This window comes from Emys orbicularis, chromosome 5 (genome assembly GCF_028017835.1).
Source record: "Emys orbicularis isolate rEmyOrb1 chromosome 5, rEmyOrb1.hap1, whole genome shotgun sequence".
In the NCBI taxonomy this organism is placed as follows: domain Eukaryota; kingdom Metazoa; phylum Chordata; order Testudines; family Emydidae; genus Emys; species Emys orbicularis.
In genome coordinates, this window is record NC_088687.1 from 20,789,755 (window position 1) to 20,861,843 (window position 72,089).

Sequence of the window (72,089 nt, forward strand, 5' to 3'; positions counted from 1 at the left end):
TGCAGAGACTGGTCTCCCACTCCTTTCAAGGCTCATGGCCTGAAGTAACACCCCCAGCTTAATGTGCATGCCTGACGGTTTTAAAATTAATGCATTATAAGAATTAAGTGATACAGTGGGCAAATGTAAAAAGTGCATTCCAGTTTTAGCGGTCTTACCAGTTCCAGTGATATTCCTTATACTTAGATAGGGAATACTGTTGGAAGCAATAGTACTGCTAAAACAGGAATGAGCTTTTTAAGTGTACCCACTGTATTCAGCTGTCAAGTGATCAGTCATGCCAAAATGAAGGTGACAATTATGTAACCAAAATCACATTCAATAGCCTTATCTGATGCCATGACATTTGTAATATGCTTAGCCTGCTCTTTTTGTATATAATACCAAGTTGAGGGTTAACAACAACAACAAAATATTAAACATATGACCATACCATTCAACAATTATGCAGAAAATGGCATAGTATTTTGTGGGAGGGGCATTCACTAATATTTGCAGCCACATTAAAACTGAATAACTATTTTTACAGGGGGTTCATATCCAAGTTCTCCATACTATACTTTTCTTCTCTTCTTAATAGTTGTCCTTTTTTCCTATGTATCTGTGTGTGTAAAAGGGAAACTTTGAGCAAATCATTTAACTTCTCTGTGCCAGTTTACCCATATGCAAAATTAGTATAACATTTACCAGCATCACAGAAGTGCCAGGTTTACTGGAAAGTGCTTTGAGATCCTGAGATGAAAGACTCAATATAAGAGCTGAAAATATTATCTTTTATGTGGTTTGCTGGCTGGGTGACCTGCACAGTATTCTACTCTATATACTTCAGAATTATGTGGTTATGTACTTAGGCACTGATGCTGAAATCCAGTGCACACAGGTTCAACATTGTGCCTGAGTGGATCTCCGATGAACCCATTGGTCTCCACACCAACATAGTGCACCACAAATTCAAGATTGGGGCTTTATGTAGAGCAGTACATATCATTAATACATAAAAGACCAGAGGCTAGACCCCCTCAGCTGGTACAAATTGTGCAATGGAGCTATGCCAATTTACAGTAGGTAAGGATCTGCCCCCAGAAATCTGAAGCGCTGTAAAAAGGTAATGGGACTTTGTGCTTTAGAGAATCCCCTCCTATGATTCTATAATTCTATGTTACTTTAATAGACATCATTTTCTTCTGGTCACTAATGATGTTTGAAGTAAACTCATTATCCAACCATTTTTGCTTATTTTTTTCTTCCTTTTTAAAGCTGATGCTGCCAATTCAATATCAAAACCAACTTATGAAAGACTCATTGCAAAGGCTAGTCTAATTGTTTGTTGTGGGGAAAAAATGGTGGAAGAGAAGATATATGTGCTAATGTCAAAGAAAAGATTATCTGGGCCTAATACATTGGAAAAATTGTTAAAGAATAGTTTAGCCATATACCAAGGTCAGTGAAACCTAGGGTGATTTGCAGCACGCAGTATGTGTCAGATGCTCACTTGAAAGCTATTTGAGGCTTTCTTTAACTTACATTGTGCATCCCAGATCAAACCTTTTGGGAAAGAAATATACAAGTAGCATGCTTATTTTCTGTTCTCTCCTTCATTTGCACACCTTACTTTGCATGCCTGTCAACTTTCCCAACATGCACCGCACAGTACAACCACGGTGGGAAATACCAGCAGTGAGTTACTGAAATGTGAGAACCACATTACAGCAGTTTATGGATCAGTCTGAACTATTAGCAGATTACCTTTCTCGGTGTTTAACATACTATAACAAGAGTAGGTAGTAGCCACATTGATACAATGTGGTTTAAGTTTTGACAAACTGCCTATGACATCTAAGTGTAAAACTAACAATTTACTGTGCTGCTGTTGTTATATACTCAAAATTATGTATTATGAAAATGAGTACCTCAGGCATTTCTAGTTTATCTATCTTCTTTACCTGGAAATGGACACATTTCAAAAGAATCAGACTTTAAGGTCAGTAGGGACCATTATGATCATCTAGTCTGACCTAAGGCAGACAATTCATAATATTGCAAATCAGTTTCCATTGTATCTTTTTTTTTTCCAAACACAGACTTTTTGCAAAGTTAGCCCTTTTGTGATTAAACTTTCCACATCTGATCTCAGCAAAAACATTAGTATATCTAGAAAATGTTAGTATCCCTTTTGAGCCATTTTTTAATTATGTGAATTAGAAAAAAATATATACACTTCTCAGGATTATACACTTTATATAATTTACAAACATCTGTTTTTGAAATCACGCATATCTTAATGATTAAAAATACAAGACTGAGGTGCCTAGTATAAAATTTTAGGCAGTTTAAAGTGCAAGTTTCCAGATAAAGACATTCCGCTTTCCTCTGCAGCATGGGGTGCGCCCCCTCGGCCACTAGGCAAAATCAGTTATTTTCAAGAAAGTGCAGAGACTGTTCCCCTTGTGCACTCAGTGGGACAGTAGGTGTCAAGATTATGCCCCCCCCCCTCAAAAAATTCACTGCATGGAGCAGGTCAGCTTGCACCAGGGAAACTTGTTTCCACCATCAACCAGGATACTGCAGCCTCAACCCACTCTATCCTGTCCACCAGGGAACTCAGCTGTCAACAGAGTTTGAATCCGTGACCTTCAGAGAACACCCCCACTGGAAGGGAATCAGAAACCCACATGCTATCAGGGAAGATTATTCAACAACTGGGGAATCTTGCCTGTTTGACTTAGCCGTGTACCCAGAACTCTCAGTCCTAGGCCAGTGGCACAAAGGTAAGTAATACAAGGAAGAATTGTCATGAAAAATGTCATGTAGGTGATAATTCATAGATTCATAGATTCTAGGACTGGAAGGGACCTCGAGAGGTCATCGAGTCCAGTCCCCTGCCCGCATGGCAGGACCAAATACTGTCTAGACCATCCCTGGTAGACATTTATCTAACCTACTCTTAAATATCTCCAGAGATGGAGATTCCACAACCTCCCTAGGCAATTTATTCCAGTGTTTAACCACCCTGACAGTTAGGAACTTTTTCCTAATGTCCAACTTAAACCTCCCTTGCTGCAGTTTAAGCCCATTGCTTCTTGTTCTATCCTTAGAGGCTAAGGTGAACAAGTTTTCTCCCTCCTCCTTATGACACCCTTTTAGATACCTGGAAACTGCTATCATGTCCCCTCTCAGTCTTCTCTTTTCCAAACTAAACAAACCCAATTCTTTCAGCCTTCCTTCATAGGTCATGTTCTCAAGACCTTTAATCATTCTTGTTGCTCTTCTCTGGACCCTTTCCAATTTCTCCACATCTTTCTTGAAATGCGGTGCCCAGAACTGGACACAATACTCCAGTTGAGGCCTAACCAGCGCAGAGTAGAGTGGAAGAATGACTTCTCGTGTCTTGCTCACAACACACCTGTTAATATATCCCAGAATCATGTTTGCTTTTTTTGCAACAGCATCACACTGTTGACTCATATTTAGCTTGTGGTCCACTATAACCCCTAGATCCCTTTCTGCCGTACTCCTTCCTAGACAGTCTCTTCCCATTCTGTATGCGTGAAACTGATTTTTCCTTCCTAAGTGGAGCACTTTGCATTTGTCTTTGTTAAACAATAAGATAAATTTGATTGGATTTAACCATCCTAGGCTCGCAAGCTGCAGAACAGATCCACAAATTTTGAGAAAGGAACTACCCTTCTTTTGAAAATGGACCAGAAAAGATGTAGTCATTAGGCACAACAAAACTGAGTTGAAGATAGGTCTTTTGCATCAGTTGTATTTTTCTGTGGGCTTATAGCTCAACCCTAATATTGTTTAAACCTAAATGACTACAAACAGTACTGTACATCCTGTACAGGAAGGAGGATGGTTTAGATTTTTTTCCCACCTCTAAGTGCTATGGGGAAAATTTTCAGAAGTGCCTAATGGATTTAGGAGCACATTTTCTGTAGAAAGTCAGTGGGACATGATGCTTTTGAGAATCTCTGTGATTCTATCTCATTACTTTAACATACATCATTCTCTTTTGGTTGCTGTTTCAAACATTAGCATGAAAGCTGCTATCCAACTATTTTTTGAAAGCTGATGCTGCCAGTTCAATATTAAAACCATGTCATTACAGGTTTATTGGTAGCAAGTCAATAGGGCACTTCTTTGCTTCCTCATCACAATCCTTCCCACACCTTCTCCATCACACTGTTTTAAATATGAATTATAGTTCAGCAAACAATCTGTAAATTAGTCAAACTTCTGTGTATATCTTCTGCTGCCCTGAATGAGCATCCCCAGTGTTTTAAAAGATTTTGGCCCCACTGCACTCTAAATTTTCCATCCACTTTCCTTCCCTTCTCTGAAATACCTCTGACTTTTGGTGTCACACATGGAGAACATCTGATGGCTTTGGGAGTCACACACTGACCTCAAGAGGAGAACACAGTATTATTCACCTCAATGTGTCTGCAGAGAGAAAGATTAACCCTATTAGACAGCAAAGATCAAAAGGTATTTTTAAAAAACTACAAGTACTATGAAAATGTGAAAAAAAGAGGAAGAGATGGTAGAAAGGACAAACGAAGATGGCCTGCTGTTTTGTTTAAGAGTTACCATGGAACAGTCCTATTTAGCATAAATATAAATAATCAACTCCAGAAAATAAGCATAGAAGTCATATATACAACTATATCAAGTTCAATGAACTCTGAAATCCCAGTGACAAACATTCTTCCCATTAATATTTTGTCACTATGTCCCTTAAATATTCCCACATACCTTTATAAATGCTATTCGTTTCACCTTTGATATTTTTGAAGCTTTGTCTTCTGGTCTGAATTTTCAGCTTAAATATTTGAAAATTTCAGTATCTAGCCAGGTGCCTTTCAACTCTGATCCATCTCACTTCGCATGCATGTTTCACATACATTGAGAACAGCTCCTCAACATTTAGTTAGAGGACTTGAACTGTTAAAAATATATAGTGATTACTCTTTCGGATGGTTATGAAATAAAAATCCAAAAAGGAAACCATCATTTATCTTAACCGAGTTAAACAACAGAAAACATAACACTTGTTTGGAAGCTCATTAGCAATGAGCACAGACATAGAGACATTCTGACACAAAACCTCTTTCAGCAGTCAGAAATAGAACACTTTCTGCATTTGTCACCTTTCAGGTCCGAGTTTCCAGCACGCTTCTTGTTATACGCAATTAGCTCCATGCCAAGATTTGGTACATTTCGTAATAAATCCCTTGACCACATTTGCTGCAGGCTTGGCAGCTGTGGAAAGGCTCTATTCATTAAGGCAGCAACCAAGCCACAGAACTTACCACACAGCACAGCTCACTTGTAGAATTCCAGCAGGCAACAAATTTCAACAGCCATCACTCCCTCCTTTCTTGCTTGAAAAAGCCTGACATATGACTGTGATTAAGTAGGATATGAAAAAGCTCCAATAACTTTTCTCTTTTTCATCCCTCACCTCCCCCTTTCCACCTCTCTCCCCCTCAAACACCCAAAAAATCCCCCTCCTCTCACAGCACTACATATTAGGTAGAACCGGGGGGGTTGCCTGCATTTAAAACAGTAACCATCTGTTTCTTTCAGGAAGGCTGTCTCCCCTTCTCGGGTTTCTTCAGTTTTGGAACACTAACATCATGGCACAATGTAACGCTTGCTCTAGGCTGGGAAAGTTCTCTATGAGGCAAACAAGAACAGCAGCAGCAACCACTGGCCATGAGGCCATATGTTCGGAGACAAAGCAAGCAGAAAAATCTTACATTTTTCCAGCTGCTACTCTTCAGCATTCCAACAGCTACAGGCACAAAAACCAGGCGAGGAGCAGTAGGAGTACACGCAAGTGTGTTTCATAGTTTTCTTGAAGAGTGTGGGGGAAAACAATCCTTACCTAGACTTTATGTATGCACTTCACCCCACCTCCCAAAGTCATTTTCTTGCAGCCTGTGCTGGGAAAATCCAATTCTGGTGCTGAAGAATTGAACAGCTAGTGACCTATGTAAAGAACTCTGATCATACTGTGCACATATTTTTGAGATGTCTGGTAGAGTTGGTTAAGAATCTGTAGGGCCTCGGTTATAACGGAGGATGGGCAACATTTTCAGAAAAATTGACTCTAATCTCATCTTTCTCTGAACAGACCCCTACCCTTTAAGGTTTGAATTGCTCAGTTAAGGAGACTGGATTACTGTAATGAACTCTACATAAGTGTACACCAGAAACACATACAGAAACTTAAGGTGCTGCAGAACACAGCAGCCCACTTGATAAGTGGTGTCCTCTCAGTGGCAGCATCTGTTACCTATGCTCCATGAGGTTCACTAACTAACTACTGTTTTTCAGGTGGAGTTTAAAATGTTGGTTTTAACTTACAAAGCCCTAAATGTCTAAGGAATTGAAGATTAATTACTGTTGACTCAGACATGCTGATGTGGCTTATCAGAGTTCCTCTTTAGTATAAAGGAAATGTGAGTAGTCTTCTGGCAGAAGGAGATAGGGTCTGGGACAGATAGGACCAAGCAAGAAGTTCTAGGAGAAACCAAGGCAGGGGAGAGAGCTATGCCAGCAAAAGGAACCTTAAGATCAGTCAAACCTGTGGAGGAGTCTTTGTTAATAAAATGTCTCTCTTCGTGGGGTCCTCTTCTGACTCTACACTGAGCTTTCAGCTGGAATTGGTGGGCAGCCAGCTTACACTTGCCCATTGCTGTCTTTTTGTTATAACGCTTCTGACTGCTATATAGTCTTTGTCTACACATAGAAAATTCCAAATTTGTCCAATTTCCTAATTTGTTCTTGTAGCCAGGATCAAACTTGGGTTTTCACAGATATCCCCATTAATTTACACTTGCAGCACCAGGCACATTTTTCATGGCAATTGCTGAAGTGACTAAAGTATTCTGGTTATCTGCAATAAAATATTAAGTTAGTAAAAAAAACGTCCCTTTGAAACCAGTGTAGCATTCAGGAAGTCTTTTGCCATGTAACAACAATTTCACTAAACTTAGAAGGATAACAATAATAGCAGATATTCAGATATACTAGTAGATGGTATTCTTTGTATTAGCTACCTACAAACACAGCACATGAATACTTTACTTCCTGATCCAACTTTAGACAGTGGTAACCATATTGGTATTCCCCAGCTATGCTGTAGGGCATAGCTGAGCAGGGAAGCACAACATTTTGGGCTTAGTTTGCCGTTGCCTGGCCCCTTGTATGCATTTTGATTTGGTACTGTTTTACTGCCCACTTTGCACACTCTTCGCAGGTATAAATAACTACACCAAAAAGGCAATGGAGAATAGATAGTGTAGGAGTGAGCTGTTCAGCAGCACAAAGCCACTCAAGAAACATACAATAACTACACATTGCTATGCAAACTAGAGACAATCAACTTAGGCTTGAATAGAGACTGGGAATGGCTGAGCCATTACAAACATTGAATCTATCTCCCCATGTAAGTATTCTCACACTTCTTATCAAACTGTCTGTACTGGGCTATCTTGATGATCACTTCAAAAGTTTTTTCTCTTACTTAATTGGCCTCTCAGAGTTGGTAAGACAACTCCCACCTTTTCATGCTCTCTGTATGTGTATATATATCTCCTCAATATATGTTCCATTCTATACATCCGAAGAAGTGGGCTGTAGCCCACGAAAGCTTATGCTCAAATAAATTTGTTAGTCTCTAAGGTGCCACAAGTACTCCTGTTCTTTTTACACATTCTCAGTTTTCTCAAATTTTCTTTCCTATAAGCTTGTATTTCAAACAGTCTTTACATTATTTCTTTCTTGTACAATTGGAAAAGAAAGAAGCTGTTGGTTTTACTTGGACGTGCTGATTTCACTCCCGGTCATGATAAAATAGTTGAAGCTCGGCTCTGTGAGCTTCTGCTTTAGCTATTCACAAAGGTCCTTCCAGGATCTTAGGACACCCCCTGCCTCCATCCTTCATACATGAGCCCAACTCCCTTAAAAGCCTCCCATAAGGATGATCTATGTTTCCTGTGATGTCCCCAGCAGTTGCAACAAATAAGAAGTGAAACTGGAAAATTCACACCCCAGCAATGACATAATCATTCCTAGTGACAGTTCCTTAAATGGCGGGGGAGTCAAAGGCCTCTAAGAAAAGTGAGAAATGAAGCCTTGGGGAGTGTGACTGGAACTGAAAGGAGGACTGTGATAAGGAGGAAGTGAGGCTGGGGATAAGTTAACCACGGGAACAATTTACCAAGGGATGTGATAAATTCACCATCATTCTGAGTCTTTACATCATGACCAGATGTCTAAGAGTTATGCTATAGTTCAATAAATTGTTGGGCAAAATGCAGGAATATTTGGGTTAAATCTGTGGCTTGTGTTAATACAGGAGGTCAGACTAGATCAGGGGTCTCAAAAATGCTGCCCGCGGGCCACATGCAGCCTGCAGAGTTGTTTCCTGCGGCCCGCCATAGGCGCTGACTCCACCAGCAGCCAAGCTCCCCTCGCCCCCTGCCCCCTACCAGTGCACCGTGTCCCCGCTCCTCCGCCTACCTCCCAGTGCTTCCTGCCGCCAAACAGCTGTTTGGCAGCGCTTAGGACTTTCTAGTTGGGAGGGGGGAGGAGCAGGGACGCGGCGCGCTCAGGGGAAGAGGTGGAGAAGAGGCGGGGCCGGGGTGGGGATTTGGGAAAGGGGTTGGAATAGGGGCAGAGAGGGGGCGGAGTTGGGACAAGGACTTTGGGGAAGGGGTTGGAATGGGGGTGGGGAAGGGATGGGAAGAGGCAGGGCAGGGAAGACGTTAGCTGGATCAGCAAAACATAACCCACCTCTAGCCCTGCTGCTGCCAGCTCCCCCACACATGCTCTGGGGAGGAGGATAGGCAGGCAGGCGGGCTCTCGGAGCTGCTGTTTAAGGCAGTGTTTATAGTCACTCTCGCTTTAGTGGTGGAGATGTCTGTTGTGTGCATTTCAATGAGCTGTTTCCACAGTTCTCTGAAGTTTACCCGAGCCAAACTGCCCAAGCTTGACAAACAGGCTTGCAGCTCCTTGCTCCCAACCAAGCCATTGAGCCTGCTCTTCCTGCAGCCCCAATCCTCCCCTCCAGCTATACCCCGACTCACACCAACCCTCGGCCAGCCCCTTCGCCACTCTTCAAATCTCCCCTTCCTCAAGGGAGGGCCAAACACACTCACCATTGAAATCCGTCCCCATTGATCCCATGCGCAGTGTGAAACGCTGGGGGAGAAGGGAGCCGGGAAAGCAGCAGCAGCCAGTCACTGGGAAAAGCCCTTTTCCTTTAACATTGGGAGGGAGGGAAAGGCCAAGCCTGTTCCCCGCGCCTCTCACCCTCAACAATGCCTGGGTGGGAAAGAAATCCCCGACCCTCCTCGGGAATGCGGACGCTTCAACACAGGTGCTGGCTGCTGAGTAAATTCGCTCAGTAGAGACCTGCAACTCCCAGCATGCTCTACTCCACCTTGCACTGAGCTGCCGCCTTAGAGACGGAGCAAGGCATGCTGTGAGTAGTTGGGAAGAATGTTTGTTAAAAGTGGCAACGTAATTTGTATGAATAGTTACTTTAAAAAGTTCCTGCCATTACAGCTATGTTAATAGACTGTTAGTGTAGATCAGGGGTCGGCAACCTTTCAGAAGTGGTGTGCTGAGTCTTCATTTATTCACTCTAATTTACGGTTTTGTGGGCCAGTAATACATTTTAACGTTTTTAGAAGGTCTCTTTCTAGAAGTCTATAATATATAACGAAACTATTGTTGTATGTAAAGTAAATAAGGTTTTTTAAATGTTTAAGAAGCTTCATTTAAAATTAAATTAAAATGCAGAGCCCCCCAGACCAGTGGCCAGGACCCGGGCAGTGTGAGTGCCACTGAAAATCAGCTTGCATGCCGCATTCGGCACACGTGCCATAGGTTGCCTACCCCTGGTATAGATCATCATCAGTGTTACTGACCACATAAGGAATAGTTACAGGTGTTTATATTTTATTAAAACCCCTCTTCGCATTACAGTTTTAAAAAAGCTAATACACTGACTTTTAATCGCATACTATATTACTCTTTCATTTTTATTATATTACTCTTCATTTTTTTCATTTTGACTATACTTTTGTATCGTTATATGAAAAGGTTTCAGTAATGCGGCCCTCGGGCCAATGTACTAGTCCTCATGTGGCCCTTTGGGAACACTCCACGGGGAAAGAACAGACCCAAGAGTTCCCTGACCATGGTCAACAGTATCAAAGGCTGCTGATGGGTATACCCAGGGTGAATTGATTTAAATAAATTGACTTAAATCACCAATTTTAATCAGATTAGCAAGCAGGAAACCTTCATTTAAACAACAGTTTAATCATTTTGCATTTTTACTTTTTAGTTATTTTACTAAAGAAAGTTTAATTCTCACGGGTGGCTCTCTCTCCTCTCCATCAAGCTAGCACAAGAGAAAGCAACTGATGAAATTAAGATGTCTTTCTCTATTTCTATGTTCTTTTCCTACAAAAACTTTGGTACATTGCAGAAGTTCTGTGTGATGTTCTACAGCTGGGTGATACAAGCTTTCCTAAACAAACTGAAACACGAAAGTGACTTTACAGCCTTCATCTTCTTCTATACAGTCAGCAATACTTTTGTTAGCTGATGTAATGTTTATTTTTTCCATCAGACAAGCTAGCCTGTGCATTGAGAGAGCCTATTTGTGATCACATCATAAACAGATTCTTCACATACCTCTTATGTAATCAGACTCATGTTTATGGACGATGATCAGTGGTGCACTGAAGGACTATTTTGTGAAAGCCTCCACTAGTGACAGCTACAAGAATAAAAGGGTCCAGAGGTAGACAAACAAAAATCTTTGCTCAAAATTTAATGATTTGAGAGTCTGACACGCTAGTCCTTACTTGAGCAACACACCCCATTAACATCATATGCTGTACCAATATACCAGCAAGCTTGTATAATGGCAGTGAGAGTGCTGCTTGATTAAGAGCTGCTGTTTCAGACCCTGAACAAGAAACACTTTGGAATTCTTGAGACTAACACAGTATGACCTGTGACAAGCACAATTATTTAAAAAAAATACACCTCTACCCCGATATAACGCGACCCGATATAACACGAATTCGGATATAACGTGGTAAAGCAGTGCTCCGGGGGGGCGGGGCTGCGCACTCTGGTGGATCAAAGCAAGTTCGATGTAATGCGGTTTCACCTATAACACAGTACGATTTTTTGGCTCCCAAGGACAGCGTTATATCGGGGTAGAGGTGGATATTTATTGATGTAGATATTTTGGATTGCAGCTTATAAAACTGAGGCATCTAAACACTGCCTTTTCTTCACTCCCAACTAATCCTGACCATGAAAAGTGTGCTAGAGAAAGAAAACTATTTTCACCCAACATCACTTCATCTCTTCCTTTCCTAAATGAACCTTTGTCAAATCTACTTCCCATGAACACATATCTTTTCTTTAAATCCACTTCTTTTTAATATTCTATTCTGGAACATAGTTACTTTTGAACAAGCTTCACCAACATCACATCTACCACAACACCCCACAAGTGGTGAGTAAAACATAGAAGAAATACAATTTAAAAGTGAGAAATAGATTAAACGAAAGCAGAGGAGAAAACTTTTAACCCTTTGTTGCCAGGATTTCCTGATGTGAAATATTAATGCATCATGCATCCATTGGAATTCCCATCAGCCCTCAGAAATCAGGGCCTGATTCACCTTCCGTAGTGCTGAAGATGTTTAGTATCTTACAGATCTTGGCCAGCACCTCATAAAATTGAGTGTTCAGTTACTAAGACATTCTGTCGATTAAGTCTCTCAATTTAAACAGGTTCAGATAGTGAAACAATGTAACAGTCAATTTTGTGAAGATTCACTGAACTCAATGAGAATTAAGGATGCCACAGATCAAGCCTTTAAGCCTTGATTCAAAACCCACTGACGTCATACAATTGAATGCAGTGATCAGACCCTTAACCTTATCTGAAGATCCATTCACCTTTCCTATATGCTGTTATACAGCTGGCATATTCATGCCAACTTTATTATGTCTACTGTGCTCAGTTTAATCTGATTGAACACTGGAGCATTTGATGAGTCCCGATAATGAATGTTCATCCTGCTTTGTGCAATGCACTCAAAGGTGGTGTAGATCGCTATCATTTTAAACAAGGTTTCCAAGTGTAATTTTGGCAGCTTAGTGGACCTCATAAGAGACTCTTTAAAACCTTATAAGCAGTTTATATGTGGATTTTAAATGCTTATCATTTCAAAATCCATGGTGTTTTTGGAACAATTTTCCAAATCTCCATATTTGCCAGCTCTAATTTCTTAAAGAATAAAAATATCGTTTCATTAAGGACATGGTGGTATACAGGCCAGAGCTCAAAAGCACCTTAGGATTGTCTAGGAACTGTTGTAATACTGGACATTATCCTGTTTATAATCCATCATTCCTCCCAATCAGAGGGTATCCCTGAGTGCTGCAACCCTTTGTCTAGGAACCTTGAACACAACTCTGAGCACTGTTTACAATTGTGAAAATGTTTTGCATCCCCAAGAAACTGAAGCATGTTGTTATGTGCTGCAGGGACCCAAATGCCAAAACCTGACAACCACATGAAATGAAAAAGGGGGAAAATGGTTGTTTATGAACCTGAGATTTCCCCACCTGGTCTCACACTTGCTAAAATATGTATTGTTCTCCTCCTCTTCTTTAGTAGATAGGGATATCTTCTAAGTTTATTTTCCCAGCTACATCACCCATCAAGGGAAGTACTCCTTTACTCAAGACTTACGAAACAATATTTAAGAGCAACAGAGGGTCCTGTGGCACCTTTAAGACTAACAGAAGTATTGGGAGCATAAGCTTTCGTGGGTAAAAACCTCACTTCTTGCATCTGAAGAAGTGAGGTTCTTACCCACGAAAGCTTATGCTCCCAATACTTCTGTTAGTCTTAAAGGTGCCACAGGACCCTCTGTTGCTTTTTACAGATTCAGACTAACACGGCTACCCCTCTGATATTTAAGAGCAATGACTCTCAAAAACAACAAAAAACCCTTTGTAATTTTTCAAGAACTCTAATGGTATACTATATTGTGTTTGTTTTTTCCCTCAGATATGTTTAATTAAGTAAATGTTTTGTCTAAATTGTACCGGCCTGGAGTGTATCATAGTTTGATGTTGTGCTAACCTCGTGAGTTAAAAAATAATGTTTTAAACTAGTTGATTATGTTGGAAGAGACCATAACATTTTCAGCTCAAGGAATATGTCTAATATTGGAAACGCTTGAATGGAACATATTTTGTTGACTGGATAAAAAAAATTGATACATAGTTAAGAACTTCTTTAAGAGTTCTATTATAGTATGCCTCACAGGGTTTTAAGATCAGTTGGGTCATGTAACTTCAGTGCCTACACCTTCAGATGTTCCAATTGTAATATACTAGCCAGCATATATCAGTACAGCTGCCTTACATAACTCTCAGTCTCCTAAACACCAACAGCCTGAATCTCCCCTCACACTGGTGCAAAATCAGGAGTAATTTCAGTTAAGTCAATGAAAGTACATTATGATAAACCCAGATGGGGATTATGAAGCCCCATCTCTGTAAAGCAGACTTCCAAAATGTGTAGCAAATGCCCAAGATCACTAGTCGCAGCCTGCTGCATGTTTTAAAGATATTTGTTTCCAGAGACATTTCTTGCTGTACTTAAAATGGGGAATATTGCTAAAACTGACAACAGCCCTGGAACTAGAATGAACAAGTGCTCCCAATACAATACTGAAAACAGACATTTTTCAAGTACTTCAGTGCAATGCATTTTACACTGCCTGTTAATTTGTGTTTATCTAGTTATCGGATTTGGTCAAAAAAATTTCAGTCAGAAAAAAACCTGATGAAGTTGTGTGTGTAGGGAGAGATCTTACTTACATGTAATTATTAAATACAAAGCTGTATTTCTCTGTGTACTGCCTACATCATTAAAATGTTAGTAGTCTCATAAAAGACAGTTACAGATACTATGATATGCTAATGTTTTCAAGCAGAAAGCCAGTATTATTGACCTTTCTATAAATTGAAAAATGAAGTATTATGTTTATTGTTATAGCCTGAAGTCAAAAATTTATGTATTGTCTAATGCTAATTTTCACATTTCTAGCTTTGTGTTAGAGAATGTACGGAAAGTAAGGATATTCAAAACTTTATGTGCATCTTTCCATATTTTTTAATAATTGTTTGATTTGTTTTTTAAATCTGTAACATTTTGTATTTATTTTGAAATTTGAAATTTTATTCAGCAACTTCAAAGCAACATGATGGCTTCTGTTTATGGGTATTGTAATACATTATTGCCATTAGATTTGTTATTTGTTTGGGAATGATTACAACAAATCTGTAATTATTTAAATGCTAGTTACAGTTGAAATGCCACTAAAATCCAAATGATAAGAAACATATATTACATCTGCTTTCCATAACAAAAACTCAACACTGGATAAAGATTAAACATTTGTTCCTATTTATCTAACTCAGTGCTCCCAATATTCAAGCCCAACTTCTGAGCTTAACTGCTTATTACAAAACAGTAATATTTCTTAGCGGCATAAAACTTGATATTGAGATAAGATTGCAAAATCCATGCTCCAGTGAAGTATGTCTAAAATAAAAGTAAAGAAAATAAAGTACTAACGCCAAACTTTAAAAAAATGCAAAGAAAGAAAACAAGAACTTGAAAAGTGGTTAAAACTTTACAACTACATTTTCTGTGAAATGCTGAACACAAAGAAACTCAAACAATTTGATGTCTGATTAAAAAAAACAACTTAGTGTTAATAGGGTTGCCAACCTTCCAGGATTGCCCTGGAGTCTCCAGGAATTAAAAACTGATCTTTAATTAAAGATTATGTCGTGATGAAACCTCCAGGAATATGTCCAAGCAAAATTGGCAATCCTAAATGTTAACCCTGTCTAACCAACGGAGCTTATCTAAAGTCAGAAAACTGACTCAGTAGGTATATATCATTTTGTACATGTTGCCGCAGAAATTAAAGGCAGAACCTTTTAGTAACTGAGATTGCAATAAATAAATACACCATACCACAATCACTCACCACAGCAAGAAAAACAACAGCACACATCACTACAGTTTGTCTTCACAAACTAATCTGTACCAATATAAAATTTCTCTGTTTGTTACAGGGTATGTTCTAAAGCCCGCTTCAGTCATTAGGTGTCTTTCCATTGACATCAATGGGCTCTGGATTAACCACATAGTGAACATCACCCTCTCCTCCATGAAGTCTTCAGGTTTTGGGGGACCAGTTAATACAGCAATCAATTAAAAAAAAAATCTTATAAAAATTTACATATGCGCAGATATCAATTAAAGTAGAAAGTGAGTAACAAATGCTACTTTAGCCAAGTTAGAAGCAGCTCTACAGGGCTAACCCTAATAAGGAGATTGGGATAGTGACCTGACAACCAGGCATCTTTATGGAATGCACCTGTGCAGAGGGTCAGTGTACCAAGGCCTATGCACCAAATAAGTCCCACTGAAGTCCTCAAAAGGGGGCTTCTCCTCAAGCCCCTAAATTTACACTAGCTAAAGCTGTGCTTTTCAATGAAGCTGTAACAGTGGTATGTTTTATGACATCTGTGATCAGATAATCTTAATAAAGTTGGCTAGAGAACTCACTAAAAAGCCTGAATATAACCAGTTATTACTTAGGACCTGAGAATTTGTATTTCCTTTCTACATAAACCAATGGGAGTTTGCCTAGGAAAGGACAAAGATTCAAATTTATAATCCTAATTTAGACTCCAATTTTCCATTCCAATAACTGACATTCTGCAATGCTGATACCCACTTTTATACTAGAGATTTTAAGAAAATTTCTTGTCATATTACGGGCAAGAAACAGCCTGAAAATATCACCCACAACCACTTGCTACATGTTTTTTAAGATTCATGCTGTATAACTACAGGCCAATTTCGTTGATTTGTTTTACGAGTATAGGCCAAACTTTTCAAAGGGGCCTAACCAGTGTCAAAGTGTCCAATTTCCATTAACTTTCAATGGGAGGTAGATACCCAGCTCCTTTAGGCCCCTTTGAAAATCCCAGTAATAATCATTGTAATTTTAATCTGTGATAGTAACATAGGCAGCATTTCAAGTCTAATTTTAGAAGAGGAAAAAGCAAAAAAGATCAGTAAAGACTAGTAGCTTAACACGATTCTGACACAAATATTATCATCTAACTAATAAAACATTCTTATAGCACCTGGATTTTGTGCTTCAGAAAATAAAAGCAAAGACTGCACTGAAAAGAAGAACAAATATGTAGTTTTAAATCAGAGTCTGCATAGTTAACTACACAAAATAAACTGTGTGAGGATCCCATTTTTGCAAGCTGATGTCACAAGAGAAAAAAGAGTTATGTTTGTAATAAGGTAAATACAACTCTATTTAACAAACACCTTTGAAATATTTAAGAAACAAGGTATGCTAAAACTTACTTTTGAATGCCAATTACATCCACTATAAAACTAAGTTAGCCTTTTCCATATTAAAAAAAAATCTAATATACTGTATTAAGTAAATATTAACTGTTCAATAAATGCTTAAATCTCTCAGAACGCACAATATTTTGAGTGCTATTAGACACTAGCAGTTGCATGGTTACTATTATTTTCCCCAAATAGCAATAAGCTTCAGGTGCATTTTATAAAAGCTAAGAAGTTACTGGTCATTTAATTTTTGTCACTATCAAAAATAAATTCCTTCTGAACTTATGCCAAAATGACTTAAAGAACATTGGTAGTAGTCATGCAGCACCCTGGCTATTTTATAATGAATTCATTCATTACAATGCAAGCCTGATCATTCTCAAGAGTCCTTCCTAGGTTGGTACGATAACCCATTCTGGATTTTTTTAAATCCATCTGTGTGTATACAGAATGTGTTGACCATATTTCTTTTGAACTCTGCCAACAGTCTCCTAATCACACTCACAAATGTTTCAGATATTTTACATCAGGAAGAACCAAACGATTCGTCCTCCCTCCCCCTCTTTTAGAAATAAACGCCAACCAATTTTAAAATTAAAAATAAAATAAATAAATACATTTCAACCTTATATCAGGATTAGCCTCCTTGACCACCATCATAACGGTAACTAGTATCCTAAAAGGGACATGACTTTGTTCTTGAGTCATTACTTTTGAATAATTAATTTGTTCCTGGAATTTAAACTAAAGTCAACAGAAATATATACACAAACATATAATTGCTTACCTTTAATTTTAAAGAGGACCATGGCCACAAAGAAAGATACAGAGAGATTAAATTACTCAGAACACTTTGAATGACTTTTAAACAGATGTAGCTACATTTTCAAACATCTGTGTTTCACATAGGCATTAAGCCCCGTTGCACAAACTACTTGTTGTTTCTCAACACTTATTTGAATAATTGTGTCTCCACAAACTAAACATGTTTGAGACTAAATTACTTATATGTCTGCTGGGAATAATTATAAAATTAGCTCATTCTAATTAGCACTTGTGGGTTTAAAACATAACAAAATACCATAGTGAGTCTCCAGATGAAATAAAAATCCAAAATGTCAACCATGGGTTGGCTCATGTACCTGAGACTTTGATTTTTCTCAATCCAACAATATGATCTCTAAGGAAGGCTTAGTCCTTGACTTGTGTCTCATAATTCTGTAAACAAGTATTCCCATTTTTCAGTCTCCTGAGATTCCTTTATTTATTCATCACTGCAACAGACTACATATTATTTAAATAATTACATGAAAGAAGCATGAACCAGTAATAATCAGAATGTAAAATCTTGAAGCACAGGCCATGTCTTAATTTCATAAATTAAAATATTCCATTCATAATACATGGTTACACCTAGGCAACAACACACACACAAGAATTTTGTTTATCTTGGATACCACAATGCTTTAGGGTTGCCAGTATTTAAAGGTCCCAGTTCAAGAAAGCACTTACGCATGTGCTTAGGTACATACCTATTCAGGACAGCATGCACTTAACTTTAAAAGCACATGCTTCAGTCCCACTGACTTCAATGAATCTAATTCTAAATTATGTCCTTCAAGAAGAAAAATCATCACACTGTCACAATGCTTATGTTGTGGCATCTTGATGTGGCACATCAGGCATTTGTGGGTAAGGCAGTTATATTTTGAGGTACCGTAAGTTCCAGTGAATGCCAGTGACAAGGTATCCCAATGTAAAAGAATACTTGAGAAAGACAGTATTATAATACGAACATGCCAGAGTTCAGTAAATATAGTCTCAAACAACTGAAGTCTTATTTCTCTTCTCTCTCTTGTTCAAGACCTTCCACACATGCTTTTCAGTAGCTAACTCGCATTTTTCCAGCATTTTCCTGATAGTTCACTATCTTCCTCCATCCTCTCCTCCTCAATCTCCCTCTCCCCCCGCACACACTGATTGTCACTACTGTGTTTAGGAGCCAGATCTGCACATGGTGTTCTATACAAAGTTACAGTATTTAAGTCCACTTGAATTTGGCCTCTGCGTGGAAGCATTAAAAAAAATTAACTTGCCCACAAGTAGCAAACAAAAATATTGATGACAATCTGCCCTTTTCAGAGAGAGATATTAAATTTTATTACAGTAGTCATTTGATAAATTGAGCTGACTTAATTTGCAGCTACTCCATCTCCAGCTAAAGTCTCCTTCCAAACCCCTCCCCCCAGATTGTACCATTTCTTACATACACTGTAATACAAAACTTCATTTGAGGTGAATGGCTTTTACTTCATTTTGGTACTCAGTACTATAGTATTGCTAGTCTAAATTTAATTTACTATCCATATAGATGATATGTCATATGCACTTCCAAAGTTATTCATGTCTAAGACAGGTGGAAATAAATTACTTTTTTTTTTTTTAAAGTATACACGGTTTTCTTTTTAAATGCCAAAATACTGTCTTACATATACACACAGTAGGTAAGTATTTCAAGTTGCACTAAAAATAACAACTAACACTTATTCCAACAATGAAAGAAAGTGTACACAGTCTATTAACAAAATTGGGTTTTTATAATATTTATCACTGCTGCTAAGGGCACAATAATTGAAGTTTGGATTTCATGCTCTTGTGACAATGAATGAACTTATGTGAAACAAATAACTATGACTGATTAAACCCAGGAGTATTCAACTGTTTTCTTTTTGAATCTTACAGGTAGCCAAGTACTGGTGCTGCTCTTCACTACTCATCTGCAGAGTGATTCATACTAAATTTATGTGTAACAGATTTCTTTTCTCTTTTTTCCACCCCATATACACCAGGAGTCTCCGAAGAATCTCAATTATATTAATATTTATATGACTATATTACGACAGGTCTGTGATAAAATATACAGGAAGCTTGCTATAAAATGACATGGGGTATGTCTACATAGTTGCCAACCCTCCAGGATTGTCCTGGAGTCTTTAATTAAAGATAATGTCATGTGATGAAACCTCCAGGAATTCATCCAACCAAAGCTGGCAACCCTACCAGAGAGTGGGCCACCCATCCCAGGTAAACAGACCTGCACTAGCAGGGCTGAAGCTAGCGTGCTAAAAATAGCACTGTGGACATCCCAGCTTGGGCTAGAGCTCAAGGGTCTCGAGCCCTGGGGGGGTCAGGTAGAATTGAGAGCTGGAGCCACAAAATCCACTCTGCTATTTTTAGCCCGCTAACTTGAGCCCTGCTAGTGCGAGTCTGTCTAGGCAGGGTGGGAGGCTTGCTCCCAGCTGCAGTGTATACACTCCCATGGGGTTTTGCAAGGGTTTGGTAGAATAGTTGTTAATCTGTTAGATCTCATAGTTACATGGGATCCTTTTACTGGCAATAAACAAATACATTCTTCCCTCTCCAATTGTTCCTGTGTTTCCTTCACTGGGGTTGTTTTAACACAAGAAAAATATTGATTCTCATGTTCTATTATAATTCATCCCGATAGGCATTTTATCCATTTTCTTAAAACTAAGACCTTTCGTTAACAGAGTTATTTTAAAATACAGGAGCATTTTCTCTTTTGAAATTTGGATTGTTTGTGCGCCACCTGAGTGGTACCAAGGAGCAAGACCCTGCCCGTAACTGTCTAAAAATGTCCTGCATGCAGAACAAGTGCCTGTACTCCACATCATTTTAAGAGATGTGTTTGGGGCAAAAGTCCTCTCCACAGCACTAATCTTCAACTGGCATATGATTGTTTGGTACCAGAGGCCACTGGTATTAAGTTACAGCAGTCTAGGAGATACTCTATCTCACATGAGAGCCAGCACAGATTAGCCCACAGGATCAGAGAGTCATAATCGGCATAAAGCATATGTTTGGAGAGGAAGAAGGGACCTCTGCTCCACTCCGCTAATCCTCATTGTACCCTCTCACTCCCCCAAAGCTACATCTTTCCATTCAATTAGAATAATAAATTATTATTAAGCCCCAACCATGTGTTCTACGCTACAGATGACATGAATATAGAGACAGTCACTGCCCCAAAGAGTTTTTGATGTAAAAGACTATCATGGAAGAGGGAGTTAACACTGGATGATCACAAGTAGGAGTTAAATTAAGTCAGAGCAGAATGTTGCTTTTGCATTGAAAGTCTGTGGGTGTTTCTCCATCATTTAATGGCATCAAGGATGAGTTAACTTAATTTTTAGGAGCAGTCTTTTTTGGAGTGATGGTGGGTTTTGTTTTATTTTTTTTAAATAATGACTTTTATGGGAAATTTCCCCAATCCTGCAGCTGCTGCTGCTGCCATTGTAAAAATTATTCTTACCAGAAAGGATAAAATGTGCTACTTAGATGCTTGTGTTAACTCCCCTCTTTCAATCAGCTGACGGGCATTAAAGTCAGTGGAGTTATGCCAATTTATCCCAGTTTAGGATTCAGGGTATATAAGGATATCCATGTGATACAATAATGATCCAAGGTTCTGTAGTGTAAGAAGTGCCAACAATGATTACGTTACTTTAAATTTGAGACAAATATAATCAACAAAAGAATAACTGACTAGTTTGAGTCTTTATTGACAGCACAATACTCTAGAGATTATAAAAGAACAATACTATGAATAATGCAGGAAATAAATTTATACAATCCCTATTCAAAATGCAATGGACAACTAGAGTTGAAGATTGTTTAGTCAGCATCTTCTTGTAGAGACAGCAAATACAAAAAATCAAAACATATAACTCTGGATTTTTTGTTTTTTATTAGCAAAGGAAATCACAGTATCTCCATAGTACTGGAATGCAATTTAGTTATTATGGCACTATTATTCTTTATTGGTCTATTTGAAGGATTACCTAACTTCCCCATAAGTGTCTTGCTCCTTTTAAAAATATCCATTAAATTGTTTCCTCTAAAGATGTTCTTAATTTGCTGACAGAAATGGTGGACGTAAAACCAAGTTTAACTATTTAAAGTGTATTTATGGTTTCAATTTCTCTCCATTTAACCTCTTTAAAAAAAAGACAAAGAAGTAGCCAAGATATGCTTAGTGTAAATGCTATCCCTAAGGCATAAGAACTGCTCTCCCTGTGCATCCCGTGGAGTGCATGACACTCCAAAAGGGAAAAGAAGAAAGTAGGAGCACTGCTTTACACCCAACAGAGCAAACTGGGTGCACAAGGGAGAGTAAGCTGCACCCTCTGACGTGTTACTTCCACTGTACATCTGGAACAGATCAGATCCGCAATGCCCCCAATGGAGGCCTGTGCATTAAAAGGTGTAATTGAGTCCTGCACAGGTATGACACACATTAGACACATACAAATAATTTAGTACACTAGGTACCCAGTACTCTTAGTATATTAGGTACCAGAATTTTAGATGTGTAATTTTAGTATATTGGTGTAAATGAGTACTTCGCTGCAGTAAACAATCACATCATATACTCTAGCAAGTACACGCTATGAGCTCAATTAAATCCTGACTCAGGCAAAATTCCCATGTAGAGTAACATGAATTCTGCCAGAATGAGACTAGATTTGGGCAATATTAGTTAATTTACAGATTACTACTGGTATCTTTTCATCAAGGTAACACAACAACTCTCTCCCCTGCACTAAACTAACATTTGAATGTATGACCTTACAGTCAGTAGGTTACAATGCTAAAGACTGAAAAACCATGTTATTGCTATAGCAGGATTTCCCTCCTCCCCCTCAATTCACTATACTTAATTGACATTTTACTAGATAGCAATTTAACTCTGAGTATTTGGGGCTATATTTAAGTCAGACTAAGTAAATTGTTGATGCAATTATACTGGTGTGCAGCTACCTTATACCATTATAGCTTAATCCCCTTTTCTACAGGAATAAGATTTACCAGGCACTTTAGACAAATACAACTCCATTCACACTAGGAGTACTGTACAGCTTTAAATACACTGGTATATTTAAAGTGGTATAATTTGTGTGTGTAGACAGGCCTAAGACTTTAAAGGCGCGCGCACACACACACACTTTGTGACTTTAAGTTCTGCATTGCTTTGCAATAGTGTGTTTCATGTTGTTTTATGTAGTATACGAGAGAACTTTTTAAAAGTATGACTAAGCTTTCCTATCTTACCAGCTAATTTAAATGTTAATATAAAAACAGAGTATTCATAGTGCAGTACAACCAAGGGGATGCTAATGCAAGTCTAATATGGATGTTCAGTTGTGTGCTACAAGCAGTCTTCAAACAAGGCCAGGGGAAATAAGGAAAGACAATGGGGTTACGAGAATTTTTAAATCAAAGTCTTCTGTTATCAGTGTGGTCATTGTGAGGTACAGTCACGAATTGTAATATTTTAGGGCTACATTGTGCCTTTTGGCACAGCCCTATGCAGGAATGCTATGTAGGCTGTACTACTCCAGGAGTAGCCCTGGGAGGCATTGTGGCTAAGACAACACACCCTTCAGAGGCACAACTCCCATTCATCCCAGGGAGGAAAGAGGTAGGAGTTTGCTGCTGTTGTAGGCCAGCAGCAAATTACAATAGCCCTGCACTGGCTCAACTGATAGCCAAGGTTCTGCCCACTCTGTGCCCCTCTCCACCAACCTGCTCCCAGGATCTGGGGGAGGCTACTAAATGCACAGTAACAGTTTGCTCCTGTGCAGTCCCAAAGTAGCAAATAACAGGGATGTAGGAGAGGGGGTTACTCTCCCTTAATAACCGTGGGCAGGTATGCAGTCAGAGTCACAACATAGTCCTTAGAGAACTTGTATAAAAGTAACATGCTATCATCCATTAATGCACCAAAAGACAAAGGACTGGTACATGTTTCTGTGCGTTTTTTTTAAGAAGTGTCTTATAGGATATGGAATTCTAACTCAAGAGCTCTTACAGTCTGTGTAAATGTTTGATGAAGAGAACCACAGCTGAACAAACCAATATTTAAAATTCAATGGAGTACAGAAAATGCCAGAAGTTACTAATCATATAACAAATTGATATCCACTTTGTCATGTTGATCTACACCTCCTTTCTTATCTCCAGGGGTTTTACTGATACCTGTGGTAGAAGTACACATTCCATTCATTAAACAAATTATGTTATCACATACTTCACTTTAACTTACTGCTAAAGCACAAAGTTAAAAAACCTCACATCACACACCTCCATTGACAAACTTACTATAAACTCACAATAATGAATATTATTTTATCTTTACCAATAGATGTTGTCTTACCTTTATCAAGTTAACCTGAAATGTCCCTTTCTCCTATTCAGCTCCCAGGAACAAAAGAAATGAACTCCACCCTACGAACAAAGAAAAATTTAAAAGTGATTGGCAATGTGCTGAAAGTAGTTTAATTATATTACTACCATTAAAAAAAGACTCTGTACCAGGGTGTCAAGCGTATGGCCCACTGACCAGATGCGGCCTACAGAACAGTTTCATCTGGTTCCCATGAATCTTTGGGCTTGTCTGCACATCTCCGGAGTCTACACTACAGGTGTTTTGGGCTCTAGCTCCCCTGCTAGCCTGCATTGATGTAGCCTCAACAAGTTTGAAACAAGACTACATCGTTGTGCTCTAAGGAACATTTAATGTATGCCAGCAGGGTCCACACAGCGGAATAAGGGGGAGTCCACACTGGAACACTACAAATCGCAAGGTATGTCATCAGGCCCACCATATGAAAATTGTTTGACACCCTCCCACCCCCATCCTGTACTGTCTTCTTGTAGACATGTAAAACTATAACGTCACCTGCAGGAGAATCTAAGGACTATGCATGGCTAGCTACAGTAGAACTTCAGAGTTACGAAAACCAGAGTTACGAATTGACCAGTCAACCACACACCTCATTTGGAACCGGAAGTATACAATCAGGCAGCAGGAGAGAGGGGGGAAAAAAGCAAATACAGTACAGTACTGTGTTAAACATAAACTACTAAAAAAGTAAAGGGAAAGCAGCATTTTTCTTCTGCATAATAAAGTTTCAAAGTATTACGTCAATGTTCAGTTGTAAACTTTTGAAAGAACAACCATAACGTTTTGTTCAGAGTTACAAACATTTCACATATCAGAGGGGTAGCCGTGTTAGTCTGGATCTGTGAAAAGCAACAGAGTCTCCTGTGGCACCTTTAAGACTAACAGATGTATTGGAGCATACGCTTTCGTGGGTGAATGCCCACTTCTACTGTAAATAGTCATTACAGTATTTCAAATGTGACACTTGAGGACTAGTGTTTGATAAAATGAAGCACATGGATGGCAAAATATTTAGCAATACTCTATCAATTATGGGTGGAAAAGATTTACATTTTGCAATTTATGCTTATCATCTCATCTTCCAAGAGAACTTGGCAGAATGCATGCATTGCAACTCATCCGGTATTCTCTGAATGGATGAGTGTTATCTTCATGCCTCAGCCCCCACAGGTCCAGAGTAAACCAGCATATATGCCAGTAAATTAATCTCTATAGCACTGATAATTCACAAGGTTTACAAATCAAAGCCTTCTCTGGCTCCCATGATGGCAGAACCGCACAGACCTGACAGGGAGCTGGATCAGAAATGTAAAGCAGCACAGGTCGTTGGTCCCAAACAGCTGTTTGGTCATTATGTGCACGCTTCTTCAAATACAATTTGGTTCAAAATCTGTCTAAAGGGATACATACTACTTCCTCTCCAACTAATCACCAATAAAACAGAGGTTGCTTCAAGACAATAGCCTCACAAGAGAATTATGACAGAACATTACCAGTGGTTAATTTGTAATGAAAGAGGTGCCAGGGCTCACGCAGTTGTTTTTTTTTACTTTCATGACTGACACAGCAAGCCCAGAGGTGATGGGGCTATGAACTGCCAAGTTGAGAGGTGCCGAGGCTTAGCCCTGGCAAACCCTGGCACAAATTAAGCACTGATTATTACTAGAACTACTGTTGGCATTAGGGTAGAGCCAAGAGGCCCTAATCAGATCATGGCCCCAAACACATAGTACATTGTATGAGGCAGTTAGTGCCCCCAAGAACGTACAAAGCACAAGGCAGTTAGTGCAACAAAGAGCATACAGTTTACATTAAGATTGGATGTGACATGGAAGTGTAACGAAATGGAGGGAGTTGCAGAAGGTAGCCAAAGGTAACAATGTAGTTGCAGAGGCTCACTAAATCCAATTTAAAAAGAAATGCAATGTAAATAAAACAGGAGATATTAATATCAATAGTCCCTGCTGGCTACCAGCCTAGCCATTATCAGTTGGCAGTTTACCACAGGCCTCCTGACAGAAGTAGGTCTTGAGAAAGGATCTGAAGAAGGATAGAGAAGTGGCTTTACAGATGCATTTGTGGACTAGTTGCCCCTTGTGTGTGGAGTCGTGAAAGAAAATGTGCAGTGGGAAAAATGAACAAATAAGCAATTTAGACTAGCATCATTGGTGAACTTGAGTCAATGGCAAGACTAAAAAGGGGATGACATAGTCAGAGCCACAGGCCAGAAATATTTTAGTAGCAGCATTTTGAGAACGCACCTGAAATTGGTAACGTGGATGTGAGGAAGGTCAAAACAGAGAAGAAATTTCTGCACAAGAAAAAGAAAAAGGCAACATCTCGAAAATGTTACAGAGAAAGCAGAAGCAAGATCTGGATATGGCTTTGGATGCATGCGCTAAAGTGAGGAGGAGAAGAGAATACCCAGGTTTACAGGCCTGAATGGATGATAACATTGTCAACAGTAACAGAGAGAAGGGATAGGGAGAACAGGACAAAGAGGTCAGTTTTGGCCCTGCTAAATGTACCTTTCTGCAAGGGATATCAGAAGCAGGATGAGTTGCAGGCGTGAATGGAGGGACTCGGACCAGGAGAGGAGAGACAGATTTGAGAGGCATCAACATAAAGGCGTGTGAGCAATGAGATCACCTAAAGCAATACAGCAGAGAGATAGTAGGATGGAGCCCTGCAGGTGCCACAAAGAAAGTGAAAGAGGGGAGGAGGATTCACTAAACAGAATTCTGAACAACAGTCACCGAAGTAGGAAGGAAACAAGGAAAAGAGGGACTCAAGAAAGTAAGAGAATAATATTTTAAGAATTAGGGGGAAAGTCAACAGTATCAAAAGCTGCAGAGAGATCAAGGAAGATGAGAATGGAGAAGTGTCCTGAGAATGGATTAGAAGTCTGTAAAAAGGCTACTGGAGACCTCAGCAAGAGTAGTGTCAGAGGACTGGAGAGAAAGTGAGTGAAAAACAGTTTGAAGAGTATCAAGGACAAAGTTGGAGAAGGATGGATCAGTCAATGAGTTTATAAATGGCAGGAGGGAGATGGAGTGGTAATTTCAGTGGGAGGGCAGGATGACGGGAGGAGGGATTTTGGATGAAGAAACCAAAGCATGCTTGTATTCTGAGAAGAAGCATCTTGATGAGCGAATGAGGGTACAGAGAAAAGGGAAGTAGAACATGGCAGAAAGAGAGGTCATAAGGGGCAGTAAAACCAAAGCTTTTACTTCTTTTGATTCATATAACTATTTCCTGAACCACTACAGTATTGCCTTAGAGGCTGACATCACTCATTTAGCCTCTCTAAACCCTTTCACAATGCCCACTGCTTATCTTATCTGAAGTAGTGCTACACATATCAACACACATTCAAAGCCTGGGGATTGGTTCTCCCTCATTTCCGCCCCAAACATCAACCAAATATTTATCATCTCCTTCATAGTATTGAAACAGCCAGCGCTACCACAAAGGACATGGAAAGAAGTGGCTTTCTGATAATCACTTGATTCAAACAGCATGTCCTTGATTTTAAAACTGCATGTTTTGAAGTCTGAGTTTATCAGTTGGGCACCCAGCAGCTGTTCTATTACGTTGTTTAGAAGAAGAAATTAACTTTGTCAGAGTTGGGGGCTGGGAGAGCAAAGGATAAAAATCTAGCTAACATCTATGGTTGTAAAATATCTGACACCATCATCATCTTTATACAGAACTTCTGAAGTGTTGCAACTGGTTTATAGCCAATACAGCTAATCCACAGTGCCCCATGACTGGTTTCCATACCTTGCTTTATGTAATTTAAAGAAAAACACCACCCATTTGGCTCATGACTGCTATCTGAAAATTAAATGAAAAACCCTTCTTTTCATTAAGTGTAAAGAATAAACTGCTGAAATTAGTTTGAAAAGTTTTTTTTTTTTTTTTAATTAATACAGTCACCCACTGTTGGCAAATGTACCTTGCTAGAAAGTGACCTCATTTTGTGATTGTAGCAGTCTGGTAGGCCTGTATTTGAGGCTGAAAAATAGCTTCCAGCCTCGGTTAACAATCAGAAGAATAACTAATGACCTACATTTTCAAAAGTTACTAGAAGTTTTGAGTGCCTTGATGTTGGGGTGTTGAACCTAACTAAAGGGCCTGATTTTCAGAGTAGGTGTTCAACACTTTCTGCGGGGGGGGACAAAAAAAAAGCAACCCAAGATTTTTAGATGCTTCAAGTTGGGCACCAACATCCCTAGCCCCTTTTATGAAAATTTAGGCCTAATGTGCTGAAACATCTAGGTTTATTATTATTATTAAACTGCCACAGCTTTTACAGTTGTATTTACATTTAGTCACTCTGTGAATATTTTACATCCTAAGTGTGTTGGCTGGCTTTAAAACAAATTTGTAACACACACCTTAAAAAGGAACCTTCAGCAGCACCAACAAAGCCTTCTATGCTGGAAAAGCTCCATTAAAATCTCCTTTGCAGCTTCTCACAAACTCTCTCCCAGTGTCACTTAGTCTCCCCCAATACTAAGCTTGAAAAGCCATGTGTATCTTGCAGCATGATCTAAACACTGTCAACTCCAGGTTCTGGTGAACCAAGGCATGAAATGAATTCCATACCTTCTTGAGAACACTCGGCTGAGTCCCCGTGATTATACCAAGGACCACTCACACAATCATCTCAACAGAGAGGATCCAATTCATTTAGGGCTATGACCCTATGATTTACAAGTTAAGAAGAAGGTAAATGAAGGTGCAACACCTTTAGGACAAAACAATACTTTGTAAGAGTATATAATAAAAACAATATATGGTAGATTAGAGTTTTCAGTTTGTAGAGGAAACTACTGCTCTTTGGGCTGAATAGTAACCTCCAGTGCACAGTAAAGACCTCAACTCCAATCAGTATAATATGCATGCCCTGGGGCAAACATACCTTTTAATGGAAAATTTGCAATACCATGGGGTAGAGGAACAGCAGGACTCCCAAAAATCCCATGAGAGATCCAACGCAGTTACTGCTGCATTCTGACCTCAGCCAGGAGTGGGCAGCAGCTACTCAGAAGAGACAGAAGGTGCAAACTTCAAGTTACACAGAGCCTGCTCCCAATTTTACAGATATTTGCAGTGAAGGTCTGTAAGCAGCCACTCCACACTGTTTCCCAGCCTCCCTGCTCCCTCCTACCAGCACAGCTCACCAAGCAGCCATGGATCTCCCTGCATGCATGTGTTCTTGCACACCATACCACTCCCCTCCCCGTCACTCCTCCCAGAAAAGAAGGCAGAAGATATGGAGCTGAAGTTATTGTTTACATGAGCCGTGGAATTTCCATAGACTTCTCTGGAGGAATTTAAACTGAGCTACTTAGGATGCATGATGCCTGGAGAGCGACATGTTACTCATGCACAATGTGGCTCCACAGGCTCATGAGTAGGAGCGAACTTGCAGCAAAAATTACAATGCCCCTCCCCCGTTTCCACTGTTCCTGGGGTCTTCCTGCACCTTCCTTGCTCCCCTCAGCAGTGCAGAATTCAGCAACTGGCACGATGCATGTATACATTAGAAGAGAACATATACAATGGACACACTGTTATGGGGGGGAGGAGGTTTCAAGATTTAAGAAATGATATCACAACACATAAGTGGTGGGACTAAGCAGACTATGAGTTAGCTCTGAAGTTATCTGTAATGAGTACAAATAAATCCACTGTGAACACTCAATCTATTGTATGTTTCTTTAAACAACACGAGTTTAGCTATTTATCTTCAAACAAATATAGTTGAAACTTGTTTTCCACCTTAAAAAAAAATACAGAACGTGGCAGCAGAGCATTGGAAGGGAATGAAAAAACTACAGATTGTTCGTTTTGATACAGGTTGGTGATTTTAAAGAGTGTTGAAATAAAAGGTTTTATATGAAGCGAGGGTTCAGACACACTATTTCATCTCTTTCAAAGTCAATACGATCAAAATGGATTCCTCAGGCAGAATTTATCCATACTATATTAGCATAAAATTATGTGAACAATTATGTATATACTGCAAAAATCAAGATAGACAAGAGCAGGGCTTCATTGTGTAATCTTTCTTTCCCCTGATACCAGGTATTCCAGATAAGGGCTTTCAAAATAGGTATCTTCTAAAGAATTTATACACTTTTTATTTTTTTGTGTAGTCCCCCACTACTGTCCCCATCACACTCTATGTAGGGAAATCTGTCAGGAACCTGCATTTTTGATTTTGTAAGATTCTTGTTGTCAGGTACCTCACGTAAGTATTTAGGTCAAGATGCATACATTTCACCCTGGATTTCACAAATGGATCAGGTGGATGCTTAAGGAACACTCCTTCACTCCCTCTACTCCCCAAAAGCCAAACGACTCAGAGAAGAAGCCATGTTTCTATGCACAGAAAGGGCAGCACAATGTACATTGTGCTTTACTGATTGTTTTATTTTAGTAGACTGTTGTTGGGTTCTCGCAGCCACATTTCAGACCAATATCAGCAGGACATAACGTACAGAGAGGGTGTGTATGGCCACAGTGGAAGAAGCTAAAGAGGTCACTGGCTATAAGAACTTGAGCTAAATTCAATCACTATTTATTGTAAGTTGCATATAAAACACTCACATTCCTGACCCGATTTATCATTCCCCTAAATCTCCCCCAAGAACAGTGACAGACACTTAAAATTTAACACTGGCTGACAAGAGTCTAGGACCTAGTGTAAACTGACACAGGTACACCAAAAAGTTGGAAAAAAACTTACTTCATCGTTAAAATGTTCTGTTTCAAAAGATAAGGAAGCTAATTTCTGCCACAGGTTAATATTTATTCTGTATTTAATTTTTCAGTGCAGTTGAATAGTATTTTCATGATTTTCTTACTCCATTTTTCACAACATATCTTCCAAAAGGATTCCATCCATTTAAAAAGCATGCATTGTGAGGCAGACTACAGGACCAAAGACTCTTCAGCCAATAACAGAAAGTTGGCCTTTTCCCCTTCATGCCCCTTACCAGGCCTTCAAGGCAAATGCTGAGAAAGGGGCACAGCTTGGAATCATTAAAGAGATAGCTTTAAAATAATTAAACAAGTTATTTGGAATCAGTAGTACTTAGTCTATTGAGAAAATGAATAGAATCCATCAGGAAACTTCTTGAAGTGAAGCAAATTACAGAAAAGTGCTACAACATGAGGAAGATGAAATTTCATTTGATGTCTCTTTTGCAAGGCAAAGAGACTTTTTGTCCTTATTGAGAAGATTTGTAAGAAAAAATAAAAAAATGTATACAAATACTTAGCATGTGGATTTTCTGTGGGGTCATGTTATCTTTCAGAAAAGCGTAACTCACTTTTTAAACAGCTGTTTGGATACTAGTTCTTTCTAGGACACAAAGTTATGATGATTTGAATACATGGTGAATGGTCAGCATGTGTGTGTTCTCCTAGAGAAAGGAAAAAATTATATTCTGAGTAAGGAACTGAAGCAGACAAGTGCTTCTAATTAAGGACCAACAAGCTGCTTCAGTTAAAGAATTTCAGCTGAAACTGAATCAATGCCTTCATTCCTGTGAGATTAGCTATTCTCACAGGAAGGACAATGGGATTTCACTGTGCTATGGTGTAACCTAGGACAGTGTGCCTTTTTAAATTTTAAAGTGGCAGAACCAGGCCCACTGAGAGAAATTTGGGGCCCTTGTACATATTGCTCACTGAGGCCCTCCCCTCCCATTTCACTTTATTTACATAGATGTTAGATTGGGGGGCGGAGGGGACTGAGTTCTGGACCTCAGTACAACTGCCCCCCCCCCCTTCACTCCAAAGGCAGATCAGAGGGTCCCAGGATTATGTGATTCTGGAATATGTAGGTACTAAAATTAACAACTGATTTTCGGGGAGAAGGAAAGTACTTTTGTGGGTGAAGTCTCCCCCTGCCCTTCTCTCTCTCTTTCTCACTCACACTATTTTTATGTATGTATTACTCTACTCCATTCAGGCACTCACAAACTGAGCCTTTTCTGATCTCAATTTAATTTAATTTCCCCCTCACTGGATTAGAGTGATAAGTACCAATTTTAAAACATCCAGTATGAAATATGAACCTTTTGTTTTCAACTGAAATCCACGGAAAAGAAAAGTTGAGACTGCTTTGTGGAATAATAAAATACAATACTCTCTAATACAAGAGAAGAAAGAGACTAAATTCTTCCCTACCGGGGCAATCTGAAAAGCCTCCATAGAAAAAAAAGTAAAATTATATTCCAAATATTGTAACAATCAACAACACTTGGCTCTTTATTAATATTTATTGTGACTATTCCAGTAGCACCTAGAGGCCCCAGTCAAGATTGGGACCCCATTGTGCCAGATGCTACAGAAGCACCGGAAAACACATTGTCCTTTCCCTGCCCTCAAGAGCTTGCAACCTCATTTGAAACAACATACAAGTGACTGTGACAAACACTAGGAGTGAAAGGGAGAAGGAAGCAATTCTGCAAGGCTGCTATAATTCATAATAGCCCCCAGGGCTACTCTATCTTACTCCATGCTAGCCTCCAGAGCAGCCAAGCATCAGGAAGGAAACAAATGTGTCTTAGAGCCATGGTCACTTTCCTTGCCTGTTCTTACATGCTATAAGAGGCTTAGCACAGAATCTGGCTGACTGTTTTAGAATGTTTGCATGGACAACATACATTGCAGCTGTTCTTTAGTCAGGAGTAATGGGTATGAACCAAGGCTTGTTGAAGTCAATGAGACTTTTTCCACTAACTTCAATGGGCTTTGGATCAGGCCCCAAGAGAGGAACAGGTGAAGAAGCAAGGCTTCACTCATATACTTTACTTGAACAGGTCAGAATTATAAATTGGACAGAGATATACAAATGAGTAGCATAGTTTCCCATTGCTTAGCTCACACAGCTCTCTCACATTCTCAATGAAGAGTTTATTTTTCTTTATACATTTTATACAGTAATATATTTTGTAATGTACAGAATATTTCCTCTTTCTGCTTTTCAACAAAGGAGGAGATTGCTAAGCACCACCTCCCAGGTGCTATTAACAATCCATTGAGCCTAAAAGAGTTACATTGCCTTTACACAAATATTGGCCAAGACTATCAGCTGAAATTTGGTACCATTTTACATATTCCAAATATTCTTACTTCCAGGAAAAAAAATTTAAGGAGGCCAAACATAGATAAGAGATTAACTGCTTAAAGCAGAGTCAATTTTTAAATGTGTTATATAGAGTCTTTCAAATACAAATGAAATTAGGTAAAACAAAGATCACTTAAGTGCATAAGATTCTACTGTGATTAATCACATTAATTAAATAGCATACTTTATCCAAAACTAACACAGTGATATTTGATACATGCCAGTATTTCCCTGTATTTAGAACTGGGGGGGGGGGGAAGGCATCTCAGACAGTGTGTAATAACTGTAGATTTTTTTTTAATGGCAAACATTGTAATTTCATTTTTAAGAATTACCTAAGTTGTAATGTGTGATTCTATATTGAATAGTGACTCTTTAAATGGCAGTGTAGGAATCCATGTTTATTTTATTTCATGGTAATTCCAAGATCAGCTTTGCAAATAAGATGACTAGGGTTTCCCCACCCCAATTGCAATGCATACAAGTCCTTGGATATAGGTCAAGCAGTGTTCTTTTGGCTTAGTGCATCTTATAATCAGAAGCCCTGGGCCATTTAGGATGAATGAAAAGTCTGATGAATATGTATCTGAGGTGTAATCATCTGTATACCTAAATTCACCATTTGTAATTTACACTAGTTAATAATCCTGTTGATGATGCATAAGTCAGAAAAGAATCTAGCTGTGTTGTCTCTGAGTAATATTATGTATCAGATCTGATTACTTTAGTGAAATACACTTAAACTAACCAAATAAGATTCTGAATATTCAGAGGCAGTAGACTGGAAAAAATATCAATTACTTATTTACCCAGATCCCCATTTCTGACTATTAGGATGCATGACCAATTCAGGGATGTGAAAAAGAAAAAGCCAAAGGAAAAGGAGAGGGGAAAACAGCTTTAAACAGTTAGCTACAAAATGGCTTAATTAGAGCTACAGATGATTGTCCCACCCACATTTAAAGTGCCAGCTACCAGACAGAAGCATTTTGGCAAAGGGCCTTTTAAAAAGAAAGAAAAAGGTGAACCCAAATAGAATAATTCACTGATGGCTAGACAGCCAAAAGGGATAATTGTGCTAATTAATGCTAGAAAAAGGAACAATGCTCTTAACATTCTATGGGCCAGAGATTTGTGTGGAAGAAATCCTGTAATTGGCCTGAATACTCTGGCATTTTAAGTATCAGGAGATCTGCACAGCATTGGTGAGACTGCACTGAGAGAGTATAGCAAAACTGCTTCAGGATGCTAGGACTTGGAGCAGGATGAAGAAAGAGAAATTTCATGATTGATGTGGGAAGATATGACTGCAGTGTGGAAGGAAACCTTGATAGACAGGAAATAGAAAGACATTTCTTCCAGATGATATAATTAGGGTCTAAAGGACCAAATTATGACTCCATTTAGCCACACGTCTGATTAACAGGTCTGAGTCTCCTGAAAACTCAAAGGAAATGAGAAATACAAAAATGAATGATCAACTTCTCTCATGGGTCCATCCACTTCAAAGCTCTCAGTGCATCCAAGAGTCTCTGACTCAGTCTTTGACAAAGACTTTTGACTTTGTCAAAACCCTAGAGAAAAACATTCCATAGTGCAGCAGAGACTCAAGAACAGGAAAGGCATATGCTCCTGGTTCATTCACAAACATTGCAACTAGAGTCTTTCCTAGAGTGAGGGGGAAACAACAATCCCAGGGAAGTAGCTGAAGGGGCTTTGGGAAATCAATTTATCAGCTTCCATACAGCTGGATTTACTTTGTGTGGGTTTGTGCAAAGAGGTCTGGGTTCTGATGTAGTTTGTCCCCAAAGCAAGAGCTGTGGCTGGGACATCTCCATGAGGAGACAGCAATGAAATCAGTACCTTCAAGACCAAGGAGACACAATGATACAAGAAAGACCTCATCTCTCCTGATTTTCTAGGGCAGTGTTTCCCAAACTTGGGACACCGCTTGTGTAGGGAAAGCCCCTGGCGGGTCGGGCCGGTTTGTTTACCTGCCGCATCCGCAGGTCTGGCCGATCGCGGCTCCCACTGGCCGCGGTTCGCTGCTCCAGGCCAATGGGGGCTGCTGAAAGCGGGCGGCCAGTACGTCCCTCGGCCCACGCCGCTTCCAACAGCTCCCATTGGCCAGTGGGAGCCACGATCGGCCGGACCTGCGGACGCAGCAAGTAAACAAACCAGCCTGGCCCGCCAGGGGCTCTCTCTACACAAGCGGCATTCCAAGTTTGGGAAACACTGTTCTAGGGCATCTTCACTAGCAGAGGATGGAGCACTGCATATTGTTTTCTGTGTATTGCTTCATGCATTTTAACAGACTATGGGACCTGCTGCTGGGCAGTTAAGACCAGAATGCTCTTGTTCTGGAAAGAAGAACATCTATCTGCTGGCCCACAGACTCAGATCCTGTTGGACATAAGAGAAAAAAGTGCTAGTAAGAGCAAAGAGAGCTGCAACATCCAGAGTGCTACAAGTCTTCAATCTGCAATTGTTACAGGGACAGAAAAACAGGGAGAGTTGGTACCAACCTGGTCTTCAGGGGCTGAATTTATATACTAAGGAAGAAATTTGCATTAAAATGCCTGTGTAATCAAAGAGGATGTGGCTATTTCCTCTAGAAGCTCTGGAATAGCAAGTGAATATTTACATGAGAAAGTGATTTTATTCATTTTAGTTAATGTATCTTATTTTTTTAAATAACTTTTTCTTCTTTCCTAACTTTAGAAGAAACAACTGACTACAAGATTGATAGGTTCACCAGACTATAAAACTTGAAACACACACATACACACAATTACCTTACAGTAACTAGTCTCTTCAAGATGGTTTCTCCAAATGTATCCCACTTTTGGTGTACACACACCTCACATATGCAAGATCAAAATCTTTTGACCAGTAAAGCCTGTTTGTGCTGCATCTTCACCCATTATATCCTTGCGACCCCAACCACCCAAGACCATACAAGACAGAGTGGCTCCAACTTTCTTTCAGTTCCCTAAAGCATCATCCCAGCAGAGATGGACTCTAAAAAAGTAGGGATAGAGAGTGGGTTGCAGGATCCACATAGACAAAACATCTTGCAGGACAATGGTTACTGTAAGGTAAGCAACCATTCGTCTGTGTGCATGTCACTTACAATGAGTAGCTAGCAGTTCCCAAATTAATAGCAGGAGGTTCTGTGCTACAGCTAGCTAATTAAGAATTGCAGAACTGTTCTCCCAAATTTGGCATCTGATCTAGTCACCAAAACCAGGGTGCAATGTTTGGTAAGGTATGGACTGAGCTGTAAGTGGATGCCCGACAGATCTCGGATATAGGCCTATTCTTTGGCATGCTGAGGAGACTGCCCGGGCTCTAGTTGAAAAGGCTTAATGCCTGATGGAAGGGGCATATCTGCTAGTTAATAACAGACTATAATGCACTAAGTGAGTCATTTGTATAATCTCTGGGCAGAGATGGCCTAACCTTTCATGGCTTTCCCTAAAACCATAAATAAATGGAGTGATTTCCCAAATGGCTTTGTCCTATGTACATAATAAAGGAGGGCTCTGGAGAACACTCAGGTATGAAGCTTGGTTTCTCCCAGGATTGAGAATAGTTTGGGGAAGAAAATGTGGAGACTGATGGTTTGGCTTAAGTGAGAAATCAAACGCCACCTTAGTGAGGAACTTGGCAGGGAGGTTTCCAGCCCCACCTTTTCCTTGTGGAATACTGCTGGCACTAAACATTAAAAAGGTTGTAGAGCAGTTTTTAAACTAGGAGATGGGGGAAAGCCGACTGCTGCAGAGGAGCGTGTGGATCGGACACAGACTTCCCTTAGGGGAGAGTCTGATGATAGAGAATCTCCAGGTTATAGTCAGGAGCAGAGGACTGAAAAGTATAATGTAAGGGCCGGATCAGATGATAAACAGCCACATAAAAAAGAATCTGGCACATCAGAAAAAGACAGGCTAATAAACAGGGACAAGTTTTTAAAGTGCTTGTACACAAATGCCAGAAGTCTAAATAATAAGATGGGTGAACTAGAGTGCCTTGTGATAAAGGAGGATATAGATATAATAGGCATCACAGAAACCTGGTGGACTGAGAGCAATCAATGGGACACAATCATTCCGGGGTACAAAATATATCGGAAGGACAGAACAGGCCGTGCAGGGGGAGGAGTGGCACTATATGTTAAAGAAAGTGTAGATTCAAATGAAGTAAAAATCTTAAGCGAATCCACAGGTTCCATAGAGTCTCTATGGATAGAAATTTCATGCTCTAGTAAAAATATAACATTAGGGATCTATTATCGACCACCTGACCAGGACAGTAATAGTGATGATGAAATGCTAAGGGAAATTAGAGAGGCTATCAAAATTAAGAACCCAATAATAGTGGGGGATTTCAATTATCCCCATATTGACTGGGAACATTTCACTTCAGGACGAAATGCAGAGATAAAATTTCTCGATACTTTAAATGACTGCTTCATGGAGCAGCTAGTACGGGAACCCACAAGGGGAGAGGCGACTCTAGATTTAATCCTGAGTGGAGCGCAGGAGCTGGTCCAAGAGGTAACTATAGCGGGACCGCTTGGAAATAGTGACCATAATACAATAGCATTCAACATCCCTGTGGTGGGAAGAACACCTCAACTGCCCAACACTGTGGCCTTTAATTTCAAAAGGGGGAACTATACAAAAATGAGGGGGTTAGTTAGACAAAAGTTAAAAGGTTCAGTGACTAAAGTGAAATCCCTGCAAGTTGCGTGGGCCCTTTTTAAAGACACCATAATAGAGGCTCAACTTCAATGTATACCCCAAATTAAGAAAAACAGTAAAAGAACTAAAAAAGAGCCACCGTGGCTTAACAACCATGTAAAAGAAGCAGTGAGAGATAAAAAGACTTCCTTTAAAAAGTGGAAGTCAAATCCTAGTGAGGCAAATAGAAAGGAGCACAAACACTGCCAACTTAAGTGCAAGAGTGTAATAAGAAAAGCCAAAGAGGAGTTTGAAGAACGGCTAGCCAAAAACTCCAAAGGTAATAACAAAATGTTTTTTAAGTACATCAGAAGCAGGAAGCCTGCTAAACAACCAGTGGGGCCCCTTGACGATGAAAATACAAAAGGAGCGCTTAAAGATGATAAAGTCATTGCGGAGAAACTAAATGGATTCTTTGCTTCAGTCTTCACGGCTGAGGATGTTAGGGAGATTCCCAAACCTGAGCTGGCTTTTGTAGGTGACAAATCTGAGGAACTGTCACAGATTGAAGTATCACTAGAGGAGGTTTTGGAATTAATTGATAAACTCAACATTAACAAGTCACCGGGACCAGATGGCATTCACCCAAGAGTTCTGAAAGAACTCAAATGTGAAGTTGCGGAACTATTAACTAAGGTTTGTAACCTGTCCTTTAAATCGGCTTCGGTACCCAATGACTGGAAGTTAGCTAATGTAACGCCAATATTTAAAAAGGGCTCTAGGGGTGATCCCGGCAATTACAGACCGGTAAGTCTAACGTCGGTACCGGGCAAATTAGTTGAAACAATAGTAAAGAACAAAATTGTCAGACACATAGAAAAACATAAACTCTTGAGCAATAGTCAACATGGTTTCTGTAAAGGGAAATCGTGTCTTACTAATCTATTAGAGTTCTTTGAAGGGGTCAACAAACATGTGGACAAGGGGGATCCGGTGGACATAGTGTACTTAGATTTCCAGAAAGCCTTTGACAAGGTCCCTCACCAAAGGCTCTTACGTAAATTAAGCTGTCATGGGATAAAAGGGAAGGTCCTTTAATGGATTGAGAACTGGTTAAAGGACAGGGAACAAAGGGTAGGAATTAATGGTAAATTCTCAGAATGGAGAGGGGTAACTAGTGGTGTTCCCCAAGGGTCAGTCCTAGGACCTATCCTATTCAATTTATTCATAAATGATCTGGAGAAAGGGGTAAACAGTGAGGTGGCAAAGTTTGCAGATGATACTAAACTACTCAAGATAGTTAAGACCAAAGCAGATTGTGAAGAACTTCAAAAAGATCTCACAAAACTAAGTGATTGGGCAACAAAATGGCAAATGAAATTTAATGTGGATAAATGTAAAGTAATGCACATTGGAAAAAATAACCCCAACTATACATACAACATGATGGGGGCTAATTTAGCTACAACGAGTCAGGAAAAAGATCTTGGCGTCATCGTGGATAGTTCTCTAAAGATGTCCACGCAGTGTGCAGAGGCGGTCAAAAAAGCAAACAGGATGTTAGGAATCATTAAAAAGGGGATAGAGAATAAGACTGAGAATATATTATTGCCCTTATATAAATCCATGGTTCGCCCACATCTCGAATACTGTGTACAGATGTGGTCTCCTCACCTCAAAAAAGATATTCTAGCACTAGAAAAGGTTCAGAAAAGAGCAACTAAAATGATTAAGGGTTTAGAGAGGGTCCCATATGAGGAAAGATTAAAGAGGCTAGGACTCTTCAGTTTGGAAAAGAGAAGACTAAGGGGGGACATGATAGAGGTATATAAAATCATGAGTGATGTTGAGAAAGTGGATAAGGAAAAGTTATTTACTTATTCCCATAATACAAGAACTAGGGGTCACCAAAAGAAATTAATAGGCAGCAGGTTTAAAACAAATAAAAGGAAGTTCTTCTTCACGCAGCGCACAGTCAACTTGTGGAACTCCTTACCTGAGGAGGTTGTGAAGGCTAGGACTATAACAATGTTTAAAAGGGGACTGGATAAATTCATGGTGGCTAAGTCCATAAATGGCTATTAGCCAGGATGGGTAAGAATGGTGTCCCTAGCCTCTGTTCGTCAGAGGATGGAGATGGATGGCAGGAGAGAGATCACTTGATCATTGCCTGTTAGGTTCACTCCCTCTGGGGCACCTGGCATTGGCCACTGTCGGTAGACAGATACTGGGCTAGATGGACCTTTGGTCTGACCCAGTACGGCCTTTCTTATGTTCTTATGTTCTTATGTACATTATAAAGCTGGTCTGCCATTAGAGTCTCACTCTCCTAGCAGAGGTGATGGCCCCCAAGGAGGTTGTTTTGAGAGCGAGATAATGAAGGGACCACTTGGGTAAGAGTTCAAAGGGGAGGGTGTTATATAAGACTCATAAGAACTACTTTAGCGTCCCACGTGAGGGGAGTCTCCCTTACAGAAACAGTGGAATGACAGAACCTTGTGTATAAGCTGAAATGGCAGCAGCCAACAAGGCAGAAGATTGCATCTATGCTAAACTAACTAAACTAAAATGTATAAATATTTACAATTGGATTAGGCTAAAGATGTTATGGGCCTACACTGCTGAGTCCTATCTCACTGCCACAGGTGGTAAGAGGTAAACTGTCAGGGTCACTCTGCCTAATTACACCCTCTGGTGAAGGGCACTAAGACTTCCAGGGTGCAGGTACAATCCCAATTGCTGGTCAAAAATTCCAGTCGCATGTACATGGGGCACATTTGCACCAAAAGTGGAATCCACATGGGCAAAGACTCAAAGAACCACCATAAATTCTCCCACTCACCCAACCCTTAGAGTTAAGCCTCTCTTACCTAGTGACACCGGTTTTAGATAAGTATTCCCCTGCATAAAAATTATCTCAATAGGAACAACTTCTTAGCTTAAGTCTCCTTGAACTAATTCTTGACACAGTGAGCCAAGACTGTATTATACCTACTTAAAAAAATACACAGGTTTCCAAAAAAGCAAGCTCCCAAATCATTTCCAGATCAGCCTCTGTATGTGCAAAAACCTTTTTCATTAAAAGAATAAGATTAAAGGAACAGTTAAATATGTTGACCCAGCTATCAATTTACATGACAGCTACAACAGGAAAGAAATCATAAGTTAAAAGGGGGGTGGAAAGCAACAATGTAACAGAAGTGTTAGCAGCTCACTTAGATTTTGGCCTGTTCGTGAATAATTAGAAAAATCTAAATGGATTGAACATACTATCAAGAGATAGAATTACAGTTCCTTTCACTTTGATGTATTGAAAAATAAGAAGTTAAGGAATCCAGCATAATAATTAGAACAATCACAAAATCCCTCCTTCCTTTTCTAATTTACAGCACCTTAAATTACTACCACCAATTTAAATAAGAGCAGAGGCTTTTTAGTTGCTTTTTTCATGCTTAATCCATAATTTGTTTCAGTATCTTGTTTTAGAACTAACCAGCTCACTACCTATTGCACATCATTTGCTGCACCTTCCACATTAGAGGAAAAACGAGGAAGAACCCCTTTCTCATACTATGTATCCAAACTGCTATTTTGATCCATCACCTGCTACATGAGAATCAGAAGCCATGTCATCATCACTTATGCCCAGACTTTGTCAACTTGAATCAAAAGGATTAAAAAGTTCTCTAATATGGTTACTTGTAATAGGGTCATCTGTCACACACGCACCCCCTTGTAGTCAGAGGTCATACTGCAACATCCCATCTCTGTTTTCCTCTCTTCGGGGTCCCATAAGAACTGTAGGCTATTGTATTTAAAACATTCCCCTTCCAGGGTCCAATTCATTCAGTCCTCAGGTCAACACATTGGTCCTCCAAGCCCCAGCCCCACTTCAGTCTCTCTCTTTCTCCCTTAGGTAGGGAGTCATTCCCCTGCCCTCCTTTCCAGAGCTGGGTTCCAGTTCAATCACCCCTTTCCAGGTTTTACCTGGCTGGGCAGAGTCTTCAGACTCTTCCTCCCCCTTGCCTTAGCAGTCCTACTCCAAATCCTCCCAGCTGGGGCAACTCATCTACTTTTCCCTGCCTTTCCTCAGTCCCTGCCACAATTTCCTCTCTTCAGCTTCCTGCTGCCCTTTATAGGGGAGTCAGCTATCTTCCATCAGACCCCATCAAGGTTGTTAACACAACACTGATGGCTCCTTCACAAAGCAGGGTTGGCTAGCCCCAGGCCTCCACTTCTTGAGGGTCAAGCCCCCATTACACTACTCAATATAAAGCAATATGGAAATCAGTGGGCCAGAAAGAACAATGTTTATAATATGATTTCGTTCCTTAAAATCAACAACAGCTGACTTAAATTTTGTTGCTTTCTTTTCCAAATCAAAATACATGGAGAAAGTTAGTCGTCTATTGTAAAAGGAAGTAATTTGTGGATTGAACCCTACTGCTAGACAAACATACCTCTCCTCCTACCATTAAAGGTTTATTTAGGGGTTTGAAGGTTCCTGAATTTTAAGGGCTCCAGACAAAATAATGATAATTACAACTCAATTAAAATATATTGAAATTGTTTATAGATTGGGAAGGTTTAGAATCAAATGTTATCCCACTAAAGTTTTTCATGGGCATGAGCAGTGTATAATATTTCAGCTAAACAATCTGGGGTCAAAAGCTCAATACATGTGTGCAGGTCTTGCTCGTCAGACAAAGGTTACAAAAAATGACCTATGCAAAACTTCCTGCCTCCTGATGTTTTTTTGCCAGTCTCCATTCCAAAGGTTTTCCATATAGTTGGAATTCTGCCCATGATCTCCATATCCCCGAAGAAATACTCTTTCCAGATGAGTTCCCCAGAACAGAGCTGTGTTTCTTAGAAGGCAAAGGGATATTTATAAAAAGTACAACATCCTGAAGGGTGCACCAGTTGGCTAATATATAATTATTCTATAATCTGACATGAAAGTCTGGTAGCAATTTACAAACATTATGAAGAGGCACCGATTTTCAAACTATAAGGCTGTTGGATGCTACAGGGTGAACATTTAATACTTTCAAATGAAGGGGGTTCTCGTTGTTAGATTTCTTCTTCATTTTGTCTCAGTTCAGAATTTTTTTAATCAAATCTATGTTAATTTACAACCTTTGAAGTTTTATCCAAGCTTTTTATAAATGTGACATTCTAATGCCCTCTAATAAACATGCAGAATGGTCCAATAATAGAGTAGTTTCTTTTCTAGATGTTTTATTATATTTGTTGATGTTAATGATTTGCTAGTTTTATTTCCTTTCAAATACAACCTACTCGTTTCTCAAAGTTCTTTAGAAAAAGCACTCAACTGACCTCAGGCATTAGTCTAAAAAATGCATTTTGATACAAAGATGAAAGGAAAGATAATTTAGTATATTATTTACCAATTGAAGGGTCACACCTCAATACATGCAGCTGTGCCCATAAGCTCACATCCATCCCCCTATAGCTCAACCACACAGATACACACCCTTCAGCAAAGTAACGCCCCTTTGAATGAAAAATGCTGTTTAGTTTTGCTCAGGTTCCAATTTTACTGACTTCTCAAATCACCTAATCTATGCTTTGTATAAGTAGAACTGCATTCTACACAAATTGCAAAACCAGGATTTCTTAAAATGAAGTTTTGTAATGTTAAACTCAAATTATAAACAAAACAAAAGGATATGACTTTGTGCCCTCACATTGCACGGCCATAAATCCTGTTAATGCAGATGGATTCTAATCAAGCATGTATATCAAGAGAAGACTATTTTTCAAAACTATGTACAGTAACTATAATTGAAATGAAAGTGTTGTATCTGAAAAGTTGATTTACACAAATTAATATTAGAAAACTACTTTTTAAGGGGAGATTGTCAAAGGGATGAGTGGGTGTCGGAGGAAATGGATTTAAATCACCATTTTTAATCATGATTTTAATCAGCAAGCAGGAAATCTTGATTTAAATCATCTTATTTTGCATTTGTACTTTTTAGTTATTTTCCTAAAGAAAGGTTGGGTGGAAACCATCAACACACATTGATATCGAACCAAATATACCCTTTGCCTAAATTTAGTACTTCTTTTTATTAACTCAAAGGATACTCTATATCTAAAAACTTGTATTTAATATCAATACTTACATACTTAATTAAATAATATACTTAAGTGCAGCACATGACATGGTAACATATTTATACAGCTCAAGTTGACTTCAAAAGTTAGAGATATTCTGTATGTAACTAAAAAAGTCACACCATTTAAACTCACTAAAATTTGAGGCATTTTCATTGATGCAGTATACTATATTTGTTTAAATGATTTTAATAGGTTATAGTAAGTTTAGGTATTAAAAGTTTTCATAATTTCAACTTTAATTTTAAAGCAGGTTTATTTTTAAAAAGAAAAATGTAACATTGTATTTTTTAAAAAAATCATAGAATTAGAAGGGACAGCAAGGGCCATCTAGCCTAACCTCCTCCTGCCAGGATGCAGGATTTGTTGTGTCTAAACCATCCAAGAGAGATGGCTATCCCAGCCTCCTTTTGAAAACCTCCAGTGAAGGAGCTTCCAAATCATTGGATGTGTATCCACATTAATGGGAGTTAGGCACTCATCTGTCACTCACTTTCAATAAAGGTTGGGTGACTAACGTCCCTTTGTGTTGTTGACATTTTTTTTCTTTAGTGTGGAAGCTGGAAACAGTTTAACATATTGGCACAAATGCTGGCTCTATTTCCTTTGTGCTGCCCTGGCACCAATGCCAGCTGGTGGATTTAAAACCTGAGTCAGGGGCTCGCACACAAAATTTGGGCCTATAAGGGTTGTCAAACGTCATGGGGGATAGAATTCTGATCTCTTAATTCCAAGTTCTTTGTCTTAACCACCAAACCACTGTAGGTCCTATGTCTAGGTGACAGGAAACACAGTTGGAAATTGGGAGTCCCACGCTGACTCAATGTGTGAGACTGGGTAAGTCACTCAGCTTCCTCCTGCCTCAATTTTCCCAGTTTTACTATATCTGCCTTACTGGGATATTGTGAAGCTTTGTCAGCTACTTAATGATCTTAAAGCTTTTTGGGATCTTTAGACAGAAGGTGTGCTATAAACTTTATGTATTTTTAAACAAGACTATGTGCTCTTCTAGATGGGGGAGATTAAAAACTAAAAAAAAGTAACATGCTACTGAAAAATCACTAGTGAGTATATTTAGCTGGCATTTGCTAAGATTTTAACAAAGTCCAATGAAGGTCTGCACCTTTGTAATTTCACTGCACACACGCTCTTAGAAGCTGATGTGCAAATGCTGCTTTTGGTAAAAGTAGCATGAGAAAGATTGTAAATGCCTCACTGAAAGTCACACAGCAGAAACTACTTCAACATCTGCAATACTAAAAATAATTCCACTGCCTATGAGAAGAACCCACCTGCTTACCAGCATGTTAGGCTCTCATTACAATTTTAGCTGAATTCTGAAGGTTTTCTTCAAATTCTAAGCTTTCATTAAAGAAGTGAAGATTCTATCTTTTTTCTGAGAATGAGGGCAATCATTCAATATTTCTTCTTCATAGATCAAATCTGTTAATTTTTCTGTCAAATTCAGCTAACAATAAAGTGCCACTACTAGAAGGTAATGGATTAAGCATACGTTGACTATACTGTGCCAGGGCAATGTTAAGAAAACAAAAACAAAACCAGAAACACTTGGAGCCTATTGAGCTTTAAACTTTTTTCTTTAATTACCTTACATTTCACCATTCATGATGTTTTATTAATTTTTGCATTTCACTCAACTTGGACAATGAAAATAGATTAGTGAGTTTCAATTTTGTTTATTTTGTAGCCACTTTGAGCTTCCAGCTCTCATGGTCTCACACAATACCCTAAGGTCTGGGTGAAAATGCTGCAGGGCAATGTCTATAAAAATAAACTGATTTCATGGAATACCATAGAAACAGTTCTATTCCTATTATTTTCTGAAAATAAATTTAAAAAATCCCAGCTACTACCCTTTTTGTTTTCCTTTAAATAGAACCAACTTTTGGGGCTAAACTTCCTGGCAGCATCACTTTAATATATATCCTTATTCAACAGTTTACATAACATAGCAACCTATAAACATCATTTCTTTCTGATAGGAAAACTTCAGTAAGTGAGAATTATAAATGAAAAAATCATGGTATTAAATTTTGTCTGTGTTTGAGTGTCTATAGAAATCATATACATTAAACATAAGTTAACAGTAGCTTAAACTAATTCCATTAATGTCTATGAATAAGCTTTTCATTTGGCTATTTTCACATCCTGTAATTATTGCAGAGGAAACACAGGTTAAGGGTTCAACTAGCGCTTAAAATGTGTAATTACATCTACTAGACTTACCCTAAGGGTAAAAACTTCATGACCGAAAATGCAAGGAACCAAATTCCTCTTACACATGCTGTGGAGTCTAATGTTTCGATGGATATTTTGATTATTATTAATATTCAAGAATCTGTCATCCTCAAACAAAAGCTTCAGAAGTTAAACCCACATGTCAAGATTTCGGACAGGCTAACAATGTTATTTATCTGTAATAAATGATTAAAACAGTATCATGAATATATTTGCTCAAATCCATTCAGAGACAACATGAAAATATATCAATACCTGTAAATTCCTCCATGTGTAGTACTTGAAATAACATTTTAAAAACAGCAAATGGGTGGGTAGGCATTTTGAAAAATTCTAAGTTTGTGTCAGGGTTCTACCTCTGATTTCAAGTAAATTGTAATTGTACTAAGATCACAACTTTTCTTCACCTTACCCCCAGAAAATCCAGTAAAAGTTTCAGTTTTCCAACATCATATTTAACAAAAACTAACAAAGAAAGAAACAAAATAATTAAGACCACAGGGATTCCACTTATATGGACAGGCATAGGAACATGTAAGCATCATGCACTTAACCAGACTATCCACTAATTTCAATTTGAAGTCAGACAGTTTTGCAGTAGGCTTTGGTTTATAGTAATAGGCTCAGCAACTGCCATCTCTATTTATCAAATGTCCACCATAGTTTCACATAACACCAGTTCTCTGAGTTTTATTTATGTATTCATCTGCAGACAGTTCACAGGGGAAGATAGCTCACAGGCTATATGCCACAATTCGGTACACCTTTAGCTAAATTATGCACTTAAGAAATATGCACTTCCATAGGGATCACATAAAATCCAATGGGTATAGATTGGAACCAAGTGAGTGCTATGCAATAAACAGAATTTGAATGTAAATGGAGTGGTTTTCTGGCTATTCCAAAAGAAGGACAGGAGACATTTGACATGGGTTTAATTAGGCCGCAACTTTATTATTAGATGTCTGGGACTACCCGGCAGATAACAGTGTACAGTGCAGGTAACCCCATGTTTTTCTGTAATTATCCAGGGGACTTCAACCAGCTCCCCCTCTTTTTCCATCCAGGTCCCTCCAGCAAATCCATTGCCGGGACCTTACCATCCACCCCTCCCTCGTAGGAGGGTTAAGGTGGGCTATAAGAATGGGGGGTTGGCTCACCAATCATAGAAGTCCCCAACCACCCCCCATTTGTTCCTTTAATGAACGCCTCTTTTTAAGTCCTTTTCCAAGCCATTTATCCGGTCACTGTATACCTTTCCTTTGGAGTACCTGCACTGTACCTCCGCCCTACACTTAAATAAAGAGTTGCGACATATGGCCTACTGCCCATCATGCCATGCATGAACAGAGCCCTTCCTGAAACCCATTGTGGGGAAGGCGGAAAAAAACCCAACTGCACACAAGCCAATATGGGGATAAGGGAAAAATTCCTTCCCAGGTCTCCTAAAAAAGGGGCGGCTAGCATAATGCCCACAGCAGGTGTTGACCAAACCTGGTATTTTACCACCTAAAGGGGAGGGAGGGTGGGTCCTGCTTCAGCCTGCTCTGTGTAAAAGGGAGGCTTCAGGCGCAGAGCTGCCCCTTTTATACCCTCAAGTATCAGGGGGTAGCCGTGTTAGTCTGTATCTACAAAAACAACAAGGAGTCTGGTGGCACCTTAAAGACTAACGGATTTATTTGGGCATAAGCTTTCGTGGGTAAAAACCTCACTTCTTCAGATGCAAGAAGTGAGGTTTTTACCCACGAAAGCTTATGCCCAAATAAATCCGTTAGTCTTTAAGGTGCCACCAGACTCCTTTTATACCCTGCATCCCTAGGGGATGAATCAGGGACCACACTGACCCTTTTGCAGCAGTTTTCATCTCCAGCCATAAAGCACTGTTCCCTTCATTTGGCCATCCAGCCAAATAACCCCCGCTTAAAGATGAAGGACGATCAAGTCTAATATCATGGTCTCATATAATAAAAGCCTAATCCTACAATTCTTACCCAGACAAATTCCCATCAAATATAGAGTGCATTGTATTAATTGCCAGAGGACTCACTTTTTTTTTTTTTTTGGTTAAATTTCAACTTCAAGTCAAGATAACTTATAATAGCTGGGTTACAAAAGACATGAGTAAAGGGTTGCTTGTTTGCTGTTCCTTAGATTAACAGGTCTCTGATTTTGCTTGATTAAAGGCATATAGAACTCCCATTGAGTTGATGCTCAATATCAGTGGGATTTTTTTCCTGAGCAAGGCTTGCAGGAGCCTACTCAAAGGATGTACACAGAAATACAACTTCACTTCTCACTGCAAAAGGTTCACCTGAGAGAACTTGCTAAGCAAGTTCCAAGGTTTTTCAAAAAGTGATATGTAACATACCAAAAACCAGTTAAAAGTACATTAAGGTTACAAAATAAAACACTCAAAAATTAGTAAATGCCAGAATTAAAACTGTCTATGCAGCCTGAATTCAGAGGATAGATAGATAGATAGATAGATAGATAGATAGATAGATAGATAGATAGATAGATAGATAGATAGATAGATAGATAGATACTCTTGCACAGTATTACATGGGAAATCTTCAGCAGAGCCAGGAAAAGAACATGGAACAGAAGCCAGTTCTCCTATGTCCAAGTTCAGTTCCTTAAACAACAAGCCCTCTTTTCTTCTTCCAATCCTCTGTTTTATTCCCTGTCCAGCCTGTGTACTGAATGAGGGCTGGGTCCTGTACAACAGATAGTGTATGATCATGTTATCTAAAGACTATGATAAGCCCTACAGAAGGCAGCTGAATTAAGGCTGCATAACATTTCAATTTGGCCTATTAGGAAGAGAATTTCAGACTCCAAACTTAGATGATCATGGGTACGGTTCAAAGGTTTTGGTTAAGCTCAGTTTCTAATTTATTTACTGTTAAAGCATTCAGTTTACATTTAGAAAAATAATGCCTGAATATAAAACCAACTAGAGGTTTTGGATTGTGGAAGACCACCACATTGATTTACTGGGCTCTATTTCACTATTGAAATCTTTTAAAAGTAAACTGTATATGAAATGTCTTCCAAGGACAGTTGATGGAATTTATCTTCTTTTAAGGAAAATGCATCTTGAAACCTAAAAAGGTTGACAGAGGCCCTAATGTTTAGGTGCTCCTCATTTCACTAGCTTTTACAAGTTTTAACCACTTCTCCAAATTTTCTCTTGTCTTGACAATTTTTCTTACAAGTTGCATTAGCATCTCACTCATCATCAAAGATGGACCCTTGAAGGCATTTGCCAATAAAGGCAAGACCTAACTTATATGCTACATCAAATAATGCAAGAATGTATTCTGCTTCAAACATTACTGCTAAACATCCATGCTGAGAAACAGTCAATATCCTTACGGGATTCGTAGGAACTTAGGTTGCTCAAAGTCTCAGTTCTAAAAATGATTCCTCACTCATTGTTATTTACATTGATGATATTTGAGGGAAAATAGACATAGCAAATTGTTCCTTTAAAAATTATGATGTCAGGAAATGTTGTCCATCAGCTCATAAAGCAGCAGATATCTTCAAGGTCTCCTTGACCTTTGTAGCATTATGGGACAATCTTTACACAAGGACAAACTGTTCTCAAACAATTCCTCCAATGTACAAGGCACTGATCTTTTCGTCAACACTTGGCATGCAGGTCTTCTTGTTCTACTTCTTTTTTCCTGAATAAACTATTTATTATGGACAGAATCCCAGGGCAGTGAGGCAGCACAGGATCCTGTTCCAAACTCGAGTCTGGCTTTTTGGATCCCCCCTTCAAAACGTTAATGTCAGCATGACTGGGAATGTATAGTGACTTTTTGCACCTGTGATCCTCTTGTTTTGGCAGTAAAACTGATCTTCATTTGTGACATAGGCATCTTCATATTGCCTTCTGCAGAGTCATGTCCTACCGACTGACAATAGGAGTTCCACCAGTAGCAAAAGCAAGTATAAGCAAAACTGTTGTTTAAACAGAAGGGAATACAATGTTGGAGGAGATCTCTTCCCCTTACCTCTATTTTAATACCAGTGATTTTCTGTGCATTACACATGAATGGAAGCAAATTAGTGTTACTGAATACTTTGAAAAGTCCACAGTTAGCATTACAGTGATTGGTTTTCCCTTCCAAGTCAGAAAAGAGGAATTCTTTGGCCATATTGGAAAGCTGCAGAGGGTCAGCCAAAGTCCAGCTAGTTGTTGTCAACTACTAAAGCATATTAAATGATATTCTTGCCAAAAGACCATACAATTAACACACCTCTCCTTCTGAAGGCAAGATGCATACAAAGGAAAAGATGTGTATACACAAACAGAGCTGGACCTACAAATGCCCAACATCTGATCTCATACAGCATGTAAAAATTTTTTACCAGAAATAAATGGCCTTACATTAAAAAAGGAGAAGAAAATGAAAAAGTTTTCCTGTTTACAAACTGTACATAATCAAAATATTGTTTGGTAGATTTATTTGAAGGAGGGATCGGGGGCGGAAGACGTTGCCACAGCATATTAAGGTCTCAAATGAAGCTCATTAGAAACTATTGGAAAATATACATTATAGTTTAAAAACAAATCTACAACACTACTATCAAAACGTAATGGTCCAGCTTGTTAAAAAAAAATGTTGAAAAGAGGGGGAAAATATCAGCAAATATTTTCACAAAATGTCTTCCATTCTTCAACCAGCTCTAATTAAATTAATAGCTACTTACCAAAAAGAAACACTTTATGCTATTCTGTGGCACCAAATAAGGCCCTGATCCTGCAAACACTTAAGCCCATACATAACTTTACTTAATGACAGGTTTCAGAGTAGCAGCCGTGTTAGTCTGTATCCGCAAAAAGAACAGGAGTACTTGTGGCACCTTAGAGACTAACAAATTTATTTGAGCATAAGCTTTCATAGCCCACGAAAGCTTATGCTCAAATAAATTTGTTAGTCTCTAAGGTGCCACAAGGACTCCTGATCTTATAACTTTACTTGTGTGTCCTTCCATTGAAGTCAATGGGAATACTCACATGAAGGAAGCTATATGCCTGCTTAAGCATTTGCAGAATTGGAGCCAAAACCAGTAACCAAAAATCTACCATATGTTATTTCTAACACAATGTAAATCAGGCCTCCAGTTGGAGTTTAATGCCTGTTTGTAACCTATAAAGCACTAACTAGCTCAGAACTTGCCTACTTGAAAGACTCCTACCCCATGTGACTGCCAGAGTTGCAATGAGCAGGGATTCTTAAATTGGAGTTCCCCTGGTTAATACAAGAGGGAGCTGATGGCAAGGCATTCTCCATGAGGGAGAATAGTTCTTCTTTGGTCTGATAGATACTGCTACCATGACTTTCTTTTGTTATATGGAAGAACAAAGTTCCATGATATACCTTGGGTGGGTTGTTTTTGTTTGTTTGTTTTGTTTTGTTTTTTAAACATGGCACATCTGGAAGATGGAACAAATCAGAGATTGTATTCATTATTTATATACTGCCACAAATTGTCATGACACTTCACAGAACTTTGAAATCATGAACCACTACAGGAATGTCACCAAATTATTAATATATTTCCAGTAGCTCCAATAGTCATTATCCTCCAGTACATGGTTGTAACCCAGGAATCCCCTGGTGACAACTGCCAGAGGGCACAGGGGATGCATAGAGTTTTACAGGGATCCCCTGGGTCAAATATCTGCATAATAGTTCACTGAAGCATGGCGTGTGAGATTTACTGAGAGCTAGTAGCCCACGGGTCATCACAATCATTGCGAAATGTATATACAGATAATATTTAAGGAATTATGCATCTATACTGAAAATTATGTTCTTAAGGTCTTGGAGTTAAAGCAGGTCACCAAAAGGTGACGTACATTGGAGATGTACCTTTCAAACAGGAGGTAAGTGATACTTATCTCCCTGTCTGGCCATTGCATGGCTCACACTGTATTTGCATGCTGAGCCAGCTGCCAATTGAAAGATTGCAAAATCTACAAGAGAGGAAATCTACAGAAAGAAACAGTGCAGGGCAGGGGGGTCCTTTTTATGAATAAAGGCAAAGGATTGGTCTGGTATAACTTGGAGTGCAAAGAAATGCACTGAATCCTTCACTCAGTAGGCAAACTAATAACATGCATGTCAGCCAGCCTGGCTGTAAAGTGCTGCAGGGATTTTGGGTGGGCAATACTCTGCTAGACAGGAGAGTACCTTGTAAATTAAGTTTAGGCTCTAGAATGCGTGTTATGATTTTATTATGTACGTAATCATTTGTTTCCAATATTTCTACTTACTACTTCTTGAATCTCTATGCTTTGTGAAAGAAATCTAAAACTGATTTCACTATAAACAATCTATCTACTGTATGTTAAGTGGAGTGGTGATCCGAGGTGGAATGGATAAGCTAGGCCATCCTGTTTCTTTGGAGGCAGTGAATCTGTGAATGCTTCGAGTGTCTAGTGGACTAAGGGCTGGCCACTCCAGGGAGATGCTCAGAGGACTCAAGTGTGCTAATCACTAATGCGCAGAGTGACAATGGGGCCTGTGAGGCCTAGCGAGGAGTGCATGTGTTGCCAGTGCCAGTGGGGTTGTGGAGCTGGCCCATGGCAGGCAGAGACAAGGCTTCCTCACACTAAGGACAGGTGGTAGCAAGGTGCCTCACAACTCTGGGCACCCCCAGGAAACCTCACAGTGGTTCTCTTCATTTACATGCAACACTCCAGCTGAATAAGGAACATATAATACATGTCTCTTGTCATTTGTGCAAGCAGTGTATAAAAGAAAGAAAATAAATATCTGCAAGTGAAATATACAAATGTTATCCTAATTCTAACTACTGTAATTAGAAAGAAAAAAAAACCACTTTGTTCAGTACTTACATGCAGATGTTTGTGCCTTTGGTAACCTGAACTTTTTTACAATTAGTCTTCACAACAGGTCTTGTCCAAGATACTTTAATTTCATTGGGATTCCACAGGAAAGCACAGACCACCCTCTCTTATCTGAAGGAAAAACCCAACTCTACTGAGCTGTAGTCCACCTCCAAATGAATAACAGGTTATCTTTGTCGTAAGCCCTCTTCTCTACTCTAGAACTCTACAATACAGTGTTGTGTGCCTAGTTACTGTAGCAACTCCTGATGTAAGTTCTAGAATATCTTTGGGCTGTGGAAACTAGTTAAGTATTAGTGTTTTGGAAATGCATACCTTAAGCAGGAAAAATAGAAACCTGTTAAACCTGTACAAGCTAATTTTACCTTAAATCCCCTATCACAAATAAAGGATTGCTGGCAGCATATTTAATTTCTTACGGCATAGATTTTTTTAATGAAAAAATACAAAACCCATAGTTCTTCAGATCTGTTCTGTACCACTTACAAAAATAAAAATAGATTTAGCAAATTAATTAAGATTTGTAAGCTAATATTTATGAACAAAAAGAAGTATCTGAAATCTTCTCATATTTCATTTTTCAGAGGAGAACTGTGATGGAAGGCATTTCCTGTAATTTTGCTCATGGCACAATATGCAAGGCTACACTATAAAGGGTTTGATTCACATAAAACACTGCATCTACATCCTCTCCATCATACGCATACTCACAGCTTAAAAACACATGGGATATTATCTATTTCTCCACTCTATTTACACTAGTTTTACACTGGTATGATTCCATTATAATACTGATGTGTAAAAGAGTTGAGAATCAAGCCACATGCATCTCTCCTCAGAATATATTTTACGTCATTGCCAACATTACACTAACAACGCTATAGCTAAGATTGAAACGCGTTTTTCAACAAACAAACAAAAACCATACTTTACTAAGTCATAACTATGGCAAACTATTCTTGTCAGACTGAAACTTCCCATGTTTGAGAACAAATTTTGTCTCTTGGATTTTGGCTAAAATTCACAAAATATGGACTGGCCATCTGCAGATTACACCAGTCCCAAAGCTGCTTTAACTCACTGTAGGATGGAGACAGGCAGAGAATCAGGGAACAGTAACCAGCTCCCTGCTGGCCCATAAATTCTAACTATAGAATTCTCATTATTGAGAATAACTGTAATGACAATAAAATATGCCAGTCATAACAGAACTTTTTAAGAACATGGTGTTAGGACATGTCCACCGGTTCCTTCTTGACAAAGTCATGAGCCAATATACTCTGTGTAGTTCTCCATAAATATAATTTCTCCATAGCTGTATTGCCCTCAGATAATGCAGGAGAATGTGAATATTTGCGGGGTTGCTATATATTCTCTGTGAAAATTATTTTTTTTTCCACAGTCAGAAACTGAGACACTTTTGTTATATCTCCAACTTGCTATTTTATCAACTTCTGTATATTTCATTTCAAAATCTATTTCCACTTCTGGCAGTAACTTATTTCTTTTTTTAATAATATATAGTAGAATCCCTATTTTACAAACTAATTGGAGAACTGAGGAGTTAATATCACAAAGCTCATAAAATTTAACGTCTCAAATTTGCAGAAAGGTATGGTGCAAAAATTGCAATATGATGCAATGCATCTTTTTTTTCTTGTTCCTAAAACTAATTCATTCAAGGCATTAAAATGTGAAACAATATCAATGTGTTATTCAACATCATTTTCACTATGTGATTCTTCCCCCAACCCGGTCAGGAAAAATGGTTCCTGTAGCTGGTTATTCATAAGAGTGGTGTTGACAAAATATGAAATTTTACAGTAGAACAGTAATCTCATGTTTTGTTTTATTTTTTAATATAAAAACTTTCAAAAATTCCCATTTCTCCAGGCCAGAGACTTTTGGTCTGTCTGCTACAGATATCATAGATTTTGTGTGAAATTATATCATCTGCAAGCAAAAGCAATTTGTGATTTTCCCCCTGCCAGTCTATATGCTTGTAGGTCTGGATTATTATAGAGCATCCATGCCAGCGGTTTTAATAATACATTAAATAAGAAGGGTAAAAGATACACTCCATTAAGGACCACGAAGTGGTGCTTATGGCATTGACCAAAGCTGATGTTCACAGTGATCCACATAGGGAATTGACCCAGTACTGGAATTAAACCTTGGACTGAGAATAAACAAAGTAGTATTACTCAGATGGAGAGTGAAAATTCAAATTAAACCCACCACCTACCATTTTTCCTGTAATGGGAAATGTTTAGAATGAATATCCAAGGCCAACACCTAACATAGAGTTTTTATCCATAGGGATAAAATTCCACCCTCCTAAAACAACCTTTCAGTAAACTTCTTGTAGTTGGAATGATTTAGTTCAATAATTTCTGCCAAAATTATAGGAAGAATTACTCATACATTTAATAGGAATTACGTATATTTTCTCTTAATAGGTACACCTTTTAAAGCAGAGGTGAAACTCAATAAACTAGGAGCTACCTTGGTCTCTATAAAGAAGGGTCAAAACATTGTTAATTTGCCAGGAGCCTTTAGGCTGCATATAACCAGCATGCAAATTTCCCTTAAAATATAGTTATTTTAGTTCTGGTAAGAAGTCCATTATGGACTGCCCTGGAAAGTGAAATCACCTATTCATCCAAAGAACATTGGGCCAGATTGTGCCCACCTTATCCATGTATGGAAATGGCCCTCCATGAAGCAGGGGTCCGTCCCTGTTGCCACCCAAGTCCACAAACATATATGTACAAAGCTGGATTTGTGTCACAAGAAGATAAATATAGTATAATATTTTCCCCAGAAATCACAGTTAGAGGGCCAGCTGCACTTCTGTTCCCTTTCTGGTCTCTCTGAGTGCACCTCCTCCCCCCCGAAGTCAGGCCTTTTGCCTTTACCTCTCCTGGGAGAGAATTGTTCCATTCTTAGTCCAGGCCTGGTGCTACAGCCTCTTGTGCTTCAACCATGCTTATCCAGCAGGTCCGACTGGGCTTAGCACCTGCAGTTCTTCCCTTCAGAGTCTGTGACCAGTAGCGAATACAGTGGCCAGTTTTCTTAAAACCAAAGTATTATGCATTTTAAGTCAGAACAAAGCACTTAGAGAAAAAAATTACAACATCCACAGTCTATACTCATGTCTATCTTAGGTAAAGCCCTCCCCTCTCCTCCCCCCCCATGATGATGGCCTACACAGACCTACCTTCTTCAGACACCACAGCAAGTTTCTGTGTCAGTTTGGTTTCCCCAAACAGCTCCTCAATAACTACCTCCCCTCTGGGAAGTGAGGGATTCCTTTACAATCCAGTCAGAATCCCTTTCTTATAGTCAGTTCCTGGGCTTTTGCCACTGTAGACAAATCCAGTCTTGTAGGCGCAGCAGGAGGTTGAGCCAGAATCCTCAGTACCAATGGCTCTCCCATTGTCCCACCACAACCCTCCAGCTTTTACCCAGGGGTATGGCTTATCTTGAGCCACTGTTTCTTTTTCTTACAACCTCCTATTAAACTAAACCAATCTTTCAGACAGTTGTCATCCCAGTAACCAGTTCAACATACAGTATTCAGAAACGAGTACAGACCAGCTCCACCCTTATCACACTATGCTCCCTTTAGTTTGATTGAAGCCATACAGACTTGTGGGCCTGACTCTCACTTTGTGGTAAGTGAGATATTGACAAACACCTGCTGAGAAAGAGGCTGGTGTACATTTAGGACATGATCCTTAGCTGGTATAAATTAGTATTACACCATTAAAGTCAATTTACCCCTAGCTACCAGTCTTGCCCTCAGTGTTAATTTGAGTCCATACAATGGGAGGTTTTCCTGCTCTCAAGTACGCCTCGATAAAACTGATATGGGGGGAATACAGCTGTCATTATTACTATACCACCTACCTCTTTCTAGAGAAGACAATATTTGTGGTCAGTTTGGAAACACTTCTGCTTTAATTCCATTCCACATTTTATAAATCTTGTAATCAAGCCTCACCAGGGGCATCTTACCAGAAACACAGCTACAAGGGCTTGAGAGGGAGTAAGAGGATTTCTTCCATACTGTCATAGCACAGAGAATTCTGTTAAAATGGCTACATGCCGGTGACTTTTCCACCTCCTCTGTAATAAGATGACTAAGACCTTCAGGTCAACACATTGGCACACTGTTATTTGGCAAGGCCTTCCCACATTAGCAGAGAGGGGCAGCCACAGCTGAACCAGCTGTGCAGTGATGTGGCAGCAAACTTCCTCACTGGCTCCCAACCAACGTAATAATGTGTGATCTGGGCATAACAGGAAAGGTCACACGTTGCACAATCAGCAAACAGGGGACAATCAGTGGACAGCAAAGAATGTTGGGATATGCAGCCGCATATTTTCACAGTCTGCCCTTACCTACACAAGGTACAGAAGAGTGGCTGTGACGGGTTCGGTCACAGAGACCCCCTTGGGACTGTCACCTGATGTGCTGAGACTACCTCTGAGCCCGTTTTCTCTGCCAGGTTGGGCCTCCAGAACCCTGCCTTGTCGAGCCAGACATGCCAGTCTGCTCCAACACAGACCGAGGGTCTGAACCACACGCCCCAAAGCTCCAGACTTAACTGAAAACAGCTTAAGAAGTACTTCTGTCTCTAGTACCCAGACACTCAGCTCTCAATGGGATCCAAACCCCAAATAAATCCTTTTTACTCTATATAAAGTTTATACAGGGTAAACTCAAATTGTCCGCCCCCCTATAACACTGATAGAGAGATATGCACAGCTGTTTGCTCTCCCAGGTATTAATTACTTACTCTGGGTTAATTAATAAGCAAAAGTGATTATATTAAATATAAAAAGTAGGATTTAAGTGGTTCCAAGTAATAACTGACAGAACAAAGTAAGTTACCAAGCAAAATAGAACAAAACACGCAAGTCTAAGCCTAATACAGTAAGAAACTGATTACAGATGAAATCTCACCCCCAGAGATGTTTCAATAAGCTTCTTTCACTGACTGGACTCCTTCCTAGTCTGGGTCCAGCAATCACTCACACCCCCGTAGTTACTGTCCTTTGTTCCAGTTTCTTTCAGGCATCTCTTTGGGGTGGAGGGGCTATCTCTTGAGCCAGCTGAAGACAAAATGGAGACGCTTCCAGGGCCTTTTATATTCTTGCTCTTGTGGGCAGAAACCCCTTTGTTCTTCTGTGCAAAGTCACAGCAACAAGATGGAGTTTGAAGCCACCAGGCAAGTCACATGTCCATGAATGAGTCAGCTTTTTGCAGGCCAACACCATTGTTTACATGTTAGTTTGAACGTTCCCAGGAAAACTCAAATGTGGATTGGCATCTCCCAAAGTCCACTGTCAATTAAGTGTTTCTTGATTGGGCACTTACTGAGAATAGTCCTTTCTCAAGAAGCTGACCAAATGCTTCACCAAGGCTACTTAGAATTAAACACATTGAGATACAAGTACATAGCCAAAAATCATAACTTCAAATACAAAAATGATACACACATACAGACAGCATAATCATAACCAGCAAACTACCACCTTTCCATAGACAGCCCACTTGACCTCCTCTGTACAAGACCTAGTGCAACCATAGGACCCTGGTTGCAACAATGATCTATACGGTCACAGTTCATGTCAATAATGTCACAGTGGCCTTTTTATTTCTTCACTTATTTTTGTCTCAGAGGGCTGCAGTTTGAGTGGTCCTGCAATGCAATGACTACAGTATATTAAGTCACCTGTAACTCATCTACGCAGGAGGCCAGCCATAATCTGGTCCCTAGCTTTGAGAAATGGAAGGAGTGCCAGCAACACCCGCTGCCCAAACAGAATGTTTCTGGACAGGATGATGCTTGACAGTAGCACTTCATGCCTGAACATTGGAGACAACTCTGTGGCAGAGCTCTGGATAAACTGTTAAGAGGTATAACCAGGGGTGCCCCACTCCATACACATCCAAACCTCAAAACCCTTACAGTATTGGGCTTTCTCCCTCTCCCAGTCCTGCTAGAGTTATCACTGAGATCTAACTAAGCAATGCTAAGAGCAGAACTTCCCACAGTAAGTGCCATTACCAGCAGCATCAAATCATCATGGAACACTCCCACTGAGTCATTGGTTTCCTGATGGACAAGATGAAAATGGGTATATACAGCATGCTAGATGGACTAAAACAAAGACCCTCCCATAAAGCACACAATGTAAAGGCATGAGCAGGTACAATACAGAAGCGAGTGGTCTTTTTAACAAAGATTCTTTAACTACTTGGCAGAAAAGGGAGATTTTCATAAATACTTTGAAAAGGAATAAGGTGCAAAGTAATTGGTTCCTACATAAAGGGTGATGACACACACACAAAAAGATATGAAACCTGGACTGGATGGAAAAAAAGGAAGTGGTCAAGAGAGGGATATGAGATGAGACTATGAAGTTGGAAGGGTCAGAGGAAGAGATGACAGAAAAATACATATAAGGATTGAAGTTACAAGGTGCTTTTGAATGAGAAACTTGACCTTTACAAAAAAGGAAGGGAAGCCAGAAATTGTAGGAGGAGGTAAACAGTAGGAAGGGAAGATGATCTTGGCAGCAGCGTTTTGGATGGACTGGAGTAGAGAAATATGAGAGAAATAACTTCACAGATTACCTTGCATCTAGAGGCTTCAAGTTTCACAACTCAATATTAAATAAATGTTAGTTAGTAACAGATTAAATCTCCCTAATAGAAAGTGCAAAAGGAGAAATTATAGCTTGTCTGCCAAATGACTACTCACCCATAGATTTTAAATTTCTGGGAAGTACACGTTATTTTTTACTGTGAGTTGGCTTCTGTTTTTTATAGCTCCTTTGGTAAAGTTAATAGTCAAGTGAATAATACAGACTTTTCAAGAACCTTTACCAGGTCTTTTCCAAGATTTCTGAGGAACGCCAATAACCAAATGCATGTTTTTAATTTAGTAGGTTAAAATACAATTACTGTGCTGTTTTCTCTGAGATTCTGCGCATCAGTAAATTTAAATTTTAGAAGACAAACAATGGTGCATGCAACTTATCACAAGAGAAAGAATAAAAGAAAGAACAAAAGAAAGCCGCGAAAGGTTTCTGTAAACACAGAATTATAAAGTATTAACTACTACAGCCAAGATTTTCAAGATGTTTAAGCACCTAGCTATAAGCGGCCTGATTTTCAGGGGTGCCTAGCAGCCCTGCATCTCTATTTATGGGCTCCCAATTCCACACTTGGTTGATCAAGTAAGTAACCATATGAGGCACCAAAGGGCTGTCACATGCCCCCTGTTGTAGAATTGGTTGTCCTAACTTAGTTGCCCTCGTTTGAAGACTGATTGTACACAGAGCCTCAAAGGGCTCTATTATTCAAAACTGCGATCAACTTCAGTTGCCATTGAACTTAATGGAACTGAGGGTGCTGATAACCTGGCAAGAGGGGCTCTGAATCTTGAAAATGAGGACCTTAATCACCAACAACCGATGGCTAGGATTTTCAAGGGGCATAAGAGAGTTGGGCACCCAATTCCTATTGACTTTCAAGAAAAGTTGGGTACCTGTCTATCTTAGATCCCTTTGAAAATCCCAGCTGCAATGAATAAAATGTATTTTTTAAATGATCCCCCCCCAAGAGTTTGTGAACGGGTGTTTAAATCTGTCTGTTGTCCAAGTTACATGATTATTCTATCATATGTAAAGAATGACTAGATCACTTTTCTTCAGCGAGAATACCAGCACTGGAATGGGAAAAGAGAAAGTGAAGAGTGAGCAACAAGAAAAAAAGGAAGTGCAGGAGATGAAGAACAACAAAGGGGAGAGAACAGAACAGATCATTGTAAACAAGGTAGAGATCATAAACTAGGAAGGGAGATAATCTCTAGCTTGTTTTTCAAAAGAAAGTGTTCAGAGAAGGCAAAGAATACAGAAGAGATTTCTTTAAATCTCTTTCTTTAAGCCAAGCAACCAACAGTGTGTATGCCTCAGAGCTAGAAAGCTTAGAGGGACAGAACTGCTTCCCATTAGAGAAGAGGAAAAGCTAGCTCTATCAGGCTTAATTTACATAGTATAATCTAACCCTGGAGCCCTTTCTCTATAGTGTTCTTTACTGTATCATTTGCAGTTTGTTAGTGTCGTTTCTGGAAATTATATTAAATGATGCATGTAAAAGTATTTATGTAAGGAGGGGATAAATTGTGAAAGATATAGCCTGGGAAAAGCAGATCACCCCAAGTTTGAGATACAGGTAGAGGGCCCTTTATCTGGGCTCTGGTTGGGTAGGGAAATCCAAATGTAATCTCTCAGTTCTGTTGGCAAGTCAAGTGGGCTCTGTATACAGTTTCCCACAGGAGATTTTAAAGCTGGGTGGAGCTGACGCCGCAGGATTAGACCTGCAGGACTGGAATGGGCTGTGTCGTGGGTGTGAAGACCCGAACACATTCCAAAAGGGGGGGTGTTTAAACCTTCTGGGTTAAGGATCACCTTGGCCACACTAATAACAGAAGAAAGACCATCTTTTCCCTTTTTGCTCTCAAAGGGGAAAGACATTAAATGGTTTCTTCGCGGTTTTCACAGTTTGTAGTTCTCTTTACCTTGAAGGCTTAGGGGAGGTGACAGTATCTGGCAGTGCAGAAACCTGACCAGTCAATTTCTATACCAACTGTGATAATTCCACCTTGGAACTCATTCCAATGACCTAGGTGGTTGCATGGGTAATGTTCTGACTGGCTTAAATGATTCATGCCTGACAAACATCTTTGACTGCCCGCTTCTCCTCCTCTTCCCTGACCACTCTTCCATTGTGTGGAGTTAGAGGGATTCCTCAGTTGTTCCCTCATATGACGTCTAAGCATCATCAGTTAATCATCAACGCATCCCTCTCAACATGTGGGACACTCTTACTTGATCCATACATTGATGAATCACTGCTCCTTTCACAACAACTTTTTCTAGCAGTTTCTCCAGCCTTTATGTTTAGACATGGACAGATTTTCCCCTACTGTTGATTTGAGTTGGGAAATCTGTAGCAGAGAACCCAAGCACTCTCTAGGGTACCAAGCGTATTGTTCAGCGCAATAAGAGTCATGCACATTGATCTTCAGAGTGCTGACTCTCAGGGTTCAAACAACATCTCCTGGAATTTGCTTCAGATTTTTCACTTGGTACCTTTCTTTACTCTACAGACACCTGCCATTTGTGAATCATCTCAGTGATATGCTCAAGTCACGTGTCTTCTTCTCCAGACAATGCCACAACTCTACTAGAAACTTGCACTAAAAGGCAATCTCTGGATGGGGTTGCATATCTTCTCTAATGCTTGGCCCACAGTTTTCACCAACAAAGCAGCACCCAAGAATGATATTTGAGAAGTAAGGACCACCAAGCCCTTCTTGCCAGCCAGTGTGTTTCCCCCTCTTTCCAAGAAAGCTGACATTATACATACACCATTTCATATAGTTGCCCCAAACAGAACACTAGCAAATGCCAAACACCACAATACATTGTACAGAAATGCTCCAGAGTTAAATTATAATATGTAAATTAAGTCTCCTGGAGTTACATTTTCTCCTTTCTCTCAGACAGGAAGCAGAGAGTTCTGTTCCTCTGAGTGTGATTAAAAAATTACAAAAGGAATAACATGAAAGGATAGGCAAAAACTAGTTTCTATTTGCCTTAAGAAAAATGCAGCCAAAAATCACAGTAATATAAATCTATGCATCACTCCCCTTTACTTATTGCTTCTGTAATTTAAACTAGTGAAAACAAAAATGATACTCTGTTCATGCATGAGAGCGCCTAATACGTATTTTACTCAGCTACACTAGCGTGGAGGTCTACCACAAATCATGACTCCAATTCAGTTTGCAGATTGGCTCTGCCATCCTACATATTTGCTGCCTGCATAGTTTTGGGGATGTCCACGAATTAAGTCACAATTGAATTTACACCACAGAAATGCAAGCCAAAGAAAGACATGAAGTAACTATGCAGATGCAGAGTGGTTTTTGTTTGTTTGTTTTTCGTTTGTTTGGGAAATGCTAAGTGACTCCTGGACTGGATTACAACTATAGTACCAGGAAGTGTCAGTGCTTGAAGACTGACAAATATTCATCAGAAATACAGAATAGCTTTGTGGAATACTTAAAGTGCTCTGAAGACCACAGCAGTCCGTGAATATGCATGAGAATCACTGCCATAATGAGTAAACATCTAAATATGTTTTAGGGGAAATATTTAGGTTGCTTAACATTTTCCATTATCAACTAATCTTGTGACCTTTACTGGAGAAACTCCAATAACTTGTTTGCAGCAGGCCTTTGAAATTCGACAGGCAGAAAGCCCCTGGGCAAGACAAGTGCCTTTTCTTTGTACCATGAAATGACCACTCTGCTAAACCTGAATGGAAACTTGATATACATTGCCATTTCCTTTCTCATGTTGGTATTCCTCAGGAAAATTTCAGCAGCATGCCAAAATAATAATTGATTATGAACATTCTAAAGAGCCAGACCTATATGGCTGCCAAAGAGGCAGCTTGCACATAATGGACTGGAAACACCTGGGAGCTGCCAGAGATGTTATGGCACTGATGGTGGGGGAGAAAGCAGTGTCATGATGGGACAGGACTGACTGGGCTCTCCCACCCTGGTATATGAACCTAGCAGCCCCTCCACCCAGAGCAGGAACTCCAGGAGAGGAGGGGAAGCTGGGCCAGACTCCTTACATAACCCCTTTGGACCCAGAACATGGCCCAAACAGCCCATGTCTCACTTCAGGGACATGACAAAGACAGAAGGCCTCCACATCTCAGGGTGGGGTATAGGGGTGACAGCCAAGCTCATTCCAACCACCTCCTGGACCCAATGCATGGTACCAGCAACCCATCCCTCCTCTGAATAACAGCCCTCTCAGGTTGCTAGCTAATGTGGTTAGTCCTGTATCTAAAGTGGTAGCAGTCTGTGTGGCAATGCTCTCTGATACTGCACTGGTGGGGCTGTTTAAGTTAATACTTCTACATTTTCGCTCTTGTCATAAGGAACATCTTCTTTACCCATGTTTTTAGCATACTGTGATTATAGTGCAAGTGAGATGGAGATTGAGGAGGAGGAGGAGGAGGAGGAGATGGTGGTGAAGAAGAGTAACTTTTCCAACCCAATTATCAGACTGAAGATGATGTTTGGAAAATTCAGATATGCGTCTAAATTTCTAGATGCTTATCTGGACTAAACTTCTGAACCTTTTACATTTTCTCTCACCACAACTCCATGTGTGTATGGGTTCCTCACTATGTTGTTATAATGATTCACAAAGTGAGCAAATGGAAATCTATACCAAGGACAGTATTGCATAGTTAGGTTTATAAATATATTTATAATTCTATTGTGTGAGCAGTTCAAAACAAGAGCAGGAGAAGGGATCTGAATGCATGTACAATGCAAGATTTTGATGCAGTAAGTGAGCTGTCTGTGTGATTACAGCAACTTTTCCTGAAAACTACGAATTCCATTACATGGAACTGATGAGTTAGAATGGTGCAATAAACAATGCAAAAAGAACAACAGAACGACATTGGGATAATGGTGCCATTTCTTGAGAGAAAGACAAACTGATCCTGTGACAAGTTAATCCCCTGACTTGACAAAGAGAGAAATATAAATCTAGTGAGGACAGTGCAATGTGACTATGAAAACCAGCAATATTAAATGCGGTTTCTGAGAGCAAGTTACCTCCTCACAAATGAGAAAAAACTCAAGTGGGGAAATATCTATGATAAAATGACGCAACACTTTTTCTTGAGAACAGTGTTCGTTCAGTTTGAATTAAGTCTAACCATATGAACAAGCTTCAAAGTGAGATCAGAAACTTATTATGTAAGAATTGTGGTGATGTACTTGTCAGAGAATATGTCAGCTACCTAGTGAACCTACATTTATTTTATGATTGTTATTCAGATACTTCCATTTTATTTTTATATTAGGGAGCGAGTGAATTGATGTGGGAGTAAACAACATATTGTGTTGCTGTCAGTCTTGGTAACTGTTTCATCAGCTTGGGAGTAGTACTGTAATTATGCCTGGTAAAAATTTTGCCAATAGTGGGGGTAGTTATTTTTAGCATGCAGTATTTAGCTAAAAATATTTACAATAGAATAATGAATGAGTGCAAAACACCTTGAAATACTTCCAGGTATGTAAAGGTTTATGATCATTTTCACTTACAAAAGAAAAATAAACCTTGTTATCTTATCTCAAAGAGAGCATTTTCTCTAATCATAAAAGCTTTATAAAGCTATTCATGGGGTAATATTTTCAGGCAGCCTCTGGAAGTGTACCTACATCTGCTTGAGCATGCAGATATACACATTATGTACATAAATGGCAACTGGCACACATCATTTAACATTTGCTTGGCCAATTATATGCTTGTGCTCCCCTACATGTAGCTAAGCATATGCAACCAAGTTCACCTGCAAATTTTGCCCTAGGGAGAGATTTTATAAATCCATCAAATCAATGTAATAATAATAATAATACAAGGTCTATTTTTCAAACTTGTGCAGCCAAAGTTAGGTGCCTAACTCCATATTTACACAGCCAATCATGAGTTAAATAGGTAAATAAACATATACACCTAACGTTCGGGACCAAAAATTATTAGGCCCATAATAAATCTTTACAAGATCCCCTAGGGATTTGTAGGTTTTACCAACCCTATTTCACAAATGGGTAAAGTGAGGTGCTTCTACTGTGCTACCTACTAATAATGGCATGGGTGACATAGATAACTGGAGATAGTCAATATATGTGAACAAAAATTAATTGTGTTATTAAATATCACATCATAATTAGTACCTTGTACCCACTTCTACCTTTCATCCGTTTGTTTGCTTTGCTTTTTTTAAGATTGTGGGCTCTTCACGGCAGGTGCAGCACCGAGCACATGGTGGGCACTACTGGAAACAAGTAGGAGCAATAGTTTGACTTCAGTGGGAGCAAAGTTAGGCTGATACTGAACATTTTTCAAAATGCCACCCCAAGCGAACTGCCCATGGTCACAGACACAAGGTGTCAGAGTAAAATCAACATGGAACCATTAAACGATTCCACTGTATCAAAGTTTACAGTAGGACATCAGGTATTTTAACAAACTCTATTGTTGGGCTTTTTAAATGAAATATTAGAATGGATCTATTCCTCACTGCATAAATGTTGAGTATAATTGCCATTCATTTCCATGAGAGTCATAGGCATGCCTGAAGAGAAAAATAAACTCTTTACAGCCTAATCTAGACAAAATGAGCTTTCAAGGCTGCAGGGGCACAGACCCTGCAGAGATTACTCACTCTCTGATTAGGCATTTCATGACTGCCTCCCCCACAAAGATAAAGATATCAACCTGATAATCATATAAACTATTCTAGATTTGGGGATAAAACCAAGGTGCTCAATTAACATGCTCAATGATTTCTCCAAACTTTCTAGCATAGAAGTGGGTTCTTTCAAGTAACTGGGGAAGCAGAAGTGGAGGAGGATTTAAAATGCTCATCTCTCTCAGAGGTATTGAGCTCACCCTGATTAACAAAGAAGAAAGAACCAGAATATTGTAGACACAAGGAGAGGCTGAAAAAACATAAAAATCAGATCCAAACTTCAACGTTTGGGAGTGTTTGGATCCTGGATGTTGGGTCAGGTCCATCTCCAACTATTTTGCTTTAAAATATACCCCCAAAACTAAAGTGAGGGGATTGGGATGTCAGAAAAGGGGATAAGGTACCAGAAGGAAGAAAAATAACTGGTAAAAAAATTACCTCTCTCTGCCACTGTATGATTGGCAGATGTGCTTTTTGAAGGAATCAACATTCTGAGAAAGGGTTGGAGGATTATTTTAGACTCTTGACTGACGAGCCAGAAGAGAGGGTTTTTTTTAGCCTTTTTCAGGCCACTAGCAGCTGCTGATCTGTCTTTCTTGAAGGAGAGAGTGTTTTCAATGTGGCATATGGGGTAAGAATTGGAGCAGGGTTTAACTGTTGGGCAAACTGGTTCTGGGACCCTCCCTGCCCTGGGAGGATCTTGACCTACTGGTACAGCCATGGAATTGGATTGCACTTGGGAAAGTTAAAAGGATCCAGGAATAACCTGCCAAAAAGTTGCTAAGAACCATGATGACATAACTTCAGGCATAAATCTAGACGTTTCCACTACATGATTTGGGGGGGGGGGAGGGAGAGAAATTAGGCTACTTACTGCTCCTCCTAGCAACAAAGGTGCCTTCTATGGTGAGGGACGAAGAACCAAGCTCTTTGGTTCCTCAACAGCAGGATCTGAGGGTACCTTTGAAGAGCCATGGCTTCGACATAGGGAGAGTGATGGGGGGGGGACACCTCATGTTGGACCAGGAAAGGAAAGGATTAATGATCTGCCCTGTATACAAAAAGCTAGCTTCTCTGTTGTGACCAACCAAGCTGAACTCACTGCAGGAATAGAGGGTGGGACAAAGATGACCTTTGGTACAAGTTTGTGCTACCTCAGGTTGCGCAAGCTTATGCTCACCTTCAGTGTCTCCCAGAGGCCCTTCTATAGCTGAGACTAGCTGGAGCACAGCATGATCTAGCTGCCTCCTATACGTTCTCCAATCTGCCTCTAGCACACCTGCTACCCAACAGGCTGAGACACATAGCACACAGCTGCTCCACCAGCTCTATCCACCCAGGGAACTCCCATGCAAGGATTATTCCCAGAGGGCCATTTCTCCCTGGCTTATGGCTCTTTTTTGCCAGAGCAGTGTAGAGGGGCCACAACACAATTAAGAAACCAGCTCAGGGTCTGAAATTGGACCCTCTCAGCAGCAGTTGTCTGAAGTGTGAAGACAGTAAACATTCAGGAGGTAACTGAACATAAAGGAGTAGAGCCAGACCTTAGAGAGCTGGCTGCTATGCCAAGGGTAGGACACTACTTCCAGATTCAGAGGGAACTGGATTCACAAGATCTGAGAACTTCAGCTAGTCAGTGAAACAAAGGCTTCCCTGCAGAAGAGAAGGTTCACATTGCAGACTGTGTGCCAAGATTTTCAAAAATGGGCATCAAAAGTTAGGTTCTTAAATCCATATTTAGGCAGTTAAATAAATGACCTGATTATCAATTAGAACTGTTAGGAGCTCAGGACATTTGGAAACCTGGCCACACATTTAGGCACCTAAAAATCTTTGTCTGTTTGACCATTTGATGGTAATGGAAAATCTGAAGATAGACTTTTGGGGGGGTGGGGAGGATTCTGTGAGCTGGTCTTTAGGCAGTTTGACAATTGGGTGAATAGAAGACACTGATTATGGCTCCCTAAGAAGGAGGAAGGACTAGCTATCAGCTAGGTGGTTTCAGGGAATGACCCCAGTAAACACTTGATTTGATCCTTGGTTAAACAGGGCTCTAAGAACAATGTGCTGCACACTAACGATCGATTGATTGATTGATTTTTGATCTCTTCACTTCCGTATTTTGTTTCCCTATAGGAAGTATAGGGAATACTGAGGTGCAGCTATCTAAGTGATCTGAAACAAAACTGGCAAGTTTGTGAAGGGTGACCAATGTACAAAAGATTTAATTTCACTGTTATATCTCCACTATTTCTTAGGCTATGTTGGTCTCATGAGGTCTAGCCCCTGGCATAGATGCAGCCTACACCAACAGACAATTTTCTGCTGGTGTAGGAATACTACCTCCCCAAACATTAGCTATGTCAACAGAAACCCTCTTCTGTGGACATCAGTGTATCTACACTGGGGGCTTTGTCAGCATAGCTATGTTGAGTCGGGGTGTTGATTTTTCACACCCCTGACCAATGCAGCTATATCAATATAACTTTTAAATATAGACCAAGCCTTAGTGGTCTGCCATCTACTACTACCTGTATGTCCATAGTATTTTTCTGCTAAATAATAACTGCAAAGCACTGTATCACTGCATTCACTGTACTCTCTGTATCCTACAAAATCAATAAAGTCCACTTCATTCGGAAATCGAGTATACTTTATATCTTTTCCTATCCTTGCAGTATAACTATTCCATTTCTAACTACACATATTTGATTCACCTTTTTCTGTGATTCAAAATGCTGAGTAATTAAAAGATAGCAATTTTCAACAACATTACATTTCTCTTTCATTTTGGAAGCAAGCAAGTGTATAAGCAAGCAAGTCGGTCTTTAGATCAGGCTAAAGAATAGAAGTAATTTTAGGACACTACAATCATATTTCTGTCTGAAAATATTTTACCAATTGTTAGTACATGTAACACCTAGCATTACCATTAGCAAGTTTCCCCTGTTTTTATGAGTCTTTCATACAGCAACAGAGGCGAGGGTGTTTTTAAACAGGAAACAGGATTGTAAAGCCACAAATATTAGCAGAGGGATTCAGGAGCTGGTGCCATACCTGAAGCTATTGCACTTTTAACTCACTTTTTAAAAACTGACTAGATAGGAAGTTGATAGTGTCCCTCTAAGTAATTACAACTTAAGATATGATATAAAGACTTCAGACAAATTCTATTTCTACAACTCCCGATGAAAAGACTCAAAATGGATTCAACTAAATATTTAGAAAATTCGGCTGGAGGCAGATTTTTAAAGGTATTTACACACAGACAAGTGCTTTTGAAAATTTCACAAGTTGCATCTTTAGGTACCTAAGTACCTTTGAAAATCTGGCCCTTGGTCTAATTCCCAGGGAAATCAATGGAATGTGGATTGGGCCCTAATTATGTCCTCTTTTCTGCTGCATAAAATGCTGGTGAAGCATGTTAAGCTCATATTAAACTGAACACAAAATAGAAGGAAATGAACAAAACATTGTTTCTTTCAAGGCTAACAGTCTATAAAGTTAACAGTACAAAGGAAAAAATTTAGTACATTAAAAAAAAACAAGTTACTTAAAATCTATTAAAAACCTCAGTGAACAATTGTTTTTTTCATTCAATCTATATATCAAATTAACAAAAAACCCTGAAAGTCTGCCTCTTCTCCTCCATACCACAGGGATGGTAGCTACATTATGCTGTGGGGAAAAATGCCATTCTGAAGTACATAATGTACACACACTTCTGAAATGCATCGATACTTGGTATACAGTGCCAAAGAAGTGTCTTCACTGTTTCTGCTTGTAATGAGTTCTGGGATGACAGTATGTAAACATAAATATCAGTGGTACCATACCTTCAGATTGCAGAAAGTTGATGTTGGGAGTCCCAAGTGACTGCATTAATTTTGTCTGCAGCCAAGTACAACAACATTTTAGAGTCTCACATTCTATCAAGGGAGAAAATTCTAACTGCATCTAACAAAAAGGTTCACTACTTAGGCATATGTATTAGAAAATAGTTCCCACGTCACTTAAACCCTAATACTAAGAACAATTACAAAGAAACATGTTTAGACCCATGGTGTAACGATGCAGTACACAATAAAATATATCTTCTATACATAGAATAGAAAAAATATACTGCCTTCAAGAATTTATGAAAATGAATCTATGGTGCAAAATAAATCAATCACTCATTCGGATATCTTTATGTTTTGTAAGATTAAGGACAGATTGTGACACCTTTATTCATATTGATTAGTGCCTTTTTTCCACACTAGGGCTACTTGTGAAGCAAAGAGCTACACAACATGAAGAAGGGTATTAGAATCTGGCCCTTAATATATTTCACCCAAATATACAGCTAGAGGGAGAGAACTAAGAATACTTAGAGGTGGGAAAGGAACAAGAGGAGGAAAAACAAAGTAAAGAAAAAGAAAACAAGAAAAATATCCCCGCGCCCCCCACCAATCAATCCTTTATATCCCTCCACACCCAACCTCTATGACAGGTGTCCCAGTTTTTACTTTGAGACTCAGTAAAATGCAAGATTTCACTAAGCTACACACACAATGAATGTATTCAACTGTATCTGATAGAGGTTTTTAAAATGTATTTGTTAAATACACTTTAAAAAAACCTCCTGTGTGATACTAATGATTTTAGAAAGAGGTATGGTATTTGTTAAAATGCAAATAGGCAAAAACCTGCTCAGGATTCCAGGTACGGATGTACCTCTGGATAATATTTAAGTGTTATAAATTATAGACCTGATTCTCTAGTCTTCTCACTGAATCGCTCTCAGAACACAAAGGAGTTGGATCTCACCTGCTGGAGATTTCCCCTGGTAGGAGGGGTCCCCAGCAGACATAGGGCTGGCTCCTACATCACTAACTCTACAGTCCTAGCATAAAGGATATGTTGGAACAAGGCTGGAGCATGCTGTGCTCCATCTATCCTTAGCTGATGGAGGGACGATGGCTGGTGCAGAACTGATTCCAGAATCACCTTGTAACTATCTCCCTTTTGCCTCCCTCCACTTTCCCTAAGCCGCACTCAGCAAAAATTAGGCCCAGCTGGATATCTGGCCCTGTGTGTTTTGGAAACTAGCCAGTGTGACGTGGATTTCCAATGGGAGCCAAAAGTGTGTTCTATCAAAGCAGGAGCAAACACACCACATACACCGCAACAATGTAGGTACTACTTTTGAGCAGGAAAAATGTCCTGAGGCTGGAGGGAGCAGCCCTGAAAATGTGTAGGAGACAACTGGAACCTCTAATAGTCCCACTCGTATTTTAAGATAATGGAAGGGAGGGAGGAGAAAGCGATTGTTACAATAGCTCTACTTAGCATCACTATATTTGTTTGCTATGGCATTTCGTCTAACACTGTGCCATTTTCCCAACAGACTGAAATGTGTGCATCATTGTAATGGAGTAGGAGAATGCAGTGTGATAGGACAGTTTGAGAAACAGGTAGTCTGCACCAGAACATGCACGTTTGTTCATCAGAGCTTTGCTGAAAAGCTTGACTTGAAAACCTCTGTGACTTACTGGACCCACGATCCACATTTGGCAATTACTGCAGTACTGCACAGCACTAGCCTTCTGTTGTTTCCACTGGAATTCACACACAGACCAATTAACCTTATAGAGAAAAAAGAACCGACCACAGAAATTTTCTGAGCTGGCTCTGGACTGAGGACACTGGCCTTACAACATAAATCAAATCTTTGGTTTGCAGTGCCTCTCCCCTTGTCAAAGCCACGGTCTACCAGCTGCCTCATTCACATTCCCCACACTACCACTCTCAC